Source organism: Dermacentor variabilis, chromosome 11, assembly GCF_050947875.1.
Source record: "Dermacentor variabilis isolate Ectoservices chromosome 11, ASM5094787v1, whole genome shotgun sequence".
Taxonomy (NCBI): domain Eukaryota; kingdom Metazoa; phylum Arthropoda; class Arachnida; order Ixodida; family Ixodidae; genus Dermacentor; species Dermacentor variabilis.
The window spans coordinates 72,624,940-72,697,028 of record NC_134578.1 but is presented as its reverse complement, the minus strand read 5'-3'; the positions used below and the strand labels follow the sequence as shown (position 1 = coordinate 72,697,028).

The 72,089-nt window shown below is 46.9% G+C and overlaps 2 protein-coding genes across 2 annotated transcripts; one reads left to right on the top strand and one right to left on the bottom strand.

The window, feature by feature from the left end:
• The first annotated feature begins 14,004 nt into the window (after nucleotides 1-14,004).
• Nucleotides 14,005-16,145, top strand: LOC142564457 (uncharacterized). Its single transcript, XM_075675459.1, has 3 exons — nucleotides 14,005-14,140; nucleotides 14,681-15,025; nucleotides 15,402-16,145. The coding sequence occupies exons 2-3, from the start codon at nucleotides 14,738-14,740 to the stop codon at nucleotides 15,762-15,764; spliced, it is 651 nt and encodes a 216-aa protein (XP_075531574.1). The 5' UTR covers nucleotides 14,005-14,140; nucleotides 14,681-14,737; the 3' UTR covers nucleotides 15,765-16,145.
• A 30,012-nt stretch (nucleotides 16,146-46,157) lies between these two features.
• LOC142563552 (zinc finger RNA-binding protein-like) lies at nucleotides 46,158-69,998 on the bottom strand. The gene is made up of 3 exons (XM_075674126.1): nucleotides 69,658-69,998; nucleotides 62,258-62,518; nucleotides 46,158-46,722 (listed from the first exon to the last, which is right to left on the bottom strand). The coding sequence occupies exons 2-3, from the start codon at nucleotides 62,516-62,518 to the stop codon at nucleotides 46,306-46,308; spliced, it is 678 nt and encodes a 225-aa protein (XP_075530241.1). The 5' UTR covers nucleotides 69,658-69,998; the 3' UTR covers nucleotides 46,158-46,305.
• Nucleotides 69,999-72,089: the final 2,091 nt, after the last annotated feature.

The following is a 72,089-nucleotide window of genomic DNA, read 5'->3' as shown; positions in this document are numbered from 1 at the left end:
AGCAGTTTATTTACAGGCAGGCGCCAAAGAGCCAGCTCTCGTGAAACTAGGTGGAGGACAGGATAGGAATTAGGCAAGCTGCCGCCAATCCATCTCGGCTACTCGGCGTAAATCACATCAAGACTACCTCTTACCACCCGATATCCAATGGGAGCATCGAATGCTTTCACCGCCACTAAAAGCTTCACTCATGGCTTCGGCTTTTCCTTCATCATAGATCGAGTGCCTTGCTTTCGTTGTGCTTGGCATCCGCACCGCTCTTCGAAGTGACTCTTCCACCAGCCCCGCCGTGCTTACGTTTGGGACCACTCTACGAGTTCCTGGAGAATTTTTCGACGACTCACCCACCGTACCTGCTGATGTTTCCGACTACGCCTATCGTCTGCGCAGCGCTATGCGTACTGTCACCCCCCCCCCAACAACGACGTTCTTCCCGGCGTGTATACGTCAACCCTGGCCTTCAGAACTGCACGCACGCATTTGCGCACCACGACGCTGTGCTTCCTCCCTTACGGCCCCCGTATGATAATCCGTTCAATGTACTGAAGCGTGCACCTAGAAACTCCACTGGTCTTCAACAGCCGGGAAGATACGGCCTTCGTCGACCGTCTGAAGCCTGCCTTCTTTAGCCACTTTAGTGTGACATTCTAGAGTGGCTAAAGTGACACTTAAGCCACTTCTGCTGTCACATTCCCTCTCGGCAAGGCAAGTCCTACTAGCCGTGTGCGTTTCGCACCACGGCCATCCGCGCTTCGCCATTCGTCCATCTCGCAGCTTCCTCGCTAGAACCCTGTAGCGTACTACTACGTGCCAGGATGGTCCGGTCACAAAAGACGGCGACGACGACCCGACTAGCACGCTGACGGTGCGCGAGCAGTGGAATCGGCGGAATCAGGCTTCCGCCTCATTGAGCGGCCTGACTGACTGAATAAACTTTATTGAAACCAGCAAGAGGTGGCGGCTGAGCCTAGGCATCCCACGTGGGGACGTCGAGGTGTTGCCTCTTCGCCACCTCGCAGGCTTGCTGGGTAGCCCAGAGCTGGTCGACAAGGTTGAAGCTACGCAGGGCAGCGTGCCATCTCGACGAGAGGGTAGTGGGGTTAGTGTCGGGGTATTGTTGTGTAGAGTCCCAAAGCATGTGTGGAAGCGTGGCTGGCTGTGTCTTGCAGATATGGCACGTGGTATTGAGGTGCATGTCTGGGTAGATCTTGTAACAAGGGGTAAGTATTGGTGTGTAGCAGGCGGAAAGTTGTAGCCTGCGCTCGGGATAGTTTGTTGTGTGGGCCAGGGAAGGTTCTACACTCTAAGTGGAAGGACTTCACAAGATCATTGTCGCGTGTCAGGCGATCCCTACCTTTGGGGGCAGCCTCCCCGTCTCCCGCGTGGTTAACTAGGCCTCGCGCTAGGGAGTGGGTAACCTCGCTGAGGCTGGGAACGTGTGGATGAACGGTGCCTACATGAGCTGAGAACCAGACGAGTGTAACAGGCTGGTTGGTTGAGCGGGGTGCTTGATCGGGCTAGGCTAAAAATATAATTTGTGGACACCAAGCACCAGCGTCAGTCTGGGTTTCCTTCACCCACAAGTTCATTATCTCTCTATTCTTTCGCAGAGGTGCTCATAAACAGCTATGGCCGTAGCCTAGCACAAATTCTCCAAGTTCGAGGGCAACATTTTTCCTTGAATTTTTCCGGAATAAACGGAAGTGATCGATAGATTCCAGCACATCGCAAATGTAACTTAGTGGAGGTAGCGTCAGATCACACCTCCGCAAATAAACATTAAGTGCAGGGGTACGACAACGGCATCCTTGGTAATGAAACTTAAAATTATTGCACCGAACACTACTTCACCTCCCAAAAAATGTATATGTGCATGAATTCTACGGGTTTTGCTTGTGACAGGCATTTCCTGTGCCCAGTCGAAGAAAACTGCCAACATTTGATATGCAACGAAGACTGCGACGATAATAAGTACGTGATCCGGAATGTTAGACAATCTCCTCGTAGCGGGTACGTGCCACCAGAGAAGAGGAAGCAAACCAAGCTCTGATGGATGGCTGCAGGTGGAAGGTACTAAACATCAAATCTCGCTGCCAGCGTTCCGTGGCTGTTTTCGAGCAGTCTTAAGAGTACGGCGCGCTGGTCTTCGCAAGAGTCTGGCTGCCGTAAGTATCACTTTTCTTCCCGTTCGTACTTTAAGGTCAACCTTCCCGGCCTCGGCAGTTGCCGAGCGTTCGTGTTGTCCACTTCTCTACTCTTGTGTCCTGTCTGCACGCCTCACTTCTTTTTTGCATAATGAATCCTTTCCAACTAGCTCAGCTTTCTGTCGTTCCAACCTTCTTTAACAAGCTTTCTTTTTCTCGCAGAAACAGAGAAGCCGGTGCAACGCTCAGTCATTACATAACAGAAGCCACACAAGTAGAACTCGCGCCATGCAGCAGAGCACGCTGCAAGTCTGTCACACTCTAACCAACCAGAATACTATTATGGCTTGCATGTGCTCCATTGTACACAAAATTGCTTGCTGCCATACAACGTAAAGAGCGCTTCTACAGGGAGCACTAGCGATTTTCATAAGATATAGCAAGTTGGATAGGAAGGAATCAAGGCAGCGACGTAGCGCTAATGCATGGGAAGCAACAGCAAGGTTCCCTGCGGCAATAAATCATTATTGGAAGTATTTTAATGCGATTAACCTTTTTAGGGTACTTCATGCACTTTCCCGGACGTTTCTGCGTCCCTAACCGTTTTCCTGCTCCACCAGATCAAAAACGCTAATATGGCACTGCTATGTAGGTTGAGTTAAATTTCTAGAGCTTAAATCATAACGTGAGGTAACAATTTCAGCGTATAAAAAAAATGATACGTTGGAATTTGCGGAGTTGTGTCGTTCTTGTTCAAGTGATGCTCGCTCTGGCCGCATTCCATGCGTCCCGGCCTCGGCAGTTGCTGAGCGATTTCTGGAATGTGCGGCCCGTCACCGCCACTCGCAGATGGCCACCTACACGTGCGACCTGTGCCGAACCCTCAGTTCCACTGCGACTCCTCACCTGCGCCACCTTCCCGCTCCAGGGCAACCCATGCCGTACGAAGCGGTGCGTGGCACCAGTGGCGTGGGCGAAGTTGCCGCATCCACCGAGACGTCGGCCATAACCGATGGCAGTGGAGACATAGCCGACGTCGGCGAGAACCTCCCAGCAGCCAAGCCTCCGTTTGCCTACCTTTGTAGCGTATGCCAAGCCCTGGTCAGCTCAGAAAAACAAGAGAGTATTGGCATAAGAGTAAGTAACTTGATGATGAAGACACTGCGCACCTATTTTTATTTAGCACGCACTCTTGGCTCGAAGTTGAAGCACTTGCGGCATAAAAATGCAAAAACCGCATTAACGGAAAGGGATTAGTAAAATGTTCGAAATACCATCAAATCTGAGCTGCATGCTACTTAATGTGTAGTCTGAACATCTTAAAGGGAATGGGAACAACACGAGAGGGCGGAGACGAGGACACCACACAAGCGCAGCCTTTTTTGCCACCGTCCTCGCCTATGGCGCTGTACCCATGACTTCTCCTGTGAACCAACGTTAAACCTTTTGTAGTTTAAACAATTCCATTCATTAGTGGGATAACGCTGTAGAAGTAAGGCGAATATTGATTGGCTCGTTGGCTGGCTGGCTGGCTGGCTGGCTGGCTGGCTGGCTAGTTGGCCGCACTGGGCTGTGGGACTGTGCTACTCTGGACATAGGCTATACGTGTTCCAATACTCGCCGTAGACGGCAGAGCAGAAGGCTAAACGGACAGCGGTCATTTTAAGTCTAGCTTCAATTCTCACGAAGACGTCAAAGTAGGCAGCTTCGCGAAGACAGCATCGATGTATCGATGTCAAAATCTATGCAGGCTACCTTCCTGTCCAAACAAGATGGCGGCTTAGCAGGAAGAACGCTTGGAAACTTCACGGTAACGTCGGTTGCGCACGAGAAAACATAAACACGCTTTCCTATGACTTTAATATAGGTGACATTGTGTTTGTCGCAAGTTCACAAGTCCGAAGACTCAAAGTACAGTAATAACGTGGGCTTTTCGCAACATTTACTTGTCGCCGCGAGGTGACGTCGCAGAAGCGTCTTTCATACTTTTTCCAGACGCTTGTCAAATTGTCAAATTCCGCCATACTCTCGGATTTGGTAATGGCGGCATTTTGAGCCTTTCAGGGAGGCCGTAGCGGCCTCCTCGACCATGCTCTCGGCTAATCAGAGCTGACAAGCCGGCGAAATTGACAATATGGCCCAATATGTCACTGTCCGGAATAGCGCCCCAGTGTTCAACCGCATGTGAGACTGAGACTCGGACATCAGTTGTTCTTAACTATATATAGGTTTGAAGATATTGGTAGAAGTACACTTCTGCTGCATCAGGCATATGTCAATGCGTCTGGGATGCTTGGCCGATATTGGTGCTTTAGTGTGCGTCGTTCTTGCGCTTACAGTCACGAGCTGGCAATGTCTGCCGTATGCGATTCTATGAATTTCCTTCTCATGATCAGGGTTCCCTATGATTAGTTGACCTAGATAAACGTACCCCTTCACAGCTTTAGAGAATGACTGGCGATCCCGAACTCTTGTTCCCTTGGAGGGCTATTTATCATTATTTTTGTCTTCTGCATATTAATCTTAAACCCCACTCTTACAAGCTTTCTGTTAAGGTCCTCAATCATTTGTTGTAGCTCGTCTGTAGTGTTGCTGAGTGTAACAATGTCATTGCCAAACCGAAAGTTGCCGAGATATTCACCTTCGATCCTTACTCCTAAGCCTTCCCAGTTTAATAGCTTGAATACTTCTTCCGAATACGCAGAGATTGGAGTGATTGTGGCTCCCTGTCTGAGCCCTTTCTTTATGGGTATCTTCGTACTTTTCTTGTCTGCAATTAAGGTAGCTGCGAAACATCTGTAGATCATCTCCAAGGTATTTACGTAAGCGATATGTACTCCTTGATTGCGTAATGTCTCTAAGACTGCTGGTATCTCTACTAAATCAAATACCTTTTCGTAATCCATGAAAGCCAAATAGGGAGACTTATTGTACTCTGCAGATTTCTCGATTACATGGTTAACGACATGGATGTGATCCATTGTAGAGTATCCCTTTCTGAAGCCAGCTTGTTCCCTTGGTTGACTAAAGTCCAGTGTTGCCCTTGTTCTATGTATAGGTGGCGCAGATAAACAAGAAAAAAATTGCACTATACACGTCGCTGCGCAATTTCCTTGCTCACACAGTGCAAGCTATAGCGCTTCATAAACCTCAATAGCAACATCGCTCATCATAAAATCCGAGAAAAAAAAATTTTTGCAGCGGTAGGTGGTCACCATGCTGAACGCACTCAAATATTCATGTGCAGGCTCTCGGACAGGATCAAGCTGTCGTGCAAAGAAGAGAAGCAGATGACTCAGCAGTAGCGCCGCCGCCGCTCTGGTCTTCATCATCGGCTGCCCCGTCTGCAGCAATGCCGAGTCACGGCATGAGGACGCCGCCAGGCGGCGAACGGATCCCTCGCGATGCGGATTGCGCTGACAACGTTGCCGATAGCGCGGCGACGGAAGTGGACGGATCGCAATCCGACTGGCAGTCTACGAGCGCGCATCGGGGTTTCCGGCAGACGCAGCTGAAGTCCGGATACGGAAACTTGGCATCGCCGATTCCAGGAGTAGCGGATGACGCGAGGGCTGTGGCCGCCAGTGAGCTGGTGAGCGACGAAGCCCGCAGACGTGCGTTTTCACAGCGAAACTGTATACCTTTACCGTCCAAGGAAATTTTCGTGTCGTTGTAAGCAAAATTCCCCTTACGCGGGTCAACCAGCGGCGGAGGTGATGCAGACGTTAGGCACACCCCATACGTGGGCCGATCCCGACGATAGTGCAATGCCGGCTCGACAGCCGCGGAGGTGAAGCAGGCGTTAAACATTCCCCATACGTGGGCCGATCCCGAAGATTGTGCAATGCCGGGCCGACCCGCGGCTTAGGTTAAGCAGGCGTTAAGAACTCCCCATACGTGGGCCGATGCCGAAGATAGTGCAATGCCGGGCCGACCCGCGGCGGAGGTGAAGCAAACGTTAAGCACTCCCCATACGTAGGCCGATCGCAAAGATAGTGCGATGCCGGGCTGACCCGCAGCGGAGGTACAGTTTGCCATTAAGGGGCCCACGTACACAGTTTCGCTGGTCATCCTTCTTCACGGAGTGATAGGGCACCGAGATTCTTTTTTTCTCTCCTAAAATCGCGGGAAATTAGATTACGTGATTACCTCTGCTTCGTTATTATGCAAATTTCGAATAAAGATCGCATTTTATGGTTCGCGCTGTTCAGCATAGAACTTGATGCTGCTACTTGCCTGTTTTGCAAAGGAAAAAAAAACACACTGCGAATTCGCCTTCCTGTACGCCTCGCGGATGCACCGGAAACTAATAATGGAAACCGATCTCTAAAGACATGCCCTGCCGTATTGCAGACGCCGGAAGTGACATAGCCACCATGCGTTAAGCATTATTTCCCGCGAGTTAACCATTATTCCCTACTTTGCTCCTCTCTTACTTTCTTACAATATTAAGGTGAAGATCCACGTTTACTTATACATTCTTTGAATTAGCGCAGAAAACGACGCCAACACAGTACTTTGTGCGTGAAACAGCTGTAAGTTCGGTGGGTCGCAATGTTGCTGCTGGAAACATCTTCGCGTGGTCCTTCCGGTAAATGTTTAAAACAATCCGGAAACTCGCCGCCTACCCGCTGTTGATGTCTCTCTATTTACGATCCGCTCTTTTGGCTCCTCTGTGGGCGTTTCCGACTGCCCAGAATTTGGTCACCCGCACGGAAGGGGCCAACAGAACAAAAATATTAAAAGACGAAGAAAGACACAAGTGCGACGACTAAGGGATTTCTTCGATTATGGTGTCCAACTGTAAGTTCGGGAACCACACGTGCCTTTTATCTGGTGACCGTAAAAAGATATCTAAAGGTAGAAAAAAGGAAGAGAAGACAGCAAACTAAAGGAGGAGAAAATTCACACATAAACACATCGTCGTCTAATCACCTTTTCGGTGCTTTCTTTGTGCTTTTAAGCAGCTGCCTGCACTTTCTACGAAATGAATTCACATAGCCTTGCGGGCACCCTTTGCCACAGCTTGACTATCGGAACGACCAAAAGCAAAGGCACATCGAGCAGTACACAGGTTGTGTCCTAGCAACAGTTCTTTCTTTTTTCACATTCGCGAGCACACGTCAATACTGTGTCTAGACCGTGCGCAGTCGCCCGCGCGGCAGGAGTGACTATTTCATTTCATTTATTTTACCTTAAGGACCCCACTAGGGGGTATTACGTACGTAATACATAATTAAGCGCTGATTGTCCGAGTATGACTGTCGGCAGAGAGGTACATCGCACTTCCGCACAGTCATTTTCTGTTTCAGACACTTCTGAGGTTGGCCTCTGCCAGACGCAGCCCGTTCACAGTTCTGCTGTTTGCGTTGCGTTTAAGCCAAACACAGGTTCGAACACAACCCAGGGGTTCCCTGGAGTGTGTTCGCGTAGTGTTTGGTTTTCACTACTTCACATGATGCCTAAAAAAAGATCGGCGCTTGACAGCCATGCCAAGATCGTCATGCCCTGAACGCGGCCACAATCCCAAGCATTCTTGAATTTACGGCAAATCTCAACGGAGCAAGCGTCTTTCTCAAAAGTGACCTGGAAAAAAGCCTTTAAGACTCCTATGGCCGATAAAGACATTCCTAAGACCTTCATTATGACCCCTGTCAGATTAGTCGCATGTCTACGAATGTCGTTCGGCCTGAAGAACGCTGTGCAGTCATTTCAACAGTTTATGAACACTGTCGTTCGTGGGTTGCCACTTCTGTTCGTTTATTTTGACATCCAAGAAGCGCACCACTAGACGCTCATCACAAGACGCTCATCTTGAACTCCTTGAGCTTATTTTCAATCGTCTTCTAGCCCATGGCCTAGTCCCCATTTCGGACAAGTCCCAGTTCAGCATGCCACCTCTGGAGTTTCTTGCCCATATCGTATGCAGTGATAGCAACAAACTTGTGCCTACCAAGATGCAAATCATTGCAAATTACGCTAGTCCGAAAACTCCATATCATAACTCCGACGTTTCTACAGCTTAGTAAAAATCTACAAGCGTTTTATTCCTTCATGTGCCACAACAATTTATTTAATCATTTATTTAACTTTTTTGCAGTACTATCAGTGTATAAATACATCAGAGAGGAGGGACATACATAACAAAAAGGGAACAGAAAGAAATAACAGAAAAAGAAAAGGCATAATACGGAATAGGTTACACATTTCAAGTGAAAAAACTAAGTACACACAAAATAATAATTGTGTTGTACCCTGTAGCAACGCATGATAGTGCATTTTTAAAACAACTTCGGTCACTTATGTACATTATGGAGCCAGGTAAGTGACTCCAGCTCCTTGCGGTTCCGGGAACGAATGCTTGTGGGCCTACAGCGGTTGAAAAATATGGTATGCTAACCTTATGGCGATGATAAAGCCACTGTGAGCGAAATTGTGCAGCAAGTATAAACAAGGAACGAAGAGCCCGCAAACCACTTGAAGACTACCTAGCTACGACGTAAGCCGCATCATCACCTCCCACCTGGGCATATGCGGCAGACGAGCCTTTCGTGTCCGTAAAGGCTCCACTACCCGAATCAGCGCTGTGAATGCATTCATAGCAGGATGCTCCCGCCAGATTTATGGTAGACGCTTCCGATGTCACTGCTACGAGCAATTCTATGGCGGTTCAGTGATGGCACCTAGAAGCCCCTTAGATGTTTCTTGAAGAGACTGTCCGGCCTTGAAACGAACTACACTTTTCTGGGTCGAGAGCTCCTTGCAGCTTGCCTATAGTCTTCTGGGCTAAGCTTTCCCAAATGGGCTCTACTCAACCCTGTTCACAGACAATAAACCACTTACCTGTGTGCTAAGCTCTCAACAAATGAAGCACTCGCCATGGAGGACCAGGTAGTTGGCTTACCTTGCTGACTTTTCTATACAAGTTGAGCAAATCGGAGGCGCATTGAACATCCCGGCAGATATACCGAGTCTCGCAGAAGGAAGGAAAGTTAACCGGTGACGCAAGAACAACTTGCATCAGCACAGGTCGGCAACACAGAACTTCTGTTGAGCAGAGTAACCCCTTGGGTTTGTTGGTTGAACATAGTAGAAGGCTACAGGGCGGGAACCGACGGAGACAAAGGAGGCGCACGAAGTACACAGATGCAGCACTGACTCTCAACAAAAATGTTTATTCTGTCGGTGTTCCGCTAGTTTTATAGCGAACGCTTGGAAAAATAAACCAGAAGTTCACACATGCGCGCAGAACCTACTCATAACGCTATCGCACCTTGGCATTTAAATCTATGAAGGTCAGCTCTTTTTCACACAACGCTATCGATGGACAACTAACACAGATATTTCTCGCACGTGAAATTGCGGCAGCCTCGATAATTTCGCTAGTAAGATTTGATTTCCGCCTAGACACAATCTTACATTTATCGAAGACTGGTTTACATCCACAGTCCTGAAGTGCACGCCTAGATGACCTTGAATTGTGTTATTGTTAACAGTGTTGTGGTGTTTCCTAAGCCTATCGTTGATGCGTCGGCTAGTTTGCCCGATGTAGACTATATTACATGAGATAGTTATCTCATATACGACCCACTGGGCGCATTGTGCGAAGCGCTGTCTGTGATAAGTTTTCCTGTGGGCCTTCTCTTGGAAGGCAGCACAAAGTTTGCTTACTCAGTGACACCACTTTTCTATACGCGGAAACAACATCATCATTTTCACTCCGGCCAAGCTTCTTAAGGTAGGGTGAAATTGCATGAAAATATGGAATAACCGCCTTCTTTACGTTATCACGATTTTCCACTTCTGTAAACTGTCTGTACGTGACCAGCTCTTTTTACTTTCTTAAGTATGGTTTCCGCGACGCGCAACCTGCAGACATAAGACATATCTAGCTGTACTGAGGCGGTATCATAATCATCATCATCATCATCAGCCTGGTTACGCCCACTGCAGGGCAAAGGCCTCTCCCATACTTCTCCAACTACACCAGTCATGTACTAATTGTGCCCATGTTTTCCCTGCAAACTTCTTAATCTCATCCGCCCACCTAATTTTCTGCCGGCCTCTGCTACGCTTCCCTTCCCTTGGAATCCATTCCGCAACTCTTAATGACCATCGGTTATCTTCCCTCCTCATTACGTGTCCTGCCCATGCCCCCCATTTCTTTTTCTTGATTTCAACTAAGATATCATTAACTCGCGTTTGTTCCCTCACCCAATCAGCTCTTTTCTTATCCCTTAACGTTACACCTATCATTCTTCTTTCCATAGCTCGTTGCGTCGTCTTCAATTTAAGTAGAACCCTTTTCGTAAGCCTCCAGGTTTCTGCCCCGTACGTGAGTACTGGTAAGACACAGCTGTTATAAACCTACGGTATACCTACGACCGAGAGCTTTATTGCGTCTTGTGGACATAGAACTTCTTGAAAGCATTTGTAAGGCAGGAGACTACATGTCGACAATTTTTTTAGTTTTTTAAATTACGTGCGACATCTTCCATAGTTTCTGTTTTAAAGATATCCCGCTGCCCAGTACAAGCACGTCTACCTGAGGCCTTTTACGCCGCTCTCACTCCGGCGAGGAATATGTGACCATAAAGTGAGCGTTTCCTAAAGGTGCACATAGACGTTGTCGGACCACTTCCACTCTTCACAGCCAGCCCACCATTATCACTTCACAAGCGTCTGTCGGTCCACGAGACAGCCAGACGCAGCACCCATCAGCAACATCGTGGCAAATCCCATTGCTAAAGCCTTTGTCAACGCCTGGGTGCCACGATTAGGAGTTCCAAAAAAAATGGCGACAGACCGAGGCACATACTTTGAACCTCTATTCTTCCGCCATGTTTCAAGACTCCTGGGCATCCATCATCAGCGCAAGACAGCCTACTATCCACAACCGGTGGAGCTTTTTCATCATCATCATCATCAGCCTGGTTACGCCCACGGCAGGGAAAAGGCCTCTCCCACACTTCTCCGACTACCCCGGTCATGTGCCAATTGCGGCCATGCTGTCCCCACAAACTTCTTAATCTCATCCGCCCACCTCACTTTCTGCCGCCCCCTGCTATGCTGCTCTTCTCTTGGAATCCAGTCCGTAACCCTTAATGACCATCGGTTATCTTCCCTCCTCATTACATGCCCTGCCCATGCCCATTTCTTTTTTGTTTTTATTCAAACTAAGACGTCATTAACGCGCATTTGTTCCCTCACCCAATATGATCTCTTCTTATGTTCCTTAACGTTACACCCATCATTCTTCTTTCCATACCTCGTTGCGTCGTCCTCAATTTAGGTAGAGCCCTTTTCGTAAGCCTCCAGGTTTCTGCCCCGTAGGTGAGTACTGGTAAGACACAGCTGTTTTACGCTTTTCTCTTGGGCGATAATGGCAACCTGCTGTTCATGATCTGAGAATGCCTGCTAGGCGCACCCCAGCCCATTCTTATTCTTCTGATTATTTCAGTCTCATGATCCGGATCCGCGGTCACTACCTGCCCTAAGTAGATGTATTCCCTTACCACTTCCAGTGCCTCGCTACCTATCGTAAACTGCTGTTCTCTTCCGAGACTGTTAAACATTAGTTTTCTGCAGATTAATTTTTAGACCGACCCTCCTGCTTTGCCTCTCCAGGTCAGTGAGCATGCGTTGCAGTTGGTCCCCTGAGTTACTAAGCAAGGCAATACATCAGCGAAACGCAAGTTACTAAGGTATTCTCCATTAACTCTTATCCTCAATTCTTCCCAATCCAGGTCTCTGAATACCTCCTGAAACACGCTGTGAATAGCATTGGATAGATCTCCCTGCCTGACGCCCTTCTTGGAATTTTATTGCTTTCTTTATGGAGGACTACGGTGGTTGTAGAGCCGCTACAGATATCTTTCAGTATTTTTACATACGGCTCGTCTACACCCCGATTCCGTAATGCCTGCATGACTGCTGAGGTTTCGACTAAATCAAACGCATTCTCGTGATCAATGAAAGCTATATATAAGGGTTGGTTATATTCCGCACATTTCTCTATCACCTGACTGATAGTGTGAATACGGTCTATTGTTGAGTAGCCTTTCAAAATCCTGCCTGGTCCTTTGGTTGACTGAAGTCTAAGGTGTTCCTGATTCTATTTGCGATTACCTTAGTAAATACTTTGCAGGCAATGGACAGTCAGCTGATCGGTCTATAATCTTTCAAGTCTTTGACGTCCCCTTTCCTATGGATTAAGATTATGTTGGCGTTCTTCCGAGATTCCGGTACGCTCGAGGCCATGAGGCATTGCGTATACAGGGTGGTCAGTCTTTCTAGAACCATCTGCCCACCATCCTTCAACAAATCTGCTGTTACCTGATCCTCCCCAGCTGCCTTCCCCTTTTGCATAGCTCCCAAGGCTTTCTTTACTTCTTCCGGCGTTACTTGTGGGATGTCAAATTCTTCTAAACTATTCCTTCCATTATCGTCGTGGGTGCAACTGGTACTGTATTAATCTCTATAGAACTCCTCAGCCACTTGAACTTTCTTATTCATATTAGTAATGATATTGCCGGCTTTGTCTCTTAACGCATACATCTGATTCTTGCCTATTCCTCGTTTCTTTTTCGGTGCTTATAGGCTTCCTCCGTTCCTGAGAGCATGTTAAATTCTATCCATATTATACTTCCTTAAGTCAGCTGTCTTACGCTTGCTGATTAACTTCGAAAGTTCTGCCAGTTCTATTCTAGCTGTAGGGTTAGAGGCTTTCATACATTGGCGTTTCCTAATCAGATCTTTCGTCTCCTGCGATAGCTTACCGGTATCCTGTCTAACGGAGTTACCACCGACTTCTATTGCACACTCCTTAATGATGCCCATAAGAGTGTCGTTCATTCCTTCAACACTAAGCTCCTCTTCCTGAGTTATAGCCGAATACCTGTTCTGTAGCTTGATCCGGAATTCCTCTATTTTCCCTCTTACCGCTAACTCATTGATCGGCTTCTTATGTAACAGTTTCTTCCGTTCTCTCCTAAAGCCTAGGCTAATTCGAGATCTTACCATCCTATGGTCACTGCAGCGCACCTTGCCTAGCACGTCTACATCTTGTATGATGCCAGGGTTAGCGCAGAGCATGAAGTCTATTTCATTTCTAGTCTCGGCATTCGGGCTCCTCCACGTCCACTTTCAGTTATCCCGCTTGCAGAAGTTATTCATTACCTTCTTCCGTTTTCACAGCCAGCTGAAAGCGGCTCTAATAGTCCGTGGTAATCCTGAGCAGTGAATCGACGCCTCGCCTCTTGTCCTCCTCGCTATACGCCATGCCTTCAAAGCAGACTTCCAGTTCGACGCAACACGGCTATTTTATGGAACTTCCATTCAACTACCCGCTGATTTCATCACGCAGCAGCCCCAAGAGCAAACCCGGCCAGCTCCATCTTATCTCCGTCTTACCTGAAGCAACTGCGCGGCTGAAGCGACGGCGGCACAGCGGCACAAGTCAACGCAAAACCCATTTCTCTTCGAGTACCTGCAAACTGGCACTCATGTTTTCTTTCGGACAGACGCAGTTCGCAAGTCACTCCAACCACCTTACATGGGCCCACACTTGATGATGGACAGGCAAGATGAACATTTCACAATTCGTGCTAGTGCCAGAGAAGAGAACGTGCCAATAAACAGGCTCAAGCCCGTCTTCATCCAAGCTACCATGGCCGGTGCTGTAATATCCGTCTCTCCCCTACCCTCTTCCGTCGCTCTCAAGGACACCTGCATCAGAACGAAAACACAAACGCTGGGCTTCTTTCGACCGAGGGCTCTGTAGCGGAGCCGATATCCGACGACGACGAAGTGCGACAGGGCCGAGTGAGCCGAGCGAGCGCGTGCGCTCGTGAGCAAAAATAAAGTAGTTCGTCGCTGCTCCTTGAGGAGGCAACCGCTCTCTTCGCTTCATGGTGATCCTCCGGCGTAGGCACGCATGTTCCCGTTCAGGAGCACTTGCCACTGCGTTCTCGGCCTGCCACTGACTACAGAAGGAGGTATGGCGCTTTAGGTGCCTGCGTGCGCTATCAGTATAGCGTTTAAGCCAAGATGTGAATCATTGACAGTATAGATAAACTTTTGCATGTTCGTTCTTCGGGCTTCAAAAGTTTGTGTCGGTTAGCATATATTTAGCCCAGAAGTTACCTGCCTTCTTGCGGATAGCTTCCATCGCAAGAAGGTATTCTAAGACTGTGTGACTTATTCCTTATTTCATAAATTTTGGAACATGTACTGTCGAGAAACGAAAGAGTTCAATGTATATCATCAACAGTATTCCCATAGTGCCGTTGCCCAAGTGCCGCTAGAATTAGCGACACCCTTACAATGTAATGTGCCGCGACTGATTCATTTGAAAAATTTATTCATAAGGTAAATTAGGCGCGAACGCAAAACACTCCATTCTTCAACAACAAAAAAGCAAGTCTATTGCTTAGCGCGGGGCAGCGTTAATGTTAATTATGGATTGTGACCGTTTTTTGTCGAACAGTTTCAACAAATTTCGTCAGCAAATTTTCTCGTCTGCTTTCATTTCGCAGCTGGGTCTGGTGGAGCAAGCCTTCTGCTACCAAGAAAACGAAGCGGACAAGGACTTGATGGAAACCCCGCAGTGCCAGCTTCTGAACCGAGACGGCCTGGATGACCGCTCACGACGGCGGAGTCAACCTGGACGGCATAAGTCGCAAGAACTGTCCCTTGAGAACGCAGGCAATGCCTTTGCAGAAGGACCAGTATACCATGAGGAAAAGATGGACTACCAGGAAACAAAGGAGGAACATCTGGTCAGTCCAAAGAGGGACGCAGGCGATTACTTCGGAGACCCGACGCCAAGGATGTCAAGACTGACAACACTGCTGGCGGCGCAATCTGCTAGCAAACTTCTGGTAGGTTTCTGTTGCAGTCTATGCGTGCTTCCCTCGAGCGTTATCTAACACTCTGGGCAGTTTCTAGTTCTTAAAAGATGCTACGAGTCTTGAAGGACCAGCGCCTTTCTACACTCGCAGCTCGTAACGAATGCAACGTTGCGAATATGGACCCCACTCTGACGTAAAGAGTTTCATCGAAGGCGCCAGCGCTTCTGTGGAACTTAATATGCAAGGATGCTTAGGAGCTACAGTTGCCACTGTGATTTCGGTCTCAAGGGAGTTCACTTGTAGTGTTAGTCCGAACGTCATGTGTGCGTGTGTGTGGGGGGGGGGGCAGTGCGCGCACTTCTCTCTCCCAAAGCAACCCCCTTTTTTTTTACTTTGCATATGACAGGGAAAGAGAACTCAACAAGAGCTGCTCGATGACGAAAGCCCCTGCCCCATTGCTCCCAAAGCGGCGATCACCCCAAAATCATCGGGACAGCATCAGCTCTGCCAGGCTTCCGAGCCACCAGCATTTTCTGACGCCGGCCGCTGCTGGAGACCATCCACAGAACAGGCACAGAACGACGTCCTCCACGACGACTCGGACGACACCTTGGAACCCTTGATGTCGAAGCTCGCAGACTTGACGATTGATGTACAGTGCACGAAACGGTGGCACGTTGTCCCTAAGTATGAACAGCTACGCGCAGACGGCACTAACGTCTTGGAACCGGTGGCGCGCAAACTGGAAGACATGAAAATGAGCCCATAGCTTAGCGAAAGGCCAATTATTGACACTGGAGATGAGCAGAAAGTCACCGATAGGCCTAATCCGGTGCAGTAGACACATCGGAAGTCTGGGAGGACAGTGTGCATCGAAACGAGACTTTTCGCTGACTAGTGATGAACGTTAATGATGTTGAGCGCCTTGACAGATAATGGTGGTTCTCGTTGCTTGTGCGGACGCTGCGCTGCTACTAATCCCGTCTTCGTGGAGACGATCTGATTCCACGTAGCTCATTTCTAAACATTTAGTCAGAAATATAGATCTAATATTAAAATCTATCCAGCTATATATCCACTTACTGCTGGTTTGAGAAAGAAAGCTAAAAGAATATTTTAAATTCTACCAAGCAAAAATAAAGTGTTTGCTCCTGCTAATTTCTCTTGCCTTTTATCAACAGAGTACGTTTGTTTATAAACTGACCAACGATCCTGCAATTTCGCGCACGTTTCATGCTAGCACACTTGCCTGGGTACATCTGCGTGCCTAGGGCTCTTTTTTTTCTTCACTGGCCATCTGCACCAGCCCTTAGTTAAAAAAATGTCCGGCAGCATATTACACTCCTGTAACACGTGAAGGCGAAAGCCTGCTGCACACATGGTAATGTGCCGTCTCGCATCGTCGCATTGGTTCTTTCGTTGTTGGCATTCCTCGGCTCATTTTCGACCCTTAGATGCGGCTTCGCGCGCTCGTATTTCGGGGTCAGACTCGCGCCAACGACGTTTCTCTTCGACTTTACGTTGCATCCTTTCAGCAGGGGATTGAAACGTATGCTGCTCTGTGCGTTGTACGGGTGATTTCAATCGGACAGGAAAATATTCCTGCGGCGCAGCAGCCATCCAAAGACAAGACACCGGTCGCTACCTAGTCCAGCGTGTTCGCCAGACTGAGTCATGGGGTGAACGTCAAGGAAGGCGACAACATGGTGACAGTGCTCACCAAGCTCGTCGCAATGCAAGCGCCGCCGCAAGGCAGCAGGTCACCTGCCAAGCCAAGCGCCAAACGTCGGTAGTCACAAGGAAAACGGCTTTTGACTGTCTGGCGCGCATGCGGTAGTCTGACAACATCGGAAAACGCTTACAAACACCACATGTTGGTAAACCCTTTCAACGCTTACTGCCATATTTATTTTGAACGAGTAGCGTACAAACATCATCTTCGATTTAATTAACGCCGATAATTAGATCGCCCGTAGTTCGTTGCTTCAATTCGATGTACAAGGGAAAAAAAGCTGCTGAAACTTCCTCGAAAGAGAGCACGTCTCCAAGGTTCGCTTCAGTCTGGCGCCTTAGCGTCTCCAAATATATATGCCGTCACTACTACCTGCTTTGTATTGCGTTACGTACGTCCGCGTCCTGTCCTTCCCGTTCATCTGTGTAACACTAAGAGTAATGTAATCATGATCATGAGTTCGGAAGTTACCTCTCTAGTTGTAACACTGACACTCCGCGAAAGTAAAGTTGAATGAAAAGAGATAAAACTTGGAAGGGGAAGACAGGACAGGCATTTTTCCTGTCATCTTCCGAATGCTTTGTATAGAATACAAGGTCGCTTTTCTTTGCTGACGCCATACGGATTTGGCGTACCTGGTATCTGGCTATGTATGTAAGCTGTTAACCCTAAAGGTTCCGGCAAAAATTTTAAAAAGCATGACATCTTTTCTTGCGAAGTTCGATAGAAAATGTCTTCCAGATTCGAAATATATATGACATGGAGGTAGTGAATTCCCAACTTGTACATAAAAATACCCAACTTTAAAACCAGGAGGCACGGGCGGAAGGCTCCATCCATGTAACCTCGTTCACTACCTCCCCGTATCAAAACTGTCGTCGTAGTCGGCGACATCATAGTCGCTGGATGTGTCTGTAGCACCGAAAACACTGCCATCACTGTCCATACTTTTTAGAGCGCAGCTCTTTGGCGTCCGTTCCTGGGTTTCGCGTCGTCGTCGTCGTCGGCCTCGTAACCAGCTCCGTCCCCCTTTCATCCCCCCAGCGCTAGCAGCGACCGACTGATACCGCTGGATGCCGCTGACGCCGCTAGAGAGTCAAGATAACGTGACTGCATAGAACACCGTCGCCGCCATGCAGAAAGAGGAGGAAAGGGTCCCCCCCCCCCCTGTTCTTGTGTGGCGGATAGGGTGCTCTTCAGTTGCTGACGCGCCGGTTATTCGTTGTCCCTGAAACCAACTCCGCAGCTGGGGTTGACTCACTATCGGCGTCAGCGGCATCAGTCAGTCGCTGCTATCTCTTCCCTCCTCCCTTTATCGTGTTGTCCGCTTGCTGCGCGCGCTTCTGCCCCCATCGTTTGCCGCTGGGTGTACACGCCGCCCCCCTCCCCCCTCTTCCTGCGAGTCTCCGGTTGTCAAAGCGCCGGCTCGAACTCAATTCCTTTCTTCGCTCCTCCTCCAATGCAACCCCTGTGCGGTGGCAATCAGAGAGCCAGATCGGTGGCGGCGGATCTGTATATGTGCACCGCCCGAGCCGAAATTGCCGCTGCCGTTCGCCCTGTGCGGTGGCAATCAGAGAGCCAGATCGGTGGCGGCTTGACATAAAGACAAACAGCAATTTCCTAACACTTATGCGGGAGAACATCCCGTTCCTCTCGCTCGTAACGCGTCCCACGGCTGTGACAACCTCGCGAGGCACTTGTATAGATCTCGTCTTTGAGAATCAAGCATTGGTGTACCAAGTCGAACATATATCAGTCTATTTCTCCGACCACAAAGCTTCCTTCATGACTGTCAAGAACTGTTAGTGGAGTCTTTGTTAAAGGAATACGTGTGAAAAATTAAAAAAAAATTCTGTGATAGCGCATACATGTGTTGCTCGATTTCTTTGCCTCAATCTATCGAAAAGGTGAAACAGCTTATTTGCTGCGCTCAAACTTCGCATTAGGAAGTAACGTAATCGTCGGTAATCTTTTTTTTATGCAAAAGCAAATCATCTTCGCAACTTGACTCGATCAAATGAAAGCCGGCGCTTTCTCGACGGGCCCATCAGTACGCCATTGGAAGCCACAATTTTTTAAATCTGTACCGCACGAACATAGATGAAGGTACAATCACTAGAAAAGCAAGTTTTCCTTGACTGTAGACGAAAGCGAGTTCACTAGATAAATTGTTTTATCCGGAGACCACATGTATGCCGCTTAGCGTCCAAAAAGAGAACTCGCCAATGCGTCAAAATGAATTGTACCAATCAGCCCGCCCGTCACTGGCACTTAAAGAGTAGCGCCCAAAAACATGGATGAGACAGACCGGTCCTCGGCACCCATTGCAGAAAAAAAAATGAAACGGAGTGAAACTCGTCCACGGCATATAAATGGTTCACAAAAGGGGGCAATCTCGTCCCCTTAACTACCGTAGGAACCAGAAGAACCTAAGTAAATGCAGGTATCAACGAGACAAACAAGAATTAGTCACACAGTACACGTAAAATTACCGGTACGGGCGCAGTCAGCGTCAATGTAACGACATTTAACCACATTGCACCATGTAGGCTGTATGTTGCCACGACACTGCAGTGTTGATGTGGGTCGAACAACACCGTCAGCTGCTGGTGGTCCGTCAAAACTTTAAATTCCCTGCCATAGAGATACTTATGGAATTTTTTTCACTCCAAAGACGAAGCCGAGTGGCTCTTTTTCTATTTGTCCCTAGTTACGCTTGACACCGACAGCTATCTTGACGCGAAATCAACAGGCCAGTGGCTGCATGCGACAGTACGGCTCCTAAGCCATACTCGGAAGTCCTTTCGACGCCACAGCTGACGCTTTGTAGACACTTTGTGACACGGTAGCGCCTTCGATATTGGCCTAGGTCGTAACGACACAGCTAAGTCTTCTACGCTTGAGTACAAAAAAGTCAATCATCATGATGCCATCAGCGTAGTCGTATTGTAATCACACACACACTAGCGTCACACACTCAACAGCTTGCCTTGCACAAACGTTCTAGTTCACTTAGTAACTTTCAGCACAACACCAAACGATGCTGGATCGCCAGCTACGTGTGAAATGCGTTGCATATCATTTGTACGGTTCAAGGGGTTTGCATAATTGTTGTGAAGTTCCGCTAAAGAAATTAAAGGTATTTGCTCTTTTATAACTCGCCTGACTTTATCTGCAAATCTAATTAATGTATTACTACTAACAAAATTGTATTTTCAACCAGTTGGGTTGAAATTTTTTACTTAAAGCTAACCCTGACGTCGCTGTACTTAAAGATCTCTGCAACTAATGTCGCCTATGCAGATGCCTTCAATGTCCTGCAAAGAATGATGCATTCAGTAGAAGGATCGACATTTGGGCGAGTTGGTACTGGCTGAACATCTTGAAGGGGCAGCGCAGTAACACGAAGACAGAAGGCAGGAACACACAGGACCGCGCTGACCTGTGTGTCAGCGCTGTCCTGTCCTGTCCCATAGCGCTGTCCTGTGTGTTCCTGCCTTCTGTCTTCGTCTTGCTGCGCTGCCCCTTCAAGATGATGCATTCATTTCAATGGCTCTGTGCCTTGCATGGATCAACTGCACATCGCCAAACACGAGACGAAACTGGCGCCTCTGAGTCAAAGCGACCCGTCCTGCTTCGGACTCCAAAGGAGTGGCTACTGTCAAAGGAGGCTCCATATCGAGGCACCCGCGGCTGTTTGCGTGCAAGCTGTGCAATGTTCCCATGAACCGTGAAGCTGCCCTGACGGCCGACAATAAGGTGTGTCATGTGAAGCTTGCACTACTGGTCCTGAAATTCATGGCACTCGCCACGGCGGCTTCGTGGCTGCGGCATTGCGTTGCTGAGCTCGAGGTCGTGCATTTCGAGCTCGACTGCGGCGGCTGCATTCCAATGGAGGTGAAATGCAAACATGCTCGCGTACTTACAGTTAGGGGCACGTTAAAGAACTCCAGGTAGTCGAAGTTATTCCGTAATTCCTCGCTGCGGCGTACCTCATACTTAGATCGCAAAGCCCCAGAATTTAATTTCATTATAAGTTCTTGGTATAGCCTAAATGCTTCTACAAGGAAATTTGTACGCCCACCACAGTGGCTCAGCGACTGCGGCGTGCTGCGGCTGACCAAAAGGTGCTAGCCATGCTGGTGGCATCTCAATTTGAGCAAAACGCGAAAAACGCTCATGTGCTTAGGTTTAGGTGCACATCAGGGAACCACAGACCTACAAAACTAATCCAGGGCCACCACTACACTGTGTCTCGTAGTAGCAGCATTGCTTTGGGACAAAAGAGCCCACGGACGAATGAATCGACCAATGAAAAAAATTGTGTAGCTTAAATCTTTTAAAGAACGAACTTGGGAAATACCAATTCATTCTTTAAGAACTCACATTTTATCCTGCATTTTCAAATTGAGTCGGTGAAGCACTTCACACAAGAACTACACTAGTCTTAAGGCAAGATCGGCTAAGCGAAACTTCCTGTTTAAATTGGACAGTTAGGGCATGTCCACTTAACTTTCCGTGGGCACACTGCACGTCAAATAAGTCTGATTATTGATAAACATATTTGGGGGTCAGAGTAGACCCATTGAGTAGCTTAGTAACTGTGGTGTTACACTGCTCAACTCGAGGTTGCCAGTTCAATCCCTGTCGCGGCGACTACATTTTGATGGGCCGAAACGCAGTAACGTTAACGTGCAAGTTAAAAAGCCCCAGGTGGTCAGAATTAATCCGGAATCCCCCACTATGGCGGGCCTCATACTCACATCCAGGATATGGCATGTAAAACTCGAGAATATAATTATTTTTTTTCAAGGCCTGAGAATCAGTAGAAAAAGTTCAGGTGATACTCCAGATAAGAGAAGCTTGCTTCCAGTGACTCATTTTCAATAATAACAGCCTATCGAGCAAATCTAAAGATTTGCTAGACCAACCTATTTCTTCACGTAAGCTATCGAAGATTAGACTCTAGAGGAAACTGCTGCTGTCTTTGAACATAACGCTGCTGTAAATTAATGTTTATATACCCATGCGACACGGGCACCCATGAAATTCTTTGAGATAATGGCCTGTGAGAGTTCATAAAACAATTTAACGTCAAGGCAGCTGTGGTTGTGTGTCACACAGCCACTAGGAGGGTTTAAGAAAAGCCATCGGGCCCATTAGACTCTGTTCGGCTTATGTATGCGCACAGAAATTTCACCTGTAATTATGCCTAACATTAAACTAAAACTAAACTAAAAGAAAAGAAAGTACTGAAGAAACCCCCATTTAGCGAAAAATTCACTACAGTTAAACTTCGATGTAACGAAGTTGATAAAATTGGTAATTTGATTCATTATACTGAAATCTCGTTGTAATGAAATTTGAACTTCTATGCAAATAATTGCGGTAGCTGACCTTTGTTTCTAACATGGAAGGAGCTGCAAAATTTTCCATTTTGTCGGCCAAGAGAAGGAAGGAAAAAATTGACAGTGGCTCAGCTCGGCTATGCCAGGATATACGTAGCGAAAGCTAAGGCATAGCATGCTTAGCCTTGGTTAATCTTGATTGCAAGTCCAGCTTATTCTGGTTGTCTAGCTATGTTGCGGCGTTTAGCCAGTCGTTCGGCGCGCTGTTCGTCTGTTTCCTGGGCGATTCGTTTCCTCTTCATCTCGTTCCGATGTCGATTCCAGGCCTCCTCCTGCTTATCAGAATTGTCGCCGTCCATACTGCCGCCTCAACTGTGGTTGCGGCGCACGCGAGCTCTCCTTTTCAATCCTCCGACATGTTATCAGGCATGCGACGCAGCTGGCGAAGCGAGCGGAGGCAAACGCAACCACGAGGAACTCGGTGTGACGTCATGTGCCTTCTCGGGGCACGGTCACGACGAAATCACAAGTTCGCGGCTAATAAAGCTTTCACTTTAATACGTTCATTCTGTTGAATTTGAGAGTCGGCAACGAAAGATACGGTTTCACGCCCTGTTTACGATATTTTCACATCGTCGGTATGAATTAAAGCGACACTAAAGGTTACTATGAAGTCAAGTTAAAGTGACAAAGCAATGCTCCAGAACGTCTAAGGCGTCAATATAATCGCGAACAGAGCTTTAGTAATGGAGAAATTGAGGTAAATGCACGACAAGATTTGAGATCCCCCAGCGACATTCCGGTACTATCCCGATGACGAAGGCACTTCTCATCATAATTTGTCACTAGTACTCAACTACTCGTATTAAAAAGATCATTTCATTAGGTTATGAGACGGAAGAAAGTACTATTTCTCTACTTTTGTTCGATTCTAAGAAAAAATAACATTTTGACGTTACCCTTCAGTAGTATGGGTGGTCGAAAGGTTTCGTTTTCGCTCGACTCTGCGCCGCGCGCGCTTTGGAGTTTCAATTGTTTCACTATCGCGTCGTGCTGCGCTGGTTCTGCTGGCTCGCGAAACTTGCATTTGGAACAAGCAGCGAGAATGCCACGTCCATGTGATGTGGTGGGATGTGCGAACGGTCCGCGGAACTTGGCCAAGAGCAGTTGCAGCGGCGAATCCAACGTTACTTATCACTGTGTGCCAACGAGTGAACCTCTCCATTCGAAGTGGTTAAGTGCCGTACCTCTGCCACAGCGTGTTGGCAAAAAGCCGAAAAATCGCATAGTGTGCTCGCTGCACTTTCGTCCAGAGGATTACGAGTTCAACGCCGACTTACTGAAGTCGTGTGGAGTGCCTTTCAAAGCAGTGCTTTCCCGTAGCGCTGTTCCGTCGGTCTTGCCTGCATTCTCCGAAGCGAAGAACAACTGCAGGTCGAAGACATATGGTTTTCACGTAGGAAAATCCACAAATGTGCGAATATGTACAGCCATTACATACAGTTGCCGTCGTAGTAGTACGCAACGGCGCCGGCAGCGCGAGCCCTCAGCAGCAGGTCACGTTCATCAGTGCCTAAATCGCTGAAGTCGAGCCCAGCATCGCGAGCCAATGTGTCGTTGTCAGTGTCGTCCATTGCAACGAGCGTCAAAGTCGGCGTCATAAAATAAACAACCAGCTTATCGTCGCGCGCTTTCCCTACTGCTAGCCACCATAGTTCCGCTTTCGCGCTGCTGTCGGCTCTGTCTTGGCTCTGTTTCCGGCCGCGCGTTTGCGTTTTGCGCAGAAAATCCGTAGCGCCGTCTGCAGGTGCCCTTTTACTCACCGACGGCGCAACGTCACTATGAGACTATGACGTCGCCACTCCTCGATCGGAGGGCGGGCGATTTGAACTGTGCTAGAGGTACGCGGACGCTTTAGAACGCATTTTCTCTTAAAATAAGTCTCTTCTTCGCATGAAACAAGCGTTTCGAGGTTTCTGGGATGGTATTTCAACAGTTCACGTTGACTTAATGATGACCTTTAGTGTCCCTTTAAGCGAAGCTAGGTATGCTTTTTCGTCTACTCCACCCCAGCGGCTAATAGCGTCTTGCCCATTGGGATGACGCTATCATGAAAAGCACTGACAGCTGGGAATGAATACTTCCTCTGCCTTTCGCTTCAATGCATCTCCGAAACTCGAGATTACGCAACCTCCAGTACTAAACACACGGGAAGATAGCGCACATGACGCCACACCATCTCAGCCCGCCCTCTTTGAAGACTTGGCAGATTACCTGCGCTGACAGTTGTGTGCAGTCACGGCCGCACTAGAAAAGACGCCTGCCAAGCGGGACCCCCTCCCCCTCCTCGTATGCGCGCGCCTGAGCTCACACGCTCCCCTCCCCATTTCCCCTTGCTCATGCGGGAAGACTGTGCTAATCAAGCCATCATCCCTCTCAGCTCACCCTCGCAAGCTTTCACTTGCACCCAAACATACAGCGCGCAATCTGTGAGGTACGTACCAAGAAGCTGCTTTTAATTGTATCATTTGACCACCTGCGTCAGCGAAAATTCCCATTTGTCTCGGTATTCCTTGGCGGTTGCGGTGAAATTTCGTCATATTGAAATCGTACACAAGCACCCTTCGTTGTAGAAGAGTACGCATTTGGGCTGGTTGGTTCATGATTACGAGCACTAAACAACGCTAAACAACAGACCATGTCATCATTGGCCAATGCGGTGGTATGGAAGTTGCAAAGCACTGCCTCCGGGGACGAGAAGGTCCGCACAAAGCACATGCGCTGCCCCTAAAATGATCGTGCAAATGACGTAACCAGTACCCTATACTCATTGTCCCAGCAATTGCAGGGAGCGTTGAACAACACAAGCTCGCCAGAAGGAAAGCCCCTCCCCAAAACGCCCAACAACTGCTTGACATGGCTTGATAGGTTGCCATGACGCACAACACTTGGCGTCGGTAATTATGTGTAAGCCCCTTGGGCGCGGTAGAATTGGTCCACTTGCTCAACACGCACGCATTCCTTTTTCTACTCCGGGATATTTCGCAGCAGTCCATAGAATCCGTCCGTTGTCTTGTTCTCATGACCAAACGCTGCCACAGTTTTCACTAAGTAGCGCCCAAACCTTGAAATATAAGCTTAACAATGACGTCGTGGGAGCGTCACTTAGGTAGAACAGGGATGCGCCCTCCTGTAAAAGTGCCGGAATTGTAAGCACCTCGGTGCTCACGTTAGCTTAGTGTTATCCTGCTCATGTCGTTTCGATGACGCCAGGAGCCGCCCTCCAGCCAGTGCTCCAAACGTAGCAGTAGTAAGCCTGAGATAGCTTTAGCATACTGCTACATCTCTAAAATTACTGCTATGCAGTTTTTGCCCACCTGGCAGCTTTATGCAAGCTACCTTAGCTGCACTGCGCATGCGTCTCGCATGGCTTAGCCAATGATTGTGCAAAGCACGCTTGCAGTAGAGGTGGTGGAGGTAACAGAGGTAGTAGTGGTATGATAAAGTTGTTGTTGACAAAGCTGCTGGTCAGTTCGACTTGGCCATGAAATAATATATACAGCTGTTTACTTGGAAAGGGTTTTTGCTATACTTAGGCCTTAATTTATTTTTCAGACGCGCAAGCAGTTATGTGCTTAACCAAAGAGAAAACCGTCCGTCCGTCCGTCCGTCATATAAGACAATCTCTTTCAAGATTGAGCCTGCAGTAGCGAGAGACTTTACCTTCGTGCTGCCTGTCGAAGGCGAACGAAACGCCGAGAACACAGCGCTCACGGAGCTCTCAGCAAACGCCGCACTCTTCCCGTTTCGCAGACCCCTTTCAAGATATGGGCCCGCGTGTCTCCAACGCTAAGTACAGCGGCGAGAACACAGCGCGCCAAGCTATCAGCAGTCGGTACTCTCTGACGGCATCACACATCTCTTTAGCCCGCGCCGCCGCGCCAGACGTAGCCGCCGCCGGAGCACGGTTCATTAAAATGATTCGACGCGGATGGATGGGCGTCTTGCGCTGGAGTTTGAGGTATAGTAGCGGCGCCTGGTGGCGGCGCGCGAAACGTTATCTGGGTAGTACCGGCTTGTTTAGTATTGAGCCCTGGCTGTTTCGAAGCACGTTTCTAGCCCGAGTTTTGCGTCGATTCGCACTTTTTTATGCCCTGTTGCGAGTGCGAAAAGGCTCGTCACTTCTCACAGACCACGCCGACCACGCTGCGAGCCAGCCGCAGCCTATAGTTTAACGAAAACGGATTCTCCGTGGGACGTAATGCTGGAAGCAGAAGGAATCGGCGATGCCGATCCGGAGAGACCTAGCTCAGCCTCGAAAAAGCGTCACCGTCGTTACTGCTGCGTCGTGGGCTGCCATGAACAACAAGGCCTGAAGCCCAACATCAGATTGTACCGTTTTCCTTCAAGGCCTCACGAAGCGGAGCGTCGGGCGCGCTGGATAGCTGCAGTTCGTGGTGCTGGGTAAGCGAAACTTCGCGTCATGCTGACTGCTTCGCCTGTCTTGAAGCTTGCTTGATTATCTGCATTCTAAAATTCGGTCTTTTGCACCTACAGGCCCGACGGCAGACCGACATAGCAGCAGCCATGGCTGGTGATTCATGATTCGAGACCCAGCCACAGCGACAATTGACAATTCGACTGGTGCGAAGTGGTGAAGTGGCCAGGTGTGTGCAAATTACCACAAATGGTCGGGCTGATTTGGTGACAATCCACTACCCCACTACGAGCAGCACAGGTTATAGAGTTAAATGTGCTCATCCTTGACGTCAAGCCAGCACGTTGAGGCAGCGCAGCAAGGTAGTATTGATTGCAGCAGATCAATGTTCGAGCGCTGTCATTTAAAGCTACATCAAGCGAGCAGCGCACGAGCTCGCGCTACAGCGCGATTCGCACGTACGTTACTGCGAGCTCATATGCATTGCATCAGTTATTTATCAGTTGCTAAAGGGACAGATGGCCGCTGCTACAGTGCAGGAAAAACTACTTGTCTGGCGGCATGCATTCAACAAAGTTTGCAGGAGGCCCGCCGTTTCGCGGCATGTCGAAGACCGCTGCCGTCGCGGCGCGTACCGTGGTGCGCTCGAGCAGTACCGTACACATGATGTCTGCTTAGCGCTGCTGCGAATTCATTTATAGCAAGCATTTCCTCGCGTTTGTGCGCCTGAATCTAGCAGCGTGCAAACCTTACCTGAAGTTCAACTTCGTACGCGACTCGCTTCACTTGAGATTCACACCGCGCTAAAACTTCGCCGCTTATTTCTTGAACGGCGTACGCGTATTCGGCGTTGCATAATTCATTGCCTTTACGCAGCGTGCCACCCCTGAAAAAATATTCGGCTCCCGATATTCGCTGCAAGTCGTGGTACAACAAAACCGAAAGTGGCAGGTCCATATTGTAAACGTGCTTTCCGAAGCAGGCGACCGAGCTTGGTACTACCCAGTTCAGGACAGAGATCGCTTTTTAGCACCATTTTCGCAGCGCCCTTCGGGCAATGCAAGAGCCCCGTAAGGCGCTAAAGAGCGATAACGGCTTATAATAACCGGAACTGCATCAGCGCATCTGGCGCCGCCACGTGCAGTACTTTGCTTGCCTCCTCAGTTTACGTCGCACCGCCTTCCGCCGCGTTCGTGTCGCCGCAGCGCTGTAGCACTTCCGCAATGGCGCCAAGACGATCGCGGCCGCTTAGTGAAGAATGGAAACGCAGAAATGCGGGGTGTCGGCGTCAATACAGATTACGCCAGAAACAACTCAACGACGCTATTGAGAGCGGGGAACTACAGCAACACGCACCACGAGTGAACATTGCTTCTACTCGCCTCTTCTACATAGTCGTGTCGTGCAGGTCTCACTTAACAGTTCGGTGTTGTAAGCGCGCTTCTCCGTTTCACGATTCTGTCGCGGTCGTTCTCGCAATTACACGAAGCGCACCAGCATACGACCACGAAACACTATGTCATTACTAAGAAATGCTTCCATATCATATTTATGACTCCCACGGGAGATTCTGCGTGGTATTTTTAAGAATTTGTAACAATGGTCTATCGCTTTTAAAATGCAGCAGTGTTACTGTTTCCTTTTTTATTTGTTTCCTTCCTTCTGCAGGTGCATCCCATAATGCGCACATCATATATATCTAACAAAGCGCCGATAGTGCACAAAACGTCCACTCCTGAAGCGACGCACCATATATACCGTGAACCAATAAGCTTGGTTCATGGCATTCGAGTGCTATACCATGGCCGCTGGATAAAAAAGGTGCGGCCTGCCACGTCAGGCGGACTGCAATGCCAGCGATCGTTTCAACCGTAGTTGCATTCTCGGCCGCTCGGCTGGGCCGAACGGCGCTAGCGGTCAGGGACGGAACGCACGGGCGACACCGTTCGAAGCGCGTTCCGCGCCCATTTTCTATGCCTATCTCAGACACCAATCCCCGACTGGTGGTTCCGCGGCGGATGACAGCGTTTTCAGTGCACGCAGCAGGGCGCATCTTTATTTTTTAATCCAGCGGCCGTGGCCATACCAGCCGCTTTGTGCACATTTCTTCCCGAAATGTTTTTTCGCAACTTCAGCAACTGATATTTAAACGTATACCGTTAGATTCGAGTAAGTGAGGGCCGCACCCATGCAAGGGCCGCACCTCCAACTTGGCAGCCCAAAAAATTGGGAAAAGAAATTTCAACGGAGAAGCGATCGCGTTCATTACGCCGATGCGGCGCGCGCACATCGCTGAATTTTCGCTCGCTGCGTACTTCCACATGCCGCTACTAGACGGCGACAGCTGCGCGTTGACCTCTGATGCAAGGTACATCCAGGGATCCGTTGTGTGCACAAGACTGCGCCGGCACCATTTTTACGAGAAGGTTCGGTCCTGTGTAAGGACCGCACCTCACCAAAATTGTGAAAACGTGCGGCCCTTACACGAGTCTATCCGTTACATTCAGCATCTTTGGAATGTGCGAGCTCAGCAGCTGCACGTTGCTGTAGCGCCTGTTCTTTTCAGAAGTGCCTACTCTGAGCGCAGTTAGCGCAGTGGTTGAAGACACTAAAAGTTACCGTGACATGATCATCCGTTAAAGGGCTCCCGAAACGGTTCGGACGAATCTTGTAGACACGTAGGGAACAGCTAAAGTTAATCGTTCTCACCACAATTTGGGAGAAACGTCTCATATAAAGAGGGCTACGGGCGATTACAAATTACCCTCCTCCATAGTCATGAATTTTCTCAACTCGTTCGCCGAGTGATCGGGGCTAAGCTCCGCCTTCACTGGCTCTGCGTCATGATGGCACATCGTGTTGTCGACTTCCGGTTCTCTAGGAACGAGCGCGCGAAGCCTCTCCAACCGCTCCGCCAGCTGCTTGGCAGTAGACCCCAAGCGAGAGCGATCGAAGCAGCGCGCGTTGCAAGCATTCTGTCGCAGCGCCGAACGTGTCTAGTATTCCGGTAACAATAGGCGAGCTGGGCGTTTCGACGAAACGATGGAGGCATAAACTCAAGCTGATGAAGGAACTTTAGCGTAGACTTACGTGCGCTGCCTGATCGGTCTCCACAGTCCAGCCACCCGTAGGCCCAGCGCTTAACCAGCCAAACAAAGAGCTAACATTGCTCGAACCAAGTGTAAAACATTTTAAACATTTACAAAAGCAATGCATTAACGATTACATTCCTGCGAAAAATTTACACCAGCAGCAAAGAATACATTTTGTTACTGCTACTGTGTGTGGTTGAGCTCTATGCCACCAGGTGGCTGCACCGTGCAGACCATTCACATTTGCGCTTCTGCTCATCCCGTGAAACGACACTGTCAAACGGCCAGGCCCTGTCCCCTTGCGCTTGCATTTAATACAGGACTCGTGAAACGCTATTGTCTTCCGGTGTAAAGTGACGGCCGCAAACGCGCAAATCATGGCGCCGATCGGATAGCGACAGTCCGATGCGCTGCAGCCAGTCCGCTCGTCTGCCGCCTAGCAGAGGGACACGATGTCGCAGCTTGACATATTTCCAGTCGCTACGTTTGCAGTCCACAACGCAACAAAGTCGAATCATAGTGCTTGCGAAAAGACTGAGACCGACTCTGACCGCGGAGCTCTCGTCAAAATGGAGCACGTTGTAATGCAAGCAGACGACGCTGGCTGTGTGCCGGAAGTGCTTAAGTGTAGTGAGAAATTGTTCTTGTGCATTCTCTTTCTGTTGCTTTCTTTTTATAGAAACTAATTAACATTCCAACTATTACGAACATCATTTGTTCACCATAAAGGTGGAAAAATCGATGACGCACCCTGGGCAGCCAATCGTATAGCTCGCCCTACCTACGTCAATTGGGTGATTTACGTCTTATGGGTAGGGGCAGCTGAAAATTCTGTCGAGCAGTGTGCTGCGATCGACAGCGATGTACATCTTTAAAACCTTATAATAAATTGCACGCTTTACGCAGAGCACTTAGATGCACCAATTAATGATCAGAAGGCCCTACTCTAACGACTCAGTATGTTTGTAAAATATCGTCAAAATCATTCCAGGGTCCCTTTAAGCAGATTCAACAGGCTTCAATTGCATTGCGCAATGCTCCCTCCTACTTCTTTCCTCTTCCGTGGCCGATAGTTTCCTACAAAAATTACTGCAGGGAACTCTGGCACTGTAATCAGTCGACTGCCATGGGAATGATGTTAAGCTTAACGCAAGGTTTCTCCATGCGGTTAGTATACAGATTTGTCTATCTACATGCTGGTGGCTTTAAGCATTGTTGCAACATTATTTATTATGCTCTCCTTTCTAAATTTACAGACTTGCAGCTTTCTAAACAAAGCAAGGCAGTCTCTGTACACGTGAATAAATGTTGAGTATCGGGGCACTTATGATGCAATATGTTGTCAAAAATGATCAATTTGCAAAGTAGCAAGGTCGTTTGAAGCCACGATGACAAAGCTCAGACAAATCCATGCACTAACTATCACTCCCACGCTCAATGAACTGCCTTAGTTGCAGGTCCTGTAGACAATAGTGCAAGAGTTTCCTATTTCTTAAGGAACTTATGCCATTCTTGATAGTATACAGACAAGTAGACCTAGAATGTCCATAGGGTACATATTTTCACGCATTGCAATCTGATACGTGCGCCTTAATTAGGGGTTGACAAATATTCGAAACTTTCAAATAATGACTTGAGTAGTGTAACATTCAATTCTATATTTTAATTCAATAGTCCCTATTCGTAAATGCGCATATTGTTGTAATACTTTCCAAATATTTCCAAATGCCAAAGTAAACATTAAATTAAAGCAAAAGTACAGTAAATTTTCACCCCGGCGAGCATACTGGACATAAAATACAAGAACTTGCAAGGTGGAGCAGGATACAAGACTTAGGCAGTCATACTTTACAGGCTGTATAGCGATCATTCGTGCTCTCTGAAGAACACTGCACATGTGAAGAAACTACTAGTTGCTCCTAATGCTCCATTTGTGCTTTTAATAAACACTTCTTCATAAAGTACTATGCAATGACATAAAACTTGTTAACTTTAAGAATACTGGGATGTGAACACCATTTTATAATAATTGTGATAACAGCTGTTATTTGAAAACTATTCCCTATTCAATGTGCTTCTAGTGCTATTCGATTTCTTTTCAATCTCAAAAATCACTCTTCGCACACTCCTAACCTTAATGAGCATGCAGGAGTTTTAGAAATAATCAGGTAGTGTCAATTGCGGTGCTGCTCCAACACGACTGAATAGTCAGATCCATTTCATTCGTGGAAGCATGTAGAATGCTGAGTGGCATTTCGACCACGCAATTACAACAAAACAATGAAGCAATAACATGCTAACTTGGGTCGATTGGTACATGTCTGGAGAAAATGAGTAACAGCGCAAACAACGGGACGGGACTGAGACAGACGAAGCACTAACTTTCAGCCAATATTTGATTGCACAAACAGCAATATACATAGGAGCTTGAATAGGCAGGAGGGAGAGGAGAACGTACCATAGTAGGAATACATTGTCAGGAAGGTAGCCATGACGAAGAATATAGAAACATCCCGACTAGATGGTCGCCATCATCCACATACAAAGTACACAAGTTGCTTGGTGAGGAGCGATATCGAAGGCACACTCATGCACATATCGCCTTCTTTTAACGATGCAAAAGGCCTCTTATATCTCACGTGTGCACTGGTCACCATAGCGCCTTAGTATTTTGCATTGATTAAATAATGCACGACAACCACAACGGGAGCTATGCATGGCTAGGTGGCTGCCAACACACCCCTTCATTAAATTGGAATGTTTCTCTGAAGCGGCCATTTACACAACGGCCAGTTTGGTCAATGCAGCATCGACCGCACGAGAGTGGAATCTAATACGCTATGTTGTGGCAGCAATCAACAAACTTTTTACAGCAATAAGCTATTAGTGGCTAATTCCAGTAGCCATTTCAGTAGGCGATGTTGTCCGCTGCCGCTGGTGTCTACCGCAGCTATCGCCAGGCTCCTACCCACTGTGGGGGATTGGCCAAAACATGGTTGGATAGTGTCGAGGACGAAAAAGAGCCACAGGCAGGCATCACGCATGCATGATACACTTTTGTCGCATCCCAAATTAAATCAAGCAGGCTAGGTTACAGTTTCACCACCTCATTTCAAACGGGATGCCAATAAATAATCATAACCATCATCATTAGCATCATATCGTGCAACTTATCACGTGATGAAAGATGCAAACCATGCAGTGTCGATATGTGCACACTTTGCATTGGATCTGCATATTATTGCACCAGGTTGCACGCCATATCGCAGTTGCATAGGTAGTGTTACAAGGTTGTCTGGGTTTTCTACCATGCAAGTGGCTCCTACCCACTTTGGGGGATTGGCCAAGAAATGAATGGTTTGTCTTGAGGAAGAAAAACAAGATTAAGCAAATCTATATAAATGCCAGAATGAAAAACATATATAGCATACCTGAACAGATCAAGCTGGTTAGGTGACTGCCACTGCCACATTTCAAAGGGCATGCAAAAATCATCATCAGCAGCAGCAGCATACAAATATGGCACTTGTCACACAGTGTGACATGTGCGGCGCGTAGCGTTGATACATGCAAGCCTTGCAATGCAGCTGCGTTGTATTACACCAGGTGTCCCAACATGTGGCAGTAGCATGTTGCATGTTGACCTGGTTAACTCAAACGAGCTAGGTGACTATTTGTCACCGTCCGACATTAAAGGCGATGCCAATAAATCATCATCATCATTATCATCACCGTATTGTGCCAGGGGACAAGGAATGCGACATGTGCTCCGCATAGCCTTGACACTTGCGTTTACACGTTGCTACACCTTATGGCGAGTCATCGCAAGCTACGAACCGCTGCTGAAGAAGCAAACCTTACAATCGTAGAACTCGCACAGCTACAACCAGACAATGTCAGGCTGAACAGACCGCCTTCCGACAAGCATCACAAACCATAGCTTGCCGTCAACGCCAGGTGGACAGCTCAGTTCGTTCTCACTAAAACGACGCAGAGACTTCACCACAAAGACCCTATAGTGCTTGCTGCTGGAAATGGAGTTCCTATGGAACAACTCCTCCAGCTTCCACTGCGACTGTGCTTGGTATACAGCTCAGGCCTGTGATTTTTTGCATTTCACATGTTCAAGGCCTCGTGCCTTCCCTGTTTGCTTTTTGCCACATACTGCAGGACTTGTCTTTTTGCCAAAAATACAGCTCTGATGCCTGCCTTACATGCAACCCATTTGTTATAATGAGAAACTCAATGGAAATAAGGAATGACCATTGTTCTTGAATGCAAACTTTTCTCCTTCTTATTGTTATGTTTGTCAGGGTTTGGCTCCTTTAAGTCTGCTAAAAGACATTTGGCAATGCTAGACGGTAAATTGTCTGAGTAGCTTTCCCTTCACAGACTCAGCAGCTGGGAATCGGAACCACTGCATAGTGTGTGAAGGCACGACTTCGACAAGGCAGCCTCTAAACGAGATTTGGCAATCGCACACTTCACAAGCTTTGAATGCACCATGCTGCAAGCTAAGAGGTTCTACTTGGAGCAGGTAGCAGACTGCCAGCAAACATGGTCAGAGGAAAAGTTCTAGGTCAAGGAACCAAAGTTTGTTCTAATTAGAAAATTCACTCGTCAGTTTTAGTTTCTTTATGCAGGAACGAAACACGTCGGCAATTTGTCTAGCACTAGCAGGAGTGGATGTTTTGTGCACTATCGGCACTGTGTTGCATTTATATGATGCGAGTATAATGGCAGGCATCCACACGAGGAAGCAAACAAATAGAAAATGACGTATAAATAAAAGGGGGGCATAACAGTAACACTGCTGCATTTTAAAGGTGATAGACTTTGCATTGTCACTAATTTTAAAAAAGAAATGGAAGGTCCAAGTATACCAAAACGCTTTCCAAGTAAACTCCTATATATACTATTTCATGGCCAAGTCCACCTGACCAGCAGCTTTGTCAACAATAAGTTCAGCATACAACTACTGCCTCTGTTCTTACCTCCATCACCTCTACTATAAGCCTCTTTTGCACACTCGCTAAGCCGTGCCAAACACATGAGCAGTGCAGCTAAGGTAGTATGCAAAGCTGGCAGGTGGCAAAAACCATAGCAGTAATTTAAGAGATGTAGCAGTATGGCTAAAGCTATCTCACGCTTACTACTGCTACATTTGGAGCATTGGCTGGAGGGTGGCTCCTGGCGTCATCAAAATGACATGAGCAGCACACCACTAGGCTAACATGAGCACCAAGGTGCTCACAAATTCGGCACTTCTACAGGTCGGCGCATCTCTATTCTACCCAAGCGACTCTTCCACGACGTTGTTAAGCTCATCTTTCAAGGTTTGGGCACCATTGAGTGCAAATTATGGCAGCGTTTGGCCATGAAAACAAGGCGACAGGAGGCTTCCATGGACTGCTGCGAAAGGTCCCACTCCAAGGAGTAGAAAAAGGAAGGCGTGTTGAACAAGCACCAAGCCCACCGCACGCAAGAGGCTGCTGCATAATTACCGACGCCAAGTGTTATGCGTTATGCCAACCCATCAAGCCAGTCAAGAAGTTTTTGGGCATTTTGGGGAAGGGCTTTCCTCCTGGCGAGCTTGTGTTGTTCAACGCTCCCTGTCATTGCTTGGACAATGAGTATGGTGTACTGGCTATGTCATTTGCACGATCATCTTAGGGACAGCGCGTGTGTGCTTTGTGGGGTCTTCTAATTCCCGGAGGCAGCGCTTTGCAACTGCTACGTACCATCGCATTGGCCAATGATGACATGACCTATTTCCACAGCTAGTTATCAGTGAGGACTGGGGGCTGTTTAAGAAAGCACCTTGCATACTAGATGTGTGCTCTGACATTGTGTAGTGTGCTCACAGGAAAACAAATTGTAGCTTTGTACTGTGATTTAACATGTGCTTCTGCCAGTATGAGCATGCCTTAACCTGTAAATACTGTTATGGGGATAAGAGAGATTTAAATATATTTACACGGCATTTACAAAGCATTCACTGGCATACAAGATGGGAGACAGTCCACGCGACATCAGTGAGCATCGTCGCCTTCTGTACTATCCTCAGCTTCATCTCTAGCTGTGCTTGGTAACATGACCTCTAGTAGAGAAGGCGCCATCCCAGTGCTCGCTAGATAGTCCGAGTGGTATCACTTGAGGAAGGTGATGTGGATGACATCGGTGGAAGGTCGAGATATGGCGGAATCAAGAGGCGTGATTTCATATGTGACATCGGTCACTTGGCACAAGACACGGTACAGGCGAGCATAAGGTAAAATCAACTTTTTTGCAAAGGCCGACTCGTAGTGACGGTGACCAAAGAAGAACCATATCACCATGGGTTAGACTGGGCATCGTGGTGGCGGGCAGTAAAGAAGCGTCGTTCCTTTTCCTGTGAAATGGTAAGGCGCAGGCAGGCAATCTGACGTGCCTCTACAGCTCTGAAGATGGCGTCACAGGCATACTCTGACGTGTCGAGAATGGTGGGAAGGAGCGTGTCAAACGGCAGCATGGGGTTTCTTCTGTGCAAGACCTATAACAGAGAAAAGCCTGCAGATTCATGTCGGGAGGAATTACAGGCAAATGGTACAAAGAGCAGAGTGACGTCCCAGTCATGATGGTTGGCAGAAACATACATAGCAAGCCCGCCTTTGACAGTTCTGTTAAGGCTGTCAAAGGCCCAGGTCTGTAAGGAGCTGTCAAGGAGTGCCAGGTCATGTAGTTGGTAGCGACTGCTATAGACTTATTTATACAAGCAGATAGCGGGAAAGGGCCAAGAAGGTCAAGACCAACGCTAAAGAATGGCTCCGATGGTACGTCAAGGGGTTGAAGGCGGCCAGCTAGGAGTACTGGCGGTTTCATGAGGCGGTGGTATTGTTCACAGGAAACAGCATAGCGGCAGATGGAACGGTGAATAGCGGGCCACAAGAAGCAATGCCGAACACAATCACACATCTTAGAGACTCTGAGGTGACATGTGGTAGGAACATTGTGCAGCAGTGCAAAGACAGACGTATATGTGTGGGAATAACCAAGAGCAGTTCAGGACCGTCAGGGTGCATGTTGTAACGTCACAAGATGCCATCCTGCAGCACAAACATGCACAAGGAAGGAGAAAGTGTCTCAGAAGTCAGCCGAAGAATGACGTCTTGCAAGTAGGGGTCATGACATTACTATCTCCGATGTTCTGGAGATCAGTAAGCGACAGCACGCAGGTATACTCACAGTTGTCGGGAAACTCCGGTGGGTCTCCTGGATGACGCGACAAGCAACCAGCGTGTTCATGCAATCAGCCACTCTTGTGCACAACTGTGTATTAATCCTAGAGTCGTGGGGCCCACCAACCGAGACATCCAGCAGGAGGCTGTAGGGATGAAAGCCAGCATAGGGCATGATGGTGAATTGTAAATAATTGTGAATGGGCGGCCTTACAAGTAAGGGCGAAATTTACCCATTGCCCAAATGAAAGCAAGACACTCGCATTCAGTAATGGGAGTAATTGCACTCTTCTTGGGACAGAAGACAGCTAGCATACGCAGTAACATGGTCAGAACCTTGCTGGCGACAATCCAAAACAGCACGGATTCCACGACCGCTGGCATCAGAGCGAACTTCCGTTGGAGTGGTCACGTCAAAATGGACGAGAACTGGTGGCGAAGCGAGCTGCACGGTAAGCTCAGTGAACGCAGCAGCTTGTTCCGGACCTCAGACAAAAGCCATGTCTTTCCTGAGAATTTCTGTGAGAGGATGTGCAATGTTAGCAAAGCTGCATACAAACCGGTGCAAGTATGAGCAGAGACCCACAAAGCTTCAAACAACATTGGCACAGGCCAGCACGGGGAAATTCTTGACAGCGCGAACTTTCTTGGGATCGGGACAGACGCCACAAGAATCAACGAGGTGTCTTAGCACAGTAAGTTGCCGGCAGCCGAAGTGACATTTTGATGAATTCAGCTGAAGCCCAGCCTTGCAGTACACAGGAAGAATTGTTGAAAGGCAGTCGTGGTGTGTGGCAAAAGTTGGTGAAAATACAATAACGTCATCGAGGTAACACAGGCAGATTGACCACTTAAAACTGCGAAGGAGAGCGTTCATCATAGTTGCAAATGTAGCCGGGCCATTGCATAACCTGAACGGCACCACTTTAAACTGATAGAGGCCACCAGGTGTAATAAAAGTGGTCTTCTCACAGTCTATGTCAAATCCAATCTGCTAGTACCGGGAGCGAAGGTCTCTCGAAGAAAAATATTTTGTAACATATAAACAATCAAGGGTGTCATCTTTCCACAGCAACGGATACACATCTGTTTTGGTTACTTTGTTGAGATGGCGATAGTTGACACGGAAGTGCCAGCTATCAACCTTCTAATGAGCACGACTGGGGAAGCTCAAGGGCTACAGGAAGGCTCAATGATATCTCAGGCAAGCATCTTGTCAACTTCCTTCTCTATGACTTGCCGCTCGGTAGGGGAGATGCAGTAGAGCCATCGGTGGAACGGACTGGCGTCGCTGGTGTGTATCCGCTGTTTAGCAACTGACGTTTGACCCAGTGGCCGGTGACAGATCAAAAATGTCCTGGTACGATGCGATAAGACAACGAAGTGCGTCCGTATGGTGGGCCAGGCCAAAAGTGGCCACTGTAGTGAAAAGTTCAAACACTCGGGTTGTAGGGCCCAAACCAACAGAGGTAGGCAACACAGTATCACTAGTTCAGGCAGATATATGGTAGTCGCAAGCCAGGGCCAAGGTTGCAAGAGAGCTGCCCTGAGGTAGCACTTGAGGACAGAGGCCGAAATTCACCACAGGAAGACAGGTGGCATTGCCTTTTATACAGACGAGTGTGTGTAGGAATGCGACATTCTGCAACAGGAGGGCAGTGGCATTGGGCGACACAATGTAACCGCCATCGGCAACAAATGGACCGGGTGAAATGGCAACATAGGTCACGACTCGGTAAAGTTGGCAAACATTATCGGTGGAACATAGTCGACTCGGCCTAGGATGAGGAGGGTCAACAGCATGCGGTAGGGCGAGTTGGTCATCTGCAGAGCAGTCAATAACGGCCGAATGTGCCGAAAGAAAATGAAGGGCTAAGATGATTTCGTGTAGGCACTACTCCAAAGTGTAACACAAAAGAAAGTATGGCATCCAGCTACAGTGACACTGGTGGCACACATCCCAGTGAAACCTGAAGTTCTACCGTTGGCGACCTGGACGACAGCGAGCGGGGCAGAAGTTAGGACTTTCTTTAGGCACATACAGAGGTTAGAGTTCATAACCGATGTGTGGGCTCCTGTGTCAATCAGTGCTATTACAGGTATACTGCCCAAGTCCACGTTGATGAGGTCATGATGGCCAGGCAATGTAAGCTGAGGAAATTCGGGTCAGGTCGTCATGGCAGGTTCATCTCTCTGTGCTGCACCCCTTAGTTTTCCAAAGGAGCAGTGCGAGTAAGGAAGAGACGGAGAGCGACGACACACAGGCAAACGAGAAAGACATGGGCATGGCAAAGGAGAACAGTTTGGTCGTGCGAGCAAAGATGTTGGAACAGCGTCTTCTTCGATGTGTGTTGGCAAGTTGGGACAACAAGGTGGGCACCAGGTATTTCGAAAGCTCAGCCAAGGCTGAGAGTTCCAAGAATTGCAAAAATAGCGGGAAATATGCCCAATGCGTCTACTACAGAAGCACATAGGCTTTTTATCAGAAGTGTGCCATTCTTCCAGGTTTCGATAATGAGGATGAGCGTACGAACTTCGTGGTAGATCGGGTACGCCAGGAGAGCGGTAGTTGGGCCTACTGGAGTTCGACGTTGGCCAATTCTTGCCGTACAACAGTCTGGGTCAGGGATATTGTTGCGTGGGCATTGTCTGGGGCGTCAACCTGGGGAGGAACTGGAGAGGCAGCTTCACTCTCCCGGCAGACCATGCGCACAATACTGTCAGATACAGCTGGCACAGGTGGGAGACAGAGGTCCTCGCAGGTAGATGTTGCAGCCAATTTAGGAAGACGAGAAAAGTGGCGGGCAATGCAACGGCTTTTGGCTTCTTTGAAGCAGCGGCATTCAGCAATGATGTCCTGCACTGTCAAAGTGTTCTCGAAGACAAGGAGAGTAAATGTGTCATCAGTGATTCCTTTGACGATATAAGCGACCTTTCCCGCTTCCGGCACCTTCCTCTCAACCTTGTGACATAGCGCAAGCACGTCCTCAATATAGGTCAATATGACTCAGTGCAAGTCTGAACTGTGCACGCATGGTCTTTCTCTCCAGCACGCCAGCAGCCAACAAGCTTGCCAAACAAATCAGTGAGCTTTTGCTACCCAAAGTCCCAGCTGATGAGTTCCTCTTTGTGGGTCTCAAACCAGACGCAGGCTGTTCCCACAAAGTAAAAGATTAGGTTAACAAGCATCATGGCCTGGCCCAGTGATTGCGCATGCTAACCCGTTCGTACAGTTGAAGTCAATCTTCAACGTTGATATTGTCCGTGCCAGAAAAGATTCCTGGGTCGCGCGATTGTGCCACGATGACAGTGGGTGCATGTGTCGATGTACCCGAAGCATTCTAGCCTTGAGCTGGCATTGCCGATGCAGCCAAGGAGCACACGCAGCATGATTCTGTCATGCGTCTTGGAGAGCCTACGAGCTCCACCAAAACGTTACGGGGAAGAGAGAGGTATAAATATATTTACAGGGTATCTACAAAGCATTCAGTGGCATACAAGATGAAAGACAGTCCACATGACGTCGTCGAGCATCATCATCCTCTCTACTGTCCTCAGCTGGCTGTGCTTCGTAACAACATGTTTAATTTATTCCCTAAAAATGTGTATAAACTCCCTGTTCATTCTGCCAACCGCTTGTCCTCCGACTGTTCACCAAGCAAACAACTGTCTTCATGGAAATACAGATGGTGGCGTGAGTCAGCTTAGCCTCTGTGTGATGCCTCAGTAGCATAACCCAGCTACCCGTTTTCTAGAGGCACCGGCGCCGTAGGCAAGAGCTCGAGCCTCTGTATGACGCCAGACTTCCAGACCACGGCAAAAAACCTCAACAGTTCATGACACTAAAAAAAGTGCTTAGTTTAGCAGTATTCACAAATTACACTTCTCCAATAGCCCACCAGGCACCCTCATAGTGAGAGGGTACTTTCTAAGCCAGAAGATACTGCAGATACAAATAACAAGTGGCAATGCCACCCTTAGGTTTCTACTCAACCTTGCTCCAACCTAACAGAGTCTGACAGCACCTGCTTGGGTGTATAGTCGAACCCACTTTTAACAATATTCAAGTGGCATGAAAATTCCATTGTTATAACCGATAATAGCAATAACCAGGTTGCATGAAAAAAATCGATATAGGGGGATAATAATAATAATATTTGGGGTTTTACGTGCCAAAACCACTTTCTGATTATGAGGCACGCCGTAGTGGAGGACTCCGGAAATTTTGACCACCTGGGGTTCTTTAACGTGCACCTAAATCTAAGCACACGGGTGTTTTCGCATTTCGCCCCCATCGAAATGCGGCCGCCGTGGCCGGGATTCGATCCCGCGACCTCGTGCTCAGCAGCCCAACACCATAGCCACTGAGCAACCACGGCGGGTGATATAGGGGGGGGGGGGGGGGGATGGCAGACCTGATGCGAGAAAACTTTAATGGTGGGGAGGCCAATGCCCCTCCCCACCACCTTCCTCGATCTGGCTGCTGATTGTGTTCACTCTACTTCCTGGGCGCTCCGATCACGTGTAACAAGCCACGGCTATCGGCGTTAAAGAATGGCACTGCTATAACAAGTGCAAAGAGGGGTGACTGGTTGCAAGTGATATGCGAACAGCACAGAGGCATTGCTTTGGTGGCCCCCAAAAGGCGCCTTTTAAAAAATGCAAGATGGTTGTTGCAGCCACCTGTCAGCTTGAGAAATCCAGAAGAAATGCTGAGGCGAGATCGCCACAAGCATCTTGCCATGTGCTTCTCACTGGCTTGCATCGGAAAACCCTTTGTCCGTCAGCCTTGCATGCTGTACGCAAAGCTTGTCAACTTCCGTCTCCAAGGAATCCATGTGCTACACGTAGTGCAGTGGAAGGTTCCTCGTGAAAACAAAGCCCCGGAGAAACTGAATCATCTGCCGGGCCTCCTGTGAGGAGGACATTGAGGCAGCCTGCCCTACCGAGTCATCACTGGCGTTGTCGCTGTCGCTACCTGATGTAAGCATGTTCGCGACGATCACCTCATCGGTTAGAAGCACTTAGATTCCAAATCTATAGCCGTGCACTTTCTTTTCACCGGCAACGTCACGCATTGCAGATAATCAGCGGGTGCATCAGCCATCTTCCATTTCAGCGGCGGATCAAACCAACTGTTGGTCAAAGGAGGCTGTGAAACCAGGTGAGCAGGAACGATTTTGACGCAACCAACAAAGACGAATGTGAGTGATTGAGCTGTTTGCAGAACTGCGCTGGATGAGGAGCAAGCGAGCAACATGCAAGCAATCTGCGAGCAGCACAGTTGGCATGCTCCATTCGTGTTTTGGAGGGTGGGGCGGCTTAGACCTGTGAGCACAGCCCATTCGTGTTCGAAGGGGTGGAAAGGAAAGGGAAGAGAGGCGCGCAGGGATGGCTGGAAAATGAGCGCACAGCGGCTGTTGAAGCAGCGACCCATCATGCAGCAGCTCGAATTTCTCGTTCTTTCTTTTTTCTTTTCAAGGATTTCGCATTGCATTACCTTTCGACTCTGACATCTAGCAGCCAGACTTCGTTATAACCAATAATGCGGCGTTTGGGCATTGTAGTAAGCGGGTTATCTCATCATGGAAAACATACAAAAGTTGACTGTGCAGCAGCTCCTCATTGTTATAACCGATATATTGTTTAGACTGGTATCGTTATAAGTGGGTTCAACTGTATAATCCCTTACTGTGAAGCCTAGATAAACATTTTACAGTGACACGTTTGCACTAAGCAATAGTTTGGTGTTTTTTGTAGCAAATTTATTTCTGAAACTCTTCCTTATAGAAGCTCAGTAGCAAATGAAACTAGGTTTAACTCTTACATATGAATAAACCGTGTTATACGGTTGCTAATAAGTTGTTTAGATGAATTTGCTTTGTGGTGCTTACTTCTGCAGTTTTAATTTGCAGAACTTTGCAGCAGCCCCACGTGCATGCTTGGGCATACAGTGTTGGCGAACGGTGAAGCTGACTGGCCAATAGCTGTATAGGCTTTGCGGTTTTGTATATAATTGCAGAAATCTGGCACGACGGTTGAAAGAGGCCATGGAAAAATTTGAGGAAAATAATCAAATGTCCATTTAAAATAAAACATTATCCATCCAAGGCATCAAATTCATACCCTTCTGACGCAGAGCTAGATTGCTAAAGCACAAGACTACGAAATGTGCAGCGATACTTTTTGATGACCTAACTGCACACACAGCTTTCAGAGTGTTGCATGCTAAGCATGACACGGAACGTAGTTAATCATTTATCGACCAGAAAGGACTATATCACATTGAACACAATGTAATTCACAGCGCCAACCTTAGTGCCAATTCGTGCTGTTGGTGCCTTGGTTTTGGCAGTAAATTCAGAAAAAGGACATTTCAACCTTATCCTTCCTTTTTCTCTCTAGTAATCAGCCCTATTCGGCCAAATGAATAAATATATATCTTTTCTGCAATAATGTTCTAGCTTGAATGGAATTATGTTGCTCTTTAACCCTAAAATGCCAAACGTATCACTTCTGCCACGCTCCCCCCCCCCCCCCCCATAATATGATACCTCAAACTTCTAAGTGCGGAAAAGTTAGCGCATAGCTTACAGTAATGTTTTTGGTATTCTAGAATAAATTTCCAGTGATGAATTGTTTGAGAAAACCAATTACTAATTAATCAAGAACTATCCTTATGAAGCTTTTAGTCAAGAAACATTTCATTCCTTCTTTTTCTACCTATGTACTACCTACATCTAGAGATGAGGATAAACAACCTCTTATAAGCTTCTTTGATGTGGAGCTGCATTTGGGCTTCATGCTGCATGGTGGACAGGGGAACCGGCAAAGAGCCTTTCCCTTGCACCATGGTTCTTGCAGTAGGCATCAGCAATGTCATAGAAGACAGTGATATTTATTGTTTCAGGAAATGCTACCTCAATTTTCTTGTCCTTTTCCTACATTTAAGCTTAGGATGCAGGGATATTTCTGCAGTATTGCTCAGCCTGTTTACGCACCCGCAACACAACCATGGTGTGTTTACGTATGCAATGAAAATGTATTGCCTTTATGATAACATAGAACATCCCTCATATTTAGTTTGTTTCCTGACACATTTACTCCACATGTTGGCAAAAATATGCAAGGAGCAACTAACATACCTTATTTACTTGCATAATGATTGCACTTTTTTGATCAAAAATATTGATGCAAATTTAGAGGTGCGATCATTACACAGGTTAAATTTCCCACAAAAAGAAACATTTTCTTTTTTCATCCCGCATTTGCTGCGAGATGTCAAGCAGGCGGCTGCCGCTTTCAGTGCGGGACACCAAAACAATAATGGCGGCCGGCGGAGCAAGCCGAACGCGCCGAACGCGATTATTGTTCTTCTCGTGAGTACATTACGCACATTGAAATAGTTTCTTCCATATCAGTAATGAATAATATCGTTAATATCGCCAAGTCTGCGACAATAACATAGCCATGTCCACTTTGAGGGGACAGAAACGGAAATGGGCGCGCTTAGCTGCCAGTGACATAGAAACACATGGCAGGCATGCTGCGGAAACTGCGGCATTTGTCTTTACTCTTATCCTAACATGGCACGCTCCGCTAAGGGTGGGCGAATATCTTAGCTGCGTTACAAGCGTCGGCGTATGAATGGGCTACACTTCTAACATATCAGTGTAAACGTGGCCACTATCATTGCTGCTCACGATTTGTTGTGTGCCCACAAGTGCAGACGAGAAGAACCGAAAGGCACCCTTTATGTTGCTGTTGTTGACCAAAACAATTATGAAGCCTACAAATACTAAAACCGAGGCAAGTTTGGTTGTAGCTTTTTTTTTTTTTTTTTCATGGAAGTGTGGAAAGTGATGGAAGGAATGAAATGGGGCATCTGCTTAAGAATGTTGGGTGCGTGCAGACCGCTTGGTATGTCTTCAAAAGTCGTTCGCGTAGCATTCGACAGATGGTAAGCTTGATCATCATTAGCTAGACTTGGCACATGACATATTGCTGCAACAAGTTCAGGTTGCGATCATTACACGGGAAAGAAAAAAAATCGAATTTTGACGACAAAATTCAGGGGTGCGATCATTACGCAAGTGCAATAATTATACGGGTAAATACGGTAGTATCTCCCAAGATCTCGCAGTAGACTTACTAGCAGATGTTAATCCACTGGAATCCATGTGCTAGAAGGATGATCCACCAAACATTTCAAAATGCCAAACTGTGCTAACCACATCAGCTTCCTTGCATGTGGTTGTGGTGGGCAGAACTACATGTTACACCTGTAACCACACAGGTACCTGTGGTTCACTGGAATGGAGATAGATTACGGGGTTTTATGTGTCAAAACCACCGTCTGATTATGAGGCACATTGTAGTGGCGGACTCCTGAATATATGGAACACCTGAGGTTCTTTAACGTGCACCTAAATTTAAGGACACAGGTTTTTTTGCATTTTGCCCCAACAAAATTCGGCCGCCATGGCCAAGGTTCGATCACGCGACCTTGTACTTAGCAGCATAGCCACTAAGCAACCGCAGCGGGTGTTCACTGGAATGGAAGGAAGTGACACAGAACACATTTCTGATTAACATACTTCCTGAACTGATAATTATTGTAGTTGCAGAATGCTTGCCCAGAGAGTAGAAACGCAGTTGAGGATGGCAGAAAATTACGTCGTGCCATGAAGGTGGAAAATTTTCAGGCACAGGATGTCGTCTGACATAAAACAGAAGTAATTGGATATCGTTGAGAGATGTCTTCATCCTGCATTGGACATAATAAGCTAACGATGATGATGAATACTTGCATGCTTTCACCTCATCCCATAATAGTCTACGCTTCAGATAACAAGTAATCCCGAGGCCAATAGCTGTAGCTATGCAGCACGGCACAAACATCTGCTATGCAACAAAAGCTTGTATATCCATAAAAGCACAGAAGGTGGTGCCAAGCTGCACCAGTCATTCTTCACAATGCCAGCTCCATCAGCCAGAGATAAGCAAACACCACAAAGACTTTTCAGCCACTCATATGTATTTCACTGCAATACTAATGGAGTAGGCCATGGACATGGTTAGACACACACACACACACGCAGGACAGTCAAGATGTCACAAAGAAGCCTGGTGATTTTGCCAGGCATGATAATGTTGCATCCTTGTGCTTTGTGTCCTTCCCGCAGTTGTCGCCTTGCCTAAGTGAACATTACAAAGCCGATCCATTGAAGCCATCACTTACGGCTGCAGGTAAAACCAAACGCTAGGACCACCTCACATGTGCTGAAATCGTGCACACTAAGCTGGAAAAAAGAATGCAGTGAGTCCACTGAAGCTAAGGTAACAAGTGATTTTTATGGGTTTTCAGGTGCCAACATATCACACTCATTGGGAGGCAATTTGGGTCATCAATCTGTCCAATTAGCAGCAACGCCCGAACCACCACCTGGACTGAACCAATCGTCGGTGCAGCGCGGAGAGGCTTCACTGGCCTCCGTACGCACTGTAGCCATCGTTAGGGCCTCCGTGCTCATTATACTCGTATGAGCCTCCGTACTCGTTATACCCGCCATTAGGACCTCCGGTCACTTCGCTTTCCTGGTAGTCGGATGTTTTCTGCCTTTTCAGGTTCGGCTCTTCGCGTTCGTCCTTGTACCCTTGTTGCGCCACGGCCCACTGCTTGTTTTTCCGGTGTGCGTCTGTCTCCAGGTGTAGCACCTTGTACTCCATGCTCTTGAAAAGCACGATGCCGCAGAACTCACAGGAGAGGTCTTCCGCCGTGGACGGCACTTGAGTTGGAGCGACGACTGATGACGTGGCCATCGCAGAGCCAGCGTAGGACTCCTCGGTTGACTGCTGGATGGTGCCTTGACTTTTCAACGCACGCTGGTGCCTTTTTCCCTGCAAAGCGGGAAAACGTGAAGGTTACTTTTCAGTAGCGCAGTTAGGGCAAAGCTATAAGTGTTTGTTAACAAGGGCTTCAAAATAGTAACATATTTAAATGGAGCACTATTTTGAAGAAGCAGGCTTTCAATATCTGAGAGTACTGAATACTTTCCAGTTTCAAAAAAAAAAAAAAGCAAGAACACATAACTAACGATGCAAACGTGGTAAGACCATCCAGTCTCCACGAAAGACAACAATATTCACCGAAACTAAGATAAACCGGCAGCTAGCCTGGGGAGGGCATTTCCTTCATTAGAAGAGTGCAAAAATATTATGCGAATAACCTGACTGCTACACACATTAGTTGTAGAAACAGGTGCCCCTGCAAAGCATTAATGTTTCCTGAAACTGTAGTTTGGAACAGTGGTTGCAGGAATGACCAAGCACCATATTTACATTATTCTACTTCACACATTTTTTTAATAGAAAGTATGTTCGAATTTGCATGCACGTTACAATCATAAATAATTCTTATCAAAATCAAAAACAAAACCGATTTGTACCAAAAATAAAAAGCTCAATGCATGGTATCTAGTCCCACTGCCATCAAACCGACGTTTGTTTATGCCTTGGTTTGCAGTTGCCATTTTTCAGTTTGCTGTACACCTGTCACAATGCTTCTGCTCAACCACCTTTTGTCCAGGTAGTCCAGTAGCAGGATAAAAAAAAGGTGTTTGTTTGCCTTTATATGGCCCATAACATCATTTCAACATGATACGCATCAACACAGATTTCATTACTTGATGTGTGCAGTAGAATCAGCACCAAGTTGTTCTTTTGGAAATTTGGGCAGTAATATAACTGCACGTTACAATCGGGGATGCGGTAGAATCATGCAAATACGGTATACACTCAGACCTCGTTATAGTGTAATAGTTTATAATGAGATAATAGATATAACAAAAGAATCTTAATTGCCCATGAAAGTCATCACAGAAACCCATGCGCTTAAAGTTTCGTTTTACTGATTGATACTGATTAAAACGTACAACGAAAAATTTTCGTTCCAAAATGACAACCGCCCGCTTTGTGGGCCTTTGAATGTGGCAGTTTAAATCTCCCCACGGCTGCCCTGCACGGACAACGCCCCAAGCCAAGCCAAGCTGACCAAGCCTAACTTCTGTTAGCGTGCTGTGTGCACTTGTTGTTTGCTTTCTTTTCGTAAGCAGGCTTACGTCGGTCAGCCAGTCTGGTTTTTATGCCGTGTTGCTGGTTACACGAAAGGAAAATGAATGACGGCCACAGCAGCTCGAAATGAAAACAAAGTTATTGCTCTGGATGAGAAGGCAGCCTTAACTAGAACTGCTGCATCAGGGACGAAGAAAACACAAGTGGCCAAGGACTTCGGCATTGCGCCGAGCACACTTTCTACAATTCTCATTAGCAAAGGAGTCATCACGGACGCGGCATAAAAGGTATGCGGAAGAAGCTGCGCTCTCCTGCCTTTGAAGCAGAGGAAGGGGCACTGTTCAAGTGGTTTTTGGATGCAGGGGCTGCTAATTTGCCCGTGAGTGAGGCACTACTACAGGCAAAAGCAAGAGACTTCGCTTGCATTATGAACTGTGACAGCATTGTCACAAGAGACGGCTGGCTACAGCGATTTCATTGCGATATCTTTGGCAGGGTCGTCACTGGAGAGTCCCAGTCTGTAGACAAAGAGACAGCAACGTTCTGGGTGAATGCCAACGTCGGATCCCTCCTACAGAAGTATGAAGAGAAAGATATGTTCAATGCCGATGAGGGAGCTCTCTTCTACCAAATGTTGCTGCAAAGGACCCTATCATTAAAAGGCCCAATCTCTGTCGCAGGAGGAAACACAGCAAGGTACACGTCACTGTGCCCCTTTTTATGAACATGGACAGGTTGGAGAAGCTTCCACCTTTGGTGATAGGGAAAAGCATGTCTCCGCAATGGTTTAAAAGAAAGAGGAAACTTCAACTGCGGTACAGATCTACTAGGATGACAAGAAAAGTTTTTGCTGGATGGCTGCATGACTGGGACAAAAAGTTAGAGGCAGAAACCTAGGAAACCAGTAGGAAACCTAGGAAACCACCTGATGATACTGCCACATCAAAAGAAGCTGTACTAGCGTTATGGAAGGTACTCAGTTACGCTGGTGTCGTAAGTGAAGGTGAAACCACCTGTGATCACGTAAGCGTGGGTGCTGACAATGTGGCAACAGAGGAGCTAACCGACGACTTTCTGCTCGGTGCTGCCTGGGCGCATGAAGGCAGCGACGATGAGTGTCGAGGAAGACGATACTCCGCCGTGTGCAAACATGCCGACATCCTCCCAAGTGTTGGATGCAGTGGACCTGCTGCGCCGCTACTTCGGCAGGCACAAAGGCAGCGAAGATGATCTCAAGATAGTAGCTGCTGTTGAGAAGGCTATCCTTCGGTTGAGGAAGATGCAGCGACGAAAGGTCACGGACTTTTCCCCGCCATCTACTTGAAAGGCTACGTGGCTAGCATCGAGCGCAATAAAATCAGTTCCCAGCTGCAATGGGAGCTAATACCTCCACGATGGCTTACCTGTAATGAATACACGCTCGCATACAATTAGCCATGTAATAATTAATCAGTGGCTATACAAACTAATGGTTATAATGACAAAAATTTGCCCATTCAACTTCTGTACAAAGAGATTTAAGTTATGTCACTTTATCTGGACTAACAATGAACAAATTAAGTGACCTCGCACAGAGATCATTATTTACTGCTTTATTTATTTATCTGATTGTTAAATTATTTACTTCTTTGTTCATTTATTTATTTATTTGCAATATGCCCAAGGCACACAACATTATATATGAGAGGGGGAAACAAACTTATTAGCAAGGACCTAAAAGTCAAAAGAATTTGAAGACATCATTCAAGTGTGCATTTTCATGCTTAGGGAGAACAAAAGGCAGCCACGCCTGACAGGGCCTTCCCACCCGGGACAATAGCTGCACAGAAGCTATGGCAGCAGAACATAAATTTTAATTTAGTGCACCTGAACTAAATATACACAATGAAGAGAAAACCGTAAGCATGCATCCTCACGTAAAAATTGGTTAATACAGAATATGAAAGTAAGACTGCATATATGCATCATTACATATAAACAAGAACACTAAACACCAGAGTTTGCTAAAATAAAGATGGTTCTCCAGTAGATTGAGGCGTTGGAAATTAAGCAAGCAATCTACTTATCTCCCGCTTCGTTATTTTTTCAGGTTTAGGGTTTCTAGCAATTTCTTCCATATCTTTGTTCTTATTCAGGAAACTTATGATCTAGTGACGTGCGCTTGTGACCTATAATTTGTCCTAGCTTTGTTACACCTGTAAGTAAAATGTCTAAGCATGTATAGTAATTGCTGACGGTTCTGTAATGTTAGCAGAAAGGCAGGATCACTATTAAGTAAACAATGAGTAACATCAGCTAACCTAAGGATCTTTAGATTATGTATGTTTAGTACGCCCAGTCTTTTCCAAGGTAGTTCTATGCTGGTCAGGTAAGTACTATATTACTAATGGCTTGAATAGCCATTTCCCACGAAACAACTAGTGAATGTGTTTGGGTTATGCCAGCTTCAGACTAATACACAATAATTAGGTATGCCAGGAAAAGAGTGAAATAGAGGAATAAACGCTTAAGAAAATGCAGAAATAACATGAAAACTTTTATATAACAGGAAGATTTTTTTTCTAATTATTAACATTCCAAATTTCCACCTTGTACTAAATGTGGACCCGAACTAAAATTTCTGCCGAAGGTGGGGCTTGAAATTTTCGGTTTTGTTATTACTGCATGGCTACCATCATCTTCATTGACCTCTAGTGTGCAGAAGGCGCCATCTAGAGACAGTTTGGGTTTGGCAGCCGTAACATGCTGACACAGCAAGATTTCAAGAAGGGCGGCATTGCAAACCCGCTTGATGGCACAGAAGATGGCCAAATCAGGGAAGAGTCCTCGGGCAAGGAAATGCCTGAAAACAGCTCAACCGAGGATGACAATGACGGAAGCACATAGTCTGAGGTAAATAAATGTTTTCGCTCAGTTTGCCTCACTCATATTATATGCAGATCCATATTATACGCATTTCTTTACAGTACATACCAAACATTAAAAAACAAGATTAGCACAACCTCGAAGCACAAAATAAAGATGCACGCAGATACATAATACTTCATGCAAAGTGAAACAAGAAACTGCGTATGGCCGAAATGCAAATGCATAGGACCAAGAAACACAAGGCAGTAGCCACGCACTAAGAGTAATGACGCATTTCAAATACAAAAGCAAGAATAAAATGAAATTGACACATGAGAATAAATGCATAAATTAAAGAATTAAATTGCTCAGCACATCACGGAAATTGTCAGGGTTGCTTACACTGGCTACACTGGCAAGTAGGTGGTTTGTATCACTGTGTGCTGGGGAGAAAAGAACAAGTATATGGCAATGTATCGACAAGGAATGTGTACTTTGTAATGGTTATCATGACGAAATTATATTGTTACACTGCTCCGCACAAAATTGAGCAACAGGATCAGGAGTTTGGGGCTGAGGACGACGATGCTGCAGTAACTAGCCCACTTTGAAACAATATATTGCACTATTCTAACGAGCACTTTCTTTTAATAAAAGGTGCTTTCAAATTTGCATGCACATTACACTCTTAGCTAATTCCACTCAAAACCAAAATTAAACCAATTCTTACTAAAAAAAAAGTGACACAAGGTACCTAGCCGCACTGCCATCGAACAGCTCATCTGAAGAAAGTGACACTCGGAGACATTGTAAAGGTGGGTCCATGGTGTGTGGGATGCCCTGCAGCAGACGACGGTTGCGTGAGCCTCCAGAAGTGTAGCATTTCTAAAGCATTAAACGGAACTGAAGATTACTTTCTGTGATCAGTAGGCAGCGAAAGTGTGTCGTCACGACTCCTAAAGCCAGCCACTAGTTCATAAGATTCAGCTGTGTGAATGTGTGTGCCTTTGCATGTTCCATACCGTATTTACACGATTGTAAGTTGACCACTTTTTTGAAATTTGAAAGTCTGAAGTTGGGGGGTCGACTTACAATCGAAACCAAAACATGGCCCCACCAAAAAAGCGAGGCCGACAGGAGCTACAACGTAGTTACAATTTTATGTTTGCTCCATGGCCCTACCCGTATCTTTTCGCTATCCCGCGTGTTTGTTCGCTTTTCGGAAGGGTTTTGCAACATTTTTGAGAGTTTTACAGAGCATGCAACACTCATGGGGGGTGTCGATAGTTGATGGAAGCGCCGCTGTTCCCATTTGTGGCGGCACCCTCAGAACGGCGGCGCTTGAGGGGAGTATCGGTAGTTCACGTAAGAGCAGACACCGCTCGCAGGTTTCTCTTTCTCTACTGAAAGGCATTGGCGTTGGGTTGACGCGTTCCACTTGACTGCTGGTTACGTGCTACTTCTATGCTTCCCCAGTCGTCATGAGTGCTCCAGGCCCACTAATCATTCGGCACTCGTTCACAGCAGCGTTCAAGAGGGCTGCCATCCTTTACATCGAAGAAACAAATCACTGCGCAACGGGCCGCAATTTCAATGTTTCTGAACGGGTGGTGCGAGAGTGGCGACTGAAGCGAAGCGAAATTTTCACCTGTGACGGCAAGTGAGAAATTTCCCACGTGCCGAAGTCTGGACACTTTCCGGAGCTGTAGGCTAAGCTTGCGGCGTACATCGCTGAAATGCGTGATCGGTCCCTGCCAGTGAAGTGCGACGGTCATGAAACAAGCCCGGACCTTCGCCTTAATTTTAAGGTTCTGCTCCGCCGTGAGTACAACGAGTGGCTGGCGGCAGAAGACTGCGAAATTACGCCAACCGGACCTGTCAAAAGAGCCTCCCTGAAGGCTGTGTGCGGTTGGGTGCATTCGGCGTGGGCTGCTGTTCCACAAGATGTCGTGGTGCGGTCGTTTGCCAAATGTGAAATTTCGCTGGACCACGACGCGCTGGGGACCGCAGCAACGATGACGATGGCAGCACTAGTGAAGGCCAGTAGTCCAGTGACCATGTCAGCTACTAATAAATTTTCGTTATCGAATGCGCCCTCGGGTATGCTCTTTTTTTTTTTTTCCTGTCACGCGATATGGGGGGGGGGGTCAACTTACACTCGTGTAAATATGGTAATATCATTTCAACAGGGTGCAATAATAATTCAGGTTTCGTTAGTTGATGTGCACAGTAGTCTGCACCAAGTTATTTTTGGGGGCATTTGGGCGGTAACATAACTGAATGTGACAATATGTGGCACGGTGGAATCGCGCAAATACAGTAAAAGAAGCTGGATGAATTTAACAAGTTTTGGGAGCATAATTATGATGATAAGAGATATGCAAAACTGCTTTCTATGAGTGGCAAGAGGCGGAAAATTAACCACTTAACACTGAAATTATGAAAGGCAGGGCATAAAATATAGTTGCAGGTGACTTTAACCTCACTGAACCCTTGTAATGGACTGCCACCAATATTTTGCGTGAAGATGGAATTTTCTATAAATTTTGGGGTATGTCTCGAATTCATGACATCCAGCACCTAGGCCAAAAAGATGTGTTACACATTGCAAGAAAGAGACACCATTCCGAGGCAGTTCCTGGCTTAACTTGTGCAAAACTGGTTATTTTATGCTTAAGATGACCACATACCTAACAAATGGGTGACAAGTTCTTGTCTGGTAACCTATGGCTGTTGACAATACTGACAACAGTTGACACTTTTGCTCAGATAGAGGTTGTTAGGAATGGCCAGACGGGGTGGCAACGTGCCAGCTTTCAGTCCGCTGCACGTGTTCCTATCCAACCGGACAAGGCACCCTTCAGAGAACTGCGAATAAACCAGCAGCCACGATGCGGGGTCAGCTCAGGAATGTGGTACTCAGCCGCGACACCCGGGACAAAGCAGAGTTCTATGAAGCCCCTCTGACATCGGCTCCGGACCTTTACACCTGTGTGTGCGTGCGGCACGTGTATGACAGCCCTCATCCTCCAAAAGGGCGGGTCATCTACGGTGACGTCGAACGGTGACGTCGAACGATGACTGGACAAACGTTTCCGTCCACTGGGAATCAAGGGAGGACCAAATGCTTACAAGCAGCGCTTGCCGGCTGCTAGAGTGTGCTCGTTGGGTGCTCGTCGTCGGGAGCTGAGTGCTCGTTGTCATGCTAGAAATGTACTAGTGAGCTGTGTGCTCGTAAGCTGTTTGCTGTATGTTAGGCTTGCGGGCTCCATATGGGAGTCACGCTAGACTGTCGATGTATGTCTTGTTCAAAATGTAAATTCAGGAAATAAATCCTGTTCCCCGAGTTCCTCTCTACGACCTTCAACTCCTTCAAATGGTGGCAGCGGCGAGGTCGTCCGACGACTCCTACAAGGTGCACACTGCACTTTGCACAAATAAAGAACTGCCTGTCCCTCGCACCCTGGTCGTTTGCATGGGTGGAATGTGCTGTTGACGACTGGCAACTGCCTGGTGCTGTCAGTGCCAAAGCAGGCTACAGGTAGGTGGCATAGCCACTGGAGGAGGGGGGGGGGGTGCCACAAGGGTCATGCTCTCTACTTGCCTTCCAACTGCCTACACCTGGAATTTATGTGAACCAGGGACGCCTGGTACTAAATGATGTGTGACCACACCCAACTGCCACACCCCCCTAACTTGGTCAAGTTCATGCAGCTTATTGCTGAAAAGAAACTCCTGGCTATAGGCACCGGCGTCACACAATTTCTCTTCCTTTTAGACAGCTGCCATCACTTATATGCTCCAGCAGAAAATGTGGCAAAGCCTCTTCCTACCGTAAAAGGTCCTACCGTAGTTACTTGAATCTAACGCACACTTTTTTCCCTATAAAACGGGTCCAAAAATTGTGTTCGTGTTAGATTCACGTACAACCCTAAACCTGTGTTATCATATCGCCATCAGCGTTTCAAAATGGTCACCTCGTACACGCTTCAAGCCTAGCTGCCGTAGCTTCCTCCGTGTGCTGTAGTATGTGTGCTTAGGACCGTCCATCTTCCCATTTTCTGTGTTTGCTCTCTCAACATGGAAGTGCCAAATGCGAAGACACACCGAGTATTCATCACGATGCCGCAATTGCAAAGAAAGTGATGTGACTGGTGGGAATCGGGCCATATCAGAGGCGTTCGTAGTTCCCGAAACTTGCATGCGGGACTGGCACAAACAGAAGAGGTGTTCTACTTTGGCGTAGGCACGGCCACAAGGCCCCTACCTTGAAAGCTCTCTGCAACGGAGACAGTGTATGCATTTATACACACAGTGCTGTGTTCTCGCAAGTTAGTTCATGTTGAAGCGAGAGGCCAAACAAAGCTCCATTCCTGCAACCACACTTTCTCCCTCCAGCGTTCTGATAAAAAGTTTTCGCGGTCGTTGAGTGAGACGTGTTCATGTTTGCTTGTGCGCGCCTGACACCATGTGTGTTAATTTAGTTAGTAAGCTAGTGTCTAAAAGTTTATACGGCCAATAAAACTAGTATCCTTACTTTTCACACAGCTGTCTACTAATTTGCTATCACAATATGTACTTCGCCTTTTGGGCAAAACTGCGACTTTCTTTATCGCAACTTTAGTCCATCGGAAGAAATCTGTTTTTCCAAATGAGAAAAAGTTGTATTTCTGTAAGAAATAATTCAGTGCGCGGTACTGTAAAGGACTTTTTTTAGGTCACGGCAATGGGCACATGTTACAATTGAGGCTGTTTTTTTTTTCCTTCTTTTGGTCATGGAAAAAGGGTGCACGTTGCAATCGAGTAAATATGGTAATGCCCATTCCCTGCAGAAAAGCAAAGCAGTTTCCTGGTTTTTATTGCGACAGCAATCATATGGACACTCCAGGTGCATTTCTACCTTCGCCGCCGGCATCACTGTGAGGCCCCACATAAAATCCAACGGCAATAAAATCGCAGCCTTGCACCGTATGCTGTATGTGCAAATGGAAGCATGCGAGAGTGATTAGGCTATTGCGGCTCAATCTCGCAGATGCAACGGAGGAAAGCGGGGAGGACGTGCACTGGCTTCCTTCGCGCGCAAGGCTTCAGAGGGGAGGGGAGGGAAGGACGCGCATTCTACTAAGGATGGCCCAGGCGGCCATGCGCACCCGCCTGGGACGGTGTATTTTGAAAGTTATCGGTGACGGGTACGGAGTCCACACTGCATTATGTTTATGTGACCTAGTTCACGTTGATGCAAGTGGCACTGTGAAGGTCGATTCGCCCGCTGTTGCTGTCGCACTTCCTCACTGCAGCATTTTGACAGTGACTTTCCACAGTCATCGAGTGAGATGTGTTCATGTTTGCTTGTGTGCGCGTGACACCATGCTTCTTAATTTAGTTAGTATGCCTTTAGTATGCCTGTGTTTACAAGGTTATACGGCCGATAAAACTACTGTTCTTACTTCATATAGCTGTCTACTAATTTGCTACGGCATTCAATGCTTCGCCTTTCAGGCGAAATTGCAACTTTTTGGACATGTTGCTACAACGATTAAGTTTTGCAAATGTTGCGAATTCGCTACATACCGTAACAAAAGGGTAATGCTAAGATTAACTGCATTCTCAAGCTCACAACACAGCATCATATCCGGCGATATAAACAATAATAAAGAAGATTTGGACGCATGAACTGACTTTTTTTTTTATGTTCACGAAACCTCCAGAAAATAGCTCGCATTGCAGGTATGAGCACATCGTCGATCATGACGGCAAACAATGGCTGCCAGACTCCTACTGTTATTCCTAGATGGCACCGCATGTCAACATTAAAAAACACTGTTTGTTGTGAATGCATGCCAACCGGCACTTGAGCCAGAAAACATATTTCCAGGGCATAGGCTGTACATAGTACATCGCGAAATCCCAACCACCTGCGTTAGAGGGTTAAACGTGCCCTGCGCCACATCCCTGAAAACTTGCTGGGCAGCACCGATAATATCATCATGATGCGGGATTTCATGCACTTCATGCACCGGACAAGTCAATCTGCAGTACTGTGGTATAAAGATGTAACGTGCAATTACCTTGCTGTACCAAGTACTGCATAAAATGTGTACAACATTATGTTTTACGGCCATTTTAATTATCGCTTTATCACCACGACAGCAACATGGAAGGCTCTGTGACCATGGAAATGACACCATCAACAAGCTACACCATCAACAAGCTGGGCAGGCTTGGGAACCATGGCGCACCAACTTCTGCTATGTAACGCCAACGCACTGCTGCTTTTGGGTGCCACAGTTATATGTCATAGGAGAACAAAATGTGACATCCAAAGGCACAAAAATTGCAGTAAAAAATAACACTCTTTCGCTGGTGTTTTCAAGTTTCTGTGGCCAATAACTTGGTCTTATGTGAGTTCACCCATTTGAGGAGTTTCAGCACAGCGTGTCACAAAGTGCGTGTACCCCTTGGAGTAACCGCCCCAACACCAAGAGATCCCACCGCTGTGTGTGCAGCTCTGGGGAGCACATATCCTTGGATCCTGCGAGCCTCAAGACCGGTTCCTCATGTGGTAGCCGGCATGCGACGAGCAAGAGAGAGAGAGTGACGGGTGAACCGCAGCGAGTGGGGCAAGTTTGTTGAACCGTAGAGGCGAGCGGCACATGTATCGGAGGTCAGGTGAAGTTGTGGCCCTGAATTCTCGTAGCCGGGGCCCACCAACACGGGCCCGAGCCCATTTCCATATTCGGCAGCGTAAACAAACAGAACCAAAGCATGAGGAAATTTTTCAAAGTTCTGGGCAGCTTACATTGTGTGAACGAATATGGACTGCATGCATCAAAAAATATTCTGCAAAGAAGCGAGTTTCACAATTTCACATGTGGCACAAGTGTAAACAGCTAAGCAGTTCAGAATTTCTCCTGATATGAATCATTAATGATAAAAAACTATAAAATTACTCACAAAATGGCCCCATTTACTGACACAATTGCTGAGCCATAGACAAAATTAAAGAGGGCGGGGACGGAGGAGGCGGCTCTATCTCTCCCTAGACGTGCCCAACTTTTCCCCTGAAGAAGAGAAAAACCACTCTAATTTGCCAGTGAGCTGTGAAATATGCCTTTCGTCAACAATGGAACAGTGAAAGTAGGCGATGCTTGCTTTCGCAGAGGCAAAGCGAGGAGCTGAGCTCGCTAATATCATTTCGTTGTTTGCATGTTGCAGCGATGGGAATGGCCAAGAGCGTAGCGGAGCAGGTTTGCAGCAACAAAACTGACAATTTGGAGCCGATTTTGTAGCAGTCAACAATGATGATTCTTAATGATTGTGGGCCGGACTCTATTCCTGCACATCAGACGTGGTTCCAGAGTACCAGCACACATCGCTGCGAATATTCTCAAAAAGATAATCCGTGATAAAGATCTGTGAAAACGATAATTTGTGAGCGGTTGCGTATACAACCGCTCACGAACAAATTACGACCACCACGTGGCTACGCCGAGTCAACCGTCAACCTGTATGCTCACAATAGAAAATACTGCACATCCTTAGCAGTAAACCAAGCCACTCAAGGGCACAAAAGAACTGACAGCTATACAGTCATGTCGTATGCAGGATGGCCATCAAAGCAATATTATTTCAGGCCTAAAGTAGCTAGTAAAATGGCAGGCCCACCAATCCACTTCATTATGAGTGCACACAGATCATGCACGAAGTCCACACCATCGGTTGAGGAACCCCTCTCTCACCAAGGCCATACCAGTGGTACAAAGTGCAAATGCAAGACACACCAACAACACGAAATGCGCAGTGCCCGCAATACTAGGCCCGGCAAAACTTCCATCCCAAACTATACAACACCCACGAACATGCGCGTGCGAGCTTGCACTGGATTAGCTCAGTGACCCTTTCACTTGTTTAGCTTCATGAATGGCAGGAGACAAGAGGGAGCTCTTTGCGTAAGATAGTGGCGACCGCTACCTGGCATTGACCGCAACATCTCTGCCTCTTTGCAGTGGACTCTGAAACTGCATGGCACAGTTGATCTTGGAGCAGCTTTGGAGCAGTTTATCTCGTTTGTAGCATGGATGTAGCAACTTTAATGGAGGTTAGCAGATTGGACCAAATGTAGCAGCATTCTCATCACTGATGCTGGTATTTGCGGTCAAGGTTCATGCAGATGGCCCAGCGACACCAAAGAAATAAATTTCCCTTAAGGCCAAAACCGTGCCGCCGGGCATTAGGTTCCGACAGCCAGGACAATATCCAAGCCATTTCATAGCCAATAAATTTGTCTAACACAGGATGAATACCTCGATACATCCTGTGGGTAAGTGTTGGCCTCAAAAAGAGCTAGAGCCAGGTTAAGACACGCTCGGTAAGACTGTCCTATGTGAGGACCCCAGAACTGCCAAGGAAGATAAAAAATTAAATCAGCTGCCTCACAAAAGGGTCCCAGCCGTTTTGTGCGTAAAAGATTTTCTCGTCTCCTTAGTTTCCTAGTCCGCTAGCACACACACGACGCTCGCCCAGTTCGCAATGTCAAGAGAAAATCTTTTCAGCCACTTTTCCGCCCACGCTTCCATTCCCTATGTAATAAGCCACTTTCTCGAATCCATAACCAGTAGTCATTTCCAAAGCACCACAGCCAGGTCAATTCTACTGCAAGTGGAAACAAAGGAGTACCAATTCCCACGTGGGCCTGCAGTCTGTTGAACAGAGCCACTTCCACTAGGAAAGAGACAGTGTAGGCGTACTGGGTACGCAAGGTACTTGAAGGCGCCATTTCAAATCAGCATTGACCATTACCATTCTCATTCTATCTGTCTAGACACATTACTTCGTTCACACCAACCGATCTGTCACCTGTCTAGCACATTTAGTCCAGCATATCAGCTTTCAATTCGACGCTGGAGATGAAGTCATACGTTCCCTTAGTTGCCTTACATACCGAAGGTTGAATTAACATACCGATGGTTACATACCGATGGTTGAATTCAACCAAATGGTTGAATTACAAGCACCTGCTTCGGTACACACCTCACAAATTGCACGCTGTATGCTTGGATGCAAGTGAAAGTTTGCGGGGGGTGAGCCAAAAGGCTGGCGGCCTGATGAGCATCTTCCAGCATGAGCAAGGGGAAAGGGAGAGGGGAGAGAGCGAGCACGTGCGGTGTCGGGTTGGCGTGCGTCTGCTTTTCTAGTGCATCAGTGGGTGCACATGGCTGCCAACGCAGCTGCACGCGTATGCAGCCCGCCCACCGTTTTAGAGGTAATCTGCCACGTGCATAAAGAGCGAGCGTGTTGAGATGCTGTGGCGTCATGTGCGCTGTCTTCCAGTGTGTTTAATACTGGAGGTTGCGTAATCTCGAGTTTCGGAGATGCACTGAAGCGCGAGGTACACAAAAGCATTCACTCCCCGCTGTCAGCGCTTTTCACGATAGCATCACCCCAATACGCATGACGCTATCTGCCGCTAGGGTGGAGTAGATGCAAAAGCGCACCTAGCTTGACTTAATTCACCCCGATGATATGAAAACATCGTCAACGGGACATGAAACCACACCTTTGGTTGCCAACTCTGAAATTCAACAAAATGAATGTTTTTCTCAAATTTCCTTTCTTCACTTGGCCGATCTGGAAAATTTTGCAGCCCCTCCCATGTCAGAAAAATAGGCTGTCAACTGTACTTATTTGCATAACAGGTCAAATTACTACAGAACTTCAATATGATGAAGCAAATTGCCGATTTTATCAACTTCATTACAACTGTAGTGAATTTTTTGCATAAAGATTCTATATTTTCTTTTACTGAAACAATATTACATTTAATAGACTTAGGCGTAATTTGAGTTAATTTCTGTACACATACATAAACTGAACAAAGCCAATTTTGTTAAACACTCTTAGTGGCCGTGTGGTACAACCACAACTCCCTTGAGGTTCAATTGCTTTAGTAACTCTCACACAACCTTACTTCAAAGGATTTCATGGGCGCCCGTTGCACACAGGTATCAAAACATTAATGTACATCACCGTAATGTTCCAAGATAGCAACAGTTTTCTCTATAGACCCACCTTCGATAGCCTACGTGAAGAAATAGGTTAGTTTAGCAAACTTTTACATTTCTCAATAAGCTTTTGTTATTGAAAATGAGTCATTGCAAGCAGGCTCCTCTTATCTGAAGTACCACTTGAACCTTTTTCACTGGTACTTAGACCTTGAAAAAATTAAATTACATTCTAGGACACGCGATAATCAAGTATGAGGCCTGCCTTAGTCCAGATTAATTCTCACCGCATGGGGTTCTTTAACGTTCACCTTTAACGTTACTGCCTTTCAACGCATCAAAATGCAACCACTGCGGTTGGGATTGAACTCATAACCTCGAGATAGGCAGCATAACACCACAGTTACTAAGCTACCACGGTGGGTTTACTCAGACCCTGCAAATCTGTTTTATGAATAATTAGCCTTAACTGATGTGCAGTGTACTCACGAAAAGCTAAGTATGCACCCCCTAACTATTCAACTTAAAGAGGAAGTTTCACTTAACCTAGTGCAGTTCTTCTGTAAAGTGCTTCACTGAATCGTTTTGAAAAAAGAGGAGAAAATCTGAATTCTTACAGAATCAATTGGGACTTCCTAAGTTGATTTTTTAATAAACATTGATGCTACAAAAGCTTTTCATAGGTCGATTGGTTCGTTCATGGGCTCTTGTGTTCCAAAGAAACACTGTGATTACAAGACACACTGTCGTGCAGTCTCTGAATTAGTTTTGACTGCCTGCGGTTCCCTGATGCGCAGCTAAACCTAAGCACACAAGCATTCTTGCATTTTACCCAAATTGAGACACCACTAGCGTGGGCTTTTGCTCAGCAGCAGCACGCCATAGTCGCTGAGACACTGTGGTGGGTCAACAAATTCCTATGTCAAAGCATTTATGCTCTGCCATGAACTTCTAACTAAATTAAATTCTGACGCTCCACGTACCACCAACCAAATCTGAGTTTGAGGCACGCCATAGCTGGGGCTTCCGGATTAATTATGACTACATGGGGCTCTTTAATGCCTTCCATAGCCCGCTACCATCCCGAATTCTGACCAAAACGGAACAAATTATTTGTAAGGACTCTAGATGCCAACACGTTTTACTCGTTCAGATCGAATAATTTCGCTTCTTCTTCTGCAGTGCCGCAAATCGTGTGCTGCTATCTACAAAAAGCACGACTGAGCACTAAGATGACACTAGGCTTGCCCTTGGCATTCCTAGAAAATGCAAACTACCATCGACAAGCTGAGCTCATCCTTGACTGTTATTACCAGAAATGTGTGGACGAGCACAGCTCGTCCAAGGCACAGACGGGGGTTAACGTGCACTTAAGTCTAAGTACACGAGCACGCTTGCAGCCGAGCTCTAACAAGCATGACCTCGAGCTTGGCAGTGGAATGCCGCGGCCACTAAGCCACCGAGGCGAGTACCACAAACTTCGGCACCAGTGGTGCAAGCTTCACATGACGCACCTTATTGTGGGCCGTCAGGGCGGCTTCGCAGTTCATCGAAACGTTGCAGAGCTTGCACGCAAACGGCAGCGGATGCCTCAATATGGAGCTTCCTTTGATGGCAGCCACTCCTTTGGAGTCCGTAGCCGGAGCCGATGCGTCGGTCTGATTCAGAGACGCCATTTTCTTCTTGTGTTTGGCGCTCTGCATGTGATCCATGTAAGGCACCGGGCCGGTGAACTGCATGCAGCATTCTTTACAGGACAGTGGCATCGAAGGCATCTGCAAAAGCGACACAAGTTGCAGACATCTTTAAACATACACTGACACCAGGGGCTGGGCTATAACTAAAAATTTCAACGCAAGTGATTGGAAATTTTATTTTGTTAGTAGTGATAGAACAATTAGATTTGCAGATACAGGTATGCGAGTTATAAAAGAGACACAAGACCTGTAATTCCTTTACCGGGACTTTAGAACAATCACGCAGATCCCATGCACCGTAGGAATCAATGTTATGCAACGCATTTCACATGTAGCTGGTGAACCAGTATCATTTGCTGTTGTGCTAAAGGTTACTAAATGAACTAGCACATTTCTGCAAGGCAAGCTATTCAGTGTGTGATGCGGGTGTGTGTGTGTGATTACAATAACAGCGATGTTGATGGCATGACGATTGACCTTTGTGTACTCAAGCGAAGAAGCCTTACAATCTGTTTCGTTACGACCTAGGCGAATATCGAAGGTGCTACCTTGTCACACAGTGCCTACAAAGCACCAGCTGTTGCATCGAAAGGACTGGAGAATGCGGGCCGATCCCAAAGGTGGTGCATTCTAGCAGTGTTTCAGAGTGCTAGCTGCAAGGTGGGAAGATTAAGAGAAACCGGCAAACTCTCTATTTCGTAACCAGCACGTTAAAGTTAAATTCTGGGGTTTTACACGCCAAAGCCACAATTTTGTTATGAGGCACACCGTAGTGACGGAGGGACTGCAGATTAACTTTGACCACCTCGACTTCTTAAACGTGTACCCAATGCACGTTACACAGGCATTTTTGCATTTAACAGCCACCACGGCAGTGCTTCAATCCTGCACGGTTGGGCTCAGAAGCGCAACATCATATCCATTACGTTGCCTCAGTGGCCAACATGTTGTTATGCGAAGTGGTGCACGTGAAAGACAGTGTCAAGGTTGAGCATGCGCGCACGAGAGCATGTGTTCTTGCACATAGGTGCTTTTTTGCTTATGCTATGCGACACGATGCACACATTATTGATCTTGAATAGATAGTTGATCCTGGCACAAGAGAAGTATTCATGTGACTGTAGCCTAATCGCTAGAGGACAGGGTTGTGCGGGGAGAGCATGGTTCGATCGCACCCTGGGACCAATTTTTTTTATTTATTGAAGATGTCCCGAGCTAGGCGAGACAACCTAGCCACCCATAAGTGCCTGGGATGAAGCAAAGAATGCTTCACGCTAAAGAGACATGCGATTTCACTTGACCATTTATGTCAAGTCAGTGAAGCTTTGGGGGAGTGGACATACCTAGCGTACCAAAACCACTCGGATAATGAAAGGTGTAGGTACGGATCCAAGGAATCTTAAGGGAGCACTAAAGAGAAATACTGAACCAGTTTAGATTGATAAAGCATTCTTGAAGGACTCTACTTTCATTGATTTTCCTGTAATACATTGCCGATTGCACGAGAAAACGACAACCAAAACATAAATTGTATATTGGTGTCTGTGTGAAAGAAGTTTCTGTGCTCATACACTATATCAGATATGTCATTCCAACAAAGCCAGTATGTCAATGTGACATCACCGATTGCAAAGTATTTTCTCGCATTTGTGCCACTGTGGTTCAGCAAAGGTTATTGACACTTCCTTTCCATCCTTCACTTCCTTCCTTTTCTCTTTTAGAATATAATGAATTCCATTTTTACCAGTAAATGTTAAATTAAGCCCACAGACAGCTTCAATATCCATAACGTCACAGCAGACTGGTCCGGAAATTTCAAACACTGCCCCTCTTTCATTCTCGAGTCCTTTCTGGCATACCAAGCGTCACCTTGCAGTAAGGGCGGCTCATTTGGTATCGCGAAAACGTGATTTACTAACAGCTAAAATGATTTTTCTCTTTAGTGTCTCTATAACTTTCTTTGGGAGTAGATTATTTTGCTTATATAAGTCAAGCCAGCTGTACTACAGAGGTGCTCCTGTTTGGCAATGAATTTTCTTTCCATTGGCTTGAAGTGCCATGCGCATGTCCTTCTGCCCAGTAAAGCCCACGGACACCATATTACTCGCGAAATTGTAACTAGTCTGTTGTTCCCTTTTCTTGTGTTGAGCAAATAAAGCTGTGGCATTACCTGCCTTGCCTTATTTTGCTTTTGCAACCTGAACAAATTATTCCCAACTGAAACTAAAGCATCCATAAATGATTTGAGAAATTAAACTGCCCAGCCCTAATTTAGATGCAAACTTTCAAAGGAGGAGGAGGCCAATAACAGGGCAGTAAAATTTCATGATGCAGTTTTATTTCAAACAGAAGTTATGGACCACATAAGGATGGCTAATCGGGCAAGTTAGAGCTTATCCATGATAGCAGTGCAAAACAAGGAAACAGGTGACATTTCTTGAGTTCTTGCAACTTGTCCGCAACCTTCTTAACAAACCTGCATTGATGCGCCACTGTGGTCTTTTAGATTAGTTTTTGTTGTTCTTTTTATGTGTGTCATGTTTCATTTCCAATAAAGTTTCATTTGCCAGGCAATGCTTATCCTGTCTTTGCTCCTTTTTGTGTCATCGTTTTGCCATGCACTGCTACGATGGAGCAGTTAAAATCATGTAAATGGGCTAATAGACTTATTCCATCACTTTAGATTCGGCATAGAATGATGCAACAACAACAAAGAATCACCAGACTCTAGTGACTACTTATTTTCCTTAAATCAGTTCCTGCGAACAGCAATTACAAGCCCTGACAGTGGGTTATGTTTAGAGAACCCTATGTTATCTTCATAACAGCTACTCACTCTCCAAGAACACATGGAATGGTCTCAAGTGTCACAGGAAGATCTTCTTAACAACGCTAAGAGGTTCTGCTGCAATCTGAAGGAGCATGCAAGTTGAACATCAACTAAATGTCATTGATGGAAAACACTTGGTCAAATAGAAAGAAAACAATATGATAGCCCTACTACCATACACCATAAAGAAGGCAAATATTAGAAAGAAACCATAATGCAAGGACAAAGCAGGTGTGAAAGATCGCACCAACTCACCCAATTTCTTGTTCATTTAAGACAAGCAGCTGGCATGCAGCAGCAAACGCATGGAAGAAGTTTTCATATGCCAACTCTGTTCATGGCGATGTCAACTTTTGAAATGTTATTTAATGCTGCCAGCTAAATTAGGGGGTAAGGCCTTTTCGTTGTATCTCTAGTGAGCAACAGAACACTGGCCTTTCCTTAAAAGGGGTTTAATTGGGTTCATTTATCACTGGAGCAAAAGAACAGGGGCAGTTACCAGGCAGTCAGAATGTGGAATGCAGAGGGGAGAAGCAACATGCACAGATGGCGTGGCGCAACAGGATAATTTGTCTGCACGAGGTTCACAGAGGATGAGGAGGGCTGTGCAGATGGAGAATTCAGAAGATGTGCTCAAACAGCAAGAAGTGTTGCATGAGCTGATAGCCCTTTCTTTCCATCCTTTTTGCAACAGAAACTTTTGGCAAAGTTTAGCAATGTGGAAAGCACAATGGCCTGCCCAAGAGGCCGCCCAGAAAACAGCGTCGCAGTAGCTCAAATGGCAAGAGCACTGCACATGTAATGCGAAGCCGTGGGTTTGTATCCCACCTGCGGCCAGTTCTTTCTAGTCCACTTTCATTTTGTTTTTTTATAATTTCTACATTTAAATTAAATACACAAGTAATTCCCCCTAAGCTTTCCTTGTAGTCACTGTCTGTTGGAATTATGTGTTCCCTGTCTTCTCGCTAAGCATAACCAGAGTTAGACATAGTTACACTGATGAGCAGCTTTCTCTCTCCTTTTGTTTCTACTAGTGCGCTGGAAGCTTATACGGGGGAGGTAGCAAGGGGGTAAGGCTCCACGCAAAAGTTGAATATCATACCGGTGAGTTAGGACAACAGCTTCTAGAAAAGATAGGGTGCCTCTACAGGATATCTAGGCCACTGCAGCCCCCCTCTCCCCCCTGTGGCAGCTGTGGCATTGATGTTATGCAGCACGCAGCTATCTCGGAGGCCATGCAGCTACACACAACTGTCATGTGTAGACCAGAAGTGCCAAAATGAAATGCTTTTTGTGTCCTTTAGATATTGGAGACATATACGCATTCTTCATGTATTTACCTCAAAATTAGCAATATCGCTATTAGTGGGTATGTTCTCGTGATCACGAAATCAGCCAATAGCCGGTGGTGGGCTTGGCTGCTTGTGAAGACCGACATCGCAAAAGCGACAGCAGGAGATTGCTGGTGATAACATTGCGAGAGCAAGAGCAGACAATTTTGTTCCTGTTTTGATACGAGATTGTTAATTCCTTGCTGCACACAGTGCAATAATATTTGGCTCACATGTTCACAGGCACATTTTATACAGATCAGCAATGCATTCTATATTCTAGAAGTGTTTTACGGCCTCTATACATATATCATACCGAGTATTGACTTTCTTCAGTGCTAGCCTGCAGAGCTTTATGTATCTTTTCATCATTTTGAGCAGACACTGTCACATTAAGACTGTACTACCTCAAGTTTATCTCTCTTGTTTAGCTTTACTACAACAACTGCCACCCTCTCACTAAAGGGACAGTAAAGTTAATCAGATTCTTTAATTACCTGAATCCAGCAATTTAATCAATTTTTTTCACCATGTTCCCTGGATTCTACACTCGCGTCCTGAAAGAGGTGGACTGAAGTAAGCCTGCTTGAACCTTGCGCCCTTCAGTAGATGAGAGGTGAACAGCCAAAGTGCTGGCAAGCTTTGTTAGAGTACATGCTACCAGAGCCATGTGATTACCTTTCACTTGCCTTAGATTCAATCCATTAACTAGCTAGCCTGATTTGCTGCAAATGGAGGAGGACAAGGAGATGCCTGCGAGTAAAGTACTCAGCCCATGACTTTTTTCTCGAGTGGTCTCTTCAGAGTACAGGCAGGAAGCCTCCACCTAGGAGGCATGCGAGGACGGACGCCAACTAAAAAACTGTTTCATTCTAGCACGTATGAATAATGTTCCTGTGTGCCAGTCCCTCCAAGCTGAGGCGCATCACGATTTTGAATTCACCTCCCAGCGTGTAGTCAAAGCATCCACTAGTGCCTGCATCATACACTGCAACAAACAGTGCTGACAATAGCTGTAGGAAAGTTTCGCTTAAAGGCTAAACACCATGAGCACGATTTTGTGCGCGACGGCTTCGAGCGACGGATCGGGCCGTCGCGTGAACAGATCGCTCGGTCTTGTCGTGCGATCACTCGGTTCTACCAAATCTAGAATTCGGCGCTCGGCGCCCGGAAGTGCTATGAGCGACTAGCCAATAGCGCGAAGCCGGAACTGGATGTACATAATTCAAGTACTACCGACTGTCGCATGGAACGAGCAAACAATTGAATTTTTATACGTGCAAGGATACGAACCTACTGCAAGACTTTCAGAAATATCTTATGCTGCTTTTTACAGTAGAACACATCAACTTAAGTTAATAAAGCACGCGTCACGCTAGTTTCGGCGCCTATATTGCTGCGCTCATACCAGCAACACTAGGGAGACGTCACTCCATGCGTCGCTCGAAGTCATCACTCGCATGGGGTACAACTAGTAGGCGACGAGCGAACGCGACAGCCATCTCCATCGCGTCGCTTGTCGCTGTCGCGTGCAAGATTGCTTGCATGGGGTTTATACTTCAAGCTGTTCGTCAGCCTCCTCATTCTGCAATTCACTTACATTTGCATTCTTATTTTGAAGCATCACAGAAACAAATAAAGCAGAAGTAAGCTTCCTTTAAAATGGAATAAGATGCAATTGTACTGGATGTCAGTGCTGTCACCAAAAATAAGACAGTGTTGACTCGTGCCTCACAGCATTTCTGTGCCAGTGCCAACAGAGTCAGCAGCTGCCTCCTCTCGCTTCACATGTTATTGAAAAATTTGAGCTCTAGACTCCAGCGAAGTGCTGCATTGACACTTATACAAATTGATCTACAATTAATGCACACCCAAAACTTGAATTTTCTTTGGTGTCTCTTTAATACTAATGAGGTAATGCTGCCGGCCTCATTGATACAAATTCGGAATCTCACCTAGAATTCCCTTAGGTCAGGATGCGGACCACTGTAGTAGAAGACATGACTCACACCCAGGCATATATGACTCCCTCTTAACTGCACTAAGGCCTGTGACATCAAAGATAACAAACGGTAGTTCCTCAAAGAGTCCTACTAGGCAAGCGCTACATTACAGCATTACGTTGTATATTGCCAAGTTTGGTTTCCAGTGGCCAGCCTGCTCTGATCGAGGGCATTTAGCATCCTATGCTATGCAGCATGTGCGACCACTTTCTCGATAAAATGTTCTGCATCCACTGGTAAATGAGACCCAAGGGTTGATTGTGATGAGATTCAGGTTAGAGCCACATGAATATACTAAGTTAAAGGATAAGCAGTGGCCTTTTCTGGCAGCTGGTTGGCACATGTTGAACCATAAAAAGTCAAAGGCAAGAAGAATCGAACGCAGAATCGCAGGCACATATATAAAAATATTAACCAGCTCACAGCAAAACCGCGACTAAAGAAATCCCGTTTGCATGCTTAACCACTTTACATCGGATCAAAACATTGCCAACTGAAATGTGAAAGGATGATACACTGTGGTTAAGAGGAAAATCTCGTTCGCCTGGCAAGAATTCGAATTTGTAAGCCACTTAATTCGCAGGAAGTGTTCTCATTTGCACTGGGAAATTATTCCGGAACTAACGTGTACAATATTTCTCTAGACTACCAGTTTGGAAGAGGCGCTTGCCGATGTTGATTATTATAATAAATTTTTACTTCATTTTCAATCATATGCAATTAACGAATGTCAATGGGCACCAGCGCACTACGATAAATGCCAGAATGCAGCGAATAAAAGCGTTAACATGGGGCATGTATGCATGCCAGCGGGCGAGTCAAACCACGCGGAATTCACGATTTTAGCATTAATCATGCACAATGCAGCGACGCGCAACGAAATTTCAGGGATGAGCGTTGCAAGGCATAGGGCTTCCTTGAGAGGTTATTCACACAGCGGAGAGTTCGAACTCGCGAGTGCGTATCGTATAGAGAAGGCAGTTCGCTCCAACCGAAACAGCAACCGCCAAAAAAGAAAATTCTAGCGAAAATTCCTGCAAGGTTAACACTCACCGTGCAGCTTTCAAGAATGTCAACAAAATTGCGTTCTCTAGGCACACTCGGTAGGCTCTGCTCAGGCTCTTCCTAAAGAATGGCCCCGCCGGTACTGTTTCCTCCGACGGCCACAGCTCTGAAAGCCCCGACACTGGAGTCGTTGAACGACTGAAACACGCTGAAGTAAACCAGGCTGGCCCTTTGCGATTTAACACTGGTACGGAACAACGTAATTGCGAAGCAATTAGCCGCGAAATACAAAGCAATATGAGCCAGGGCCCCTCGGCGCTGAGCCGGCTGTGGCTGTAGCTCCAAACCTGCTGGTGATGTTGATGTGGCTTCACTCTTTAGAACGGGCGTGCAGGGCAGGCGCTAGTGCTACGCTTGGCTGCCGTTAGCGCTTGTTAAAACTAAGAACACCTATGTTGAAACAGCTAGCGCTCTCTCTTAGCGATCCACGCATTAAGACCCTGGTTGGTTCAACCAGTCTAGTAACGTTGGGTTGGCTATGATACAGTAGCTATGGCCCCCGAGATACAACTACTTAGTACTACGCGGAGTTTCCTTCCTCCATCGTAGTAGTATACTTTGGTGCACTCTAGGTGCACCAAAGAGTTATACACGGCGCACTTTTGATCACGATGAAGCCAGTCGCGGATCGAATTTCTCAGTCGTGATTGCCTCCTTTGCTCAAGTTGCACGAGGGAGCCAATCGCAGTCGGGAATTTCGATCCAGCTCGTGTTTGATCGCGATCAAAAGTGTTCGTGTCACACCGGTATTCGTGGGCTTATTCGATTATTCGCCCTTAATAGTCTCAGACTCTCCGAGACACTGCATATGCAACGCTCATTGGCTGACAGAACCTCCTCAGACAGTCCGGGGCTGCCATATAGAATAATCGAAGAGGCCCAGTTAGGGTGGTTAGACTAGCCATTGGTCTAACCCACGGTCTAGCCTATATGTCTATGAGGTGTTTCCAGCTGTTGAACTCGCTTCCACCGCGTTCCACCAGCGAAAGCACAGCCTTTAGGATGTGCATTTTAAATCCAGAGGACGTAATTCTCAGGGACGTGCATTTAAATATCACGGATTTCGGAGGTCATGCGCTGAATGGCTGGAGTTCCACTAGATGGAAGACACTCGCCTTCAGTGAATCATAAAAAAAAGCGGGGATAATGAACGCATGAACAGTAGGCAACTTATTATATGGCACTTATAGGTGACGTCCAAAACCCGATTTGTATGACGTGTTTAGGGCTCCCTCAATCGCGTCTGGTGCCTTCATCGAGTAAAAGCTAGAGTGCGTTGGATTAAACAGCCTTTAAGACCCGCATTTTAAATCCAGAGGGCGCCACCCTATCAGTCGTGAATTTGGACGCCATTGCATGAATAGCGATGCACCGCGCGACTTCTTAGAACGTTCACTTGACGCGCCGCTCAGCAGCGCCTATCGTGCCTCTCACATCAATTAGTGGGCAAACAGTGATGAATGCTCATTACACACTCATATCACACACATTAGTTTGTATGGAGAGACCATTCATAATTTAACCAAGCGAGGAAGTGCGAAAGTGAAGCGTCGGTAGAAGCCTGCGGGAATAAACCGAAGCCGGAATATTTTTTGTCGACAACAGCGACACGCATGTGCGGGCTGATGTACTTTTTAAATTAGTTTCTCTTTTTATTTTATTCCGATAGCAATTATGTGGACACTCCAAGCGCATTTTTACCGTCGCCGTCGCCGTGATGTTTCATACAAAGTCCAAGGGCGATGACACCTTCGCCGCGCGTAGTGGGCTGTATGTGCGAGGGAAATCACGCAAGGGAAGCCGACGATCGCGGCTCAGTCTGGCGAGCGGGAATGAAGAAAGCGGAGAGCAAACGCACTGTTTTCAGTCGCGCGAAAGGCCGTGGGAGGATGGGATGTCCACTTACATATTAGGTTATTTGGATCTGTTATGGTAATGCTAAGCTAATTAGAAAATAAAAGCTGGTTGTTCCCAACAAAAATAGTAACTCCTGTATATTGATGACGTTCTCCCCAATACAATATGCCGGGACATTCAGAGTTCATAATAAAATCAGTAATACAGAGGTAAGTATTTGTCTTGTAAAACAAGCCATGATTAACCAAAAAGGTTTATTAACTCGTGAGAAATGTGCGAAAAGCGCTTCACAATTTTTATCGTTTATTTATAGTTTTGTCGTGCCCCTCCTGTGCGGCTTCACATTCATGATAGGACGTAGTTTCCACTCCAGCAGTTTTTAACTTCCTTGCTTTGTACGGCCCCGTGCGGTTGCGCGCGCCGTATCTAAAAAATGATCTGCAGACGGCTCATACCTTCGTGCGCCCTGTGTGCTCGCCGCTCTTGCGTTGAAGCGGTAGGCCGCACGAAGGTCACTTCGCTCGCTGCTGCTGCCGCGCTTGCTCACACCAGCATTTTGACAG

What these genes read in the sequence shown, in the direction of transcription:
- LOC142563552 (XM_075674126.1), bottom strand. Translation starts at nt 62,518, where the DNA reads ATGCCTTCGATGCCACTGTCCTGTAAAGAATGCTGCATGCAGTTCACC. An exon ending in CCCTGACGGCCCACAATAAG is followed by an intron (nt 46,723 to 62,257) that starts GTGCGTCATGTG and finishes CCCGCTTTGCAG; the next exon opens with GGAAAAAGGCACCAGCGTGC.
- LOC142564457 (XM_075675459.1), top strand. Translation starts at nt 14,738, where the DNA reads ATGGAAACCCCGCAGTGCCAGCTTCTGAACCGAGACGGCCTGGATGAC. An exon ending in AATCTGCTAGCAAACTTCTG is followed by an intron (nt 15,026 to 15,401) that starts GTAGGTTTCTGT and finishes TGCATATGACAG; the next exon opens with GGAAAGAGAACTCAACAAGA.